Below are 72089 nucleotides of genomic sequence, written 5' to 3'. Positions count from 1 at the left end.
CATTCTTATTTGGTTGCTACGCGCGCGCGCGCGCATAGTACATACACCCGCGCACATACGTACATTTTTATAAATACGCACGCGCGTGTATATGTCGGTTATATTGGTTGATTGATATACTTATCCGTGATTAGAAGCGGATAGCTCATAGATTTTTTTTTTGGATCAGCTGATTGTCAAAGTTCATTCGCGAATAAAGCGCCGTAGAGTGCTACTTATTAGAAAAAGAAGAATCGCAGCTTCATGTACGAAGACTTGAATTACTCGTTAAATCGTCCGTTAATTCAAATTTTTACTCCTTTGAACGTCATCGCCGAGAAATCCCGTCTCCCCACGTCCTTGGACTCCTCCATCTGTAAAAGAAAAGAGAGGGATAGGAAGTGTAACGCTTGAGACCATTTCATTTCGCAGGCAATTGGGGGGGGGAAATTCTTGACGCCGGCATTTATTTTATCCGGCCGATAAGCCGGTTAATGACATACTGTACATATGTGCAAGCACCAGCGTGAAATTGGTCTGTAAAAAAAAAGATCTGCACGATTGGAAAAATGTAGATACGTAAATTTCCTGTATATTAATCCTCCGCGATGATTATGATATAATTATTAAATAAGTTTTCAATCCTCTCTCTTGTAACGATAAAAATTTCGAAAGTTTACTGTCTATAATATTTACAAAACTACGTCCTTTTTATATCAAGCAATTAATTTCTGTTCTTTTTACGCTAAAATGTGTACAACTATAATTTTCTTTATATACTTCCGTCGACGCTTTGCAATATCTTTATAGCATTTTCTAATGCTTGGCGAATCTCACGCAACGGGACAATAAACGACCCGCATTTGCAGAAACATGATGGGAAGACAGTCGTTATTTACATATTTTCCAACCCTTTCCGTCATCCACTTACAAGTGGCGGCGATCACGAAGCGTGAAAAGTGTGCGCCTTCCACAGGTCCGTGACGTGCGGTGCGCGCCGGTGACACGTGATTCGCCGGTTTCGGATGCAGGACTGGAGTTAAAGCAGGCACCATGCGGACCCGAGAACGGCGTCGAATTTCTAAATGGATCCCGTTAAGTCATTTCGTGGATCTCGCCGTGGTTTTCAGGACTAATGATTGTGGCTTGATTCTCGTGAAAATCCATCAGAATTCGCAAACAATTGATGGAAATATACGCCGCAAAATATACGTTCTTTTGCATCTCCAGATTTTTCTCTGTTCTTTGTTTCTCGATATGATTTAGGATCACAATAGAAGAAATATTAAGAATAGAAATAAATATTTAAATGAGAAATAAAGAAGTCAGGAATAGAGATTAAACATAACGCACAAAATGAATATATTTATATTTTTATTATTTCTTATTTGTATTTATTGTATTTTTTTTAAATCTGTTTTCTAATTCTTTACTTTTGAATATTTAATGTTTATTCTTGTATTTTTAGGAGACACAACATATATAGGTATACATATATGAATAAGATATAATATGTTGGAATTCAGTAATAATTTTAATATCTACACGCAAATGTGATTTATTGCAATTGTTGTTAAATATGCTTATAAGAATCACTTGTTTGAAAACAGTCATATAATTATACTCAATTAATTAATCCTTATTTTCTTTATATTGAGGACATCAAGTTATAAAATGTAAATTATCAAGTTAAAAATTAATATTGCATCGCGTGAAATCAATGTTTGTTTGCTCTAAGAAATTTAAAATCCTACAGCATTTAAATTGCATTTAAAAATAATAACTATTTAAATTTATATATTTTATTATAATTCTTAGTATTAATATATATCTACTATGCTATTCTTAATTTTTAATATACTTCAATTTTAAATTAAATATAGATTTACTTCAAAATCTAAGAATTTCTTTTTTTAAAATACATCCCATGATAATTTTATTAAAATTTAACTAAAACCAAAATTAAAGGTATATTATTATTAATAATATCATTAAATCTTTTTATTTCTAGTTGAAGTAAATATCAAATAAACTTCTAATTCATTAATTCGTGAACTATATTTATATTACTTTTCAAACTTGTGTAAATTTAAAATCACTGATCCGGTTTCGCGTAGCCAACAAGCGCCGACAATCGCCCCTAAATACACCCAGCGCTCGGCACGTCCCTGAAACAAGCTGAAGTTGCCGCCGTCGCCGCTCGTGTCCCCACCACCGCGACCATTCGCCGCACACTCAACAGATTGAGGTGTGGCCATCGAGGGCAGCCATTTTCTTGATTTTCTGTCGCAAGATATCAGGTAAATACGTAAAATATATCTTAAATTAACGTCGAGAGGAAGTGGTGAGGGGGTGTGTCGTGTGTGCGGGCGTCGCGAGCGTCGCGTGCGTTTTTAAGCGCGTTCAAGATCCTACCGTAAAAAAAAAAAAAAGCAGCCTCCTCCTCCGTGAGCCGAGTGAGGGAAAGAGAGACAGAGGGAGAGAGCGAGACGGGGATAAATAAACGGGGGGAAAAGAGAGAGAGAGAGAGAAAGAGCGGGTCGCGCTAGGAGCTCTCGAGGGAGTGCCATGCGTCGCGAATCTCGTCCGCTCGGTATCACCGCACGGCGAGGCGCGCTCTGAAGTACTCCGAATATACGGTGTATCTCGATTCGCCCGCGCGAGTTCCGATTTCTCGCGTCTCGGTACTCTCTTACTTTACGACACTCGTGTGCTTATAGTCTACGTCCACGTCGTCGTCATCGTTATCTTCGTCGCTGCCCGTCATCGCTGCCGCGGGAGCCGAGCGAGTATAAATCCGTGCGAGACGGAACTCTCTTTGAAATGCTCTCGGGCTCTACCTGACAACTACGTGGCCGTTTAGCCCAGTAAGTAAACGCCCCTTTCGCTCTCTTTCTTTCTCTCGCTCTTTCTCTTTCTCTTTACCCACTGCCGCAACGACTCTGTGCCCCGTGTGTATCCCCCCCTGTTACGCCACACACACTCTCGCGCGCCGTCGTTTCCGCAGTCCCTTTCCTTCCTTCCCCGCGTTCTCGCGAGTGCTACGAGTTTTCTTCCAGAAAAGGAGAGCCGTGTGAGTGCAGTTAAAAAGGAACACAGACACCTTGTGCTTTCTTCGCTTCGTCTCTCGACCGGCCCTCTTCCCCCCTTATCTGCTCTCTCTCTCTCTCTCTCTCTCTCTCTCTCTCTCTCTCTCTCTCTCTCTCTCTCTTTTTCTCTCTCTTCTTCTCTGCTCCGAAGGCCGAAATGTAATTGTGCGGCTGATCTACGATCGGCTGACGTCTCCCTTTCGTGACAGCGGTCTCGATCGTGCCGGATGTCGCCCGACGACGACGTACCCTCCCCTCGCCTCCTCCAACCCCGCGTAAACAAATTCTGAGGTTCTACGTGCGCGCTTTTGACGTGACGCGATTACGGCGCGAACGTGCCCAGCATCGTCCGGGGAAACGTCCCCAAGTTACGTTCCACTCTCGGTCCCGCTCTCACGCCGCGCTCCGCTTTTTCCCATCCGCGTATAATAGACATCCTCGGGGAGGATTTCCGCGACCGCGGTGAAGAGGAAAGAGAGAGAGAGAGAGAAAAGAAGAGGGAATCCGTGGCGGCTGAAAGGAACGCGCTCCTGGATTTCCGAGGTCTGTTACTCTCGCGATCGTGCACTTTCTACACCTCGCCTCCTTTCTCCGTGCCGCGGCGAGTGCTCGCGTACGGACGCCCTCGTATACGCGAGCGGGTGCAGGAGAGTGCAGATAAACGCGAACGGGCCGGACCTGCCGAACGTATCCCGGACGTTGGTGGCGTCTCCCAAGAATCTCGCGTCATCATTAGCGTCTTCTGAGCACCGCGTCATCGATAGCGTCCTGAGTATATCCGCCACGAAATCTCTCCTCGTCTCTTTCTCTCTCCTACGCGCGCGCGCGCCCGTGTGTGTGTGTGCTCTTTCGCCAGTTCCGCGACCTTGGCCGTTGCTCGCCGTCCGTCCTCATCGCGGTGGAAAGTATAGGTTAGTTTAGCCGACAGACAGGTCTCGTTCGCTTTAGACATACTTTCTGAACTCTATCTCTCTCTCTCTCTCTTTCTTTCTTTTTTCACTTCTTTCGAGATACTTTTAGATGCGAAAAAGTGTTAACAGAGATTTCGGTCTGTCCCTTTTAACTTCCACGCTTCCTCTCTTTCTCTTTCTGTGATTCTACCTGTACTCCTGATCTTTACAAAAAACCGCGAGTACGTCTTCCTTTTGTTTCAAGCACAGAGGGTGTAATGAGTGACAAGCGCGATTGAAAGGAACACATACACACACCCCTCCCGAGGTAGCAATATTGTCGTCCTCGTAGGAGAGGCGCTCGGCAACTGGATTTTAGGGGTCATCAGAGGTGACTGCTGCATGTCTTCTGACGCCGATCGCGTGCTCGTCCTCGTGGAACTCTATGTTTCGAAGAAATACACGAAAGGGTTGGTCCCAGCTTGACGTACAATATTCTATCGACACTCGTTTCATGTAGCGGCATGTACTTTTTCTCTCTCTCTCTCTCTCTCACACATACTCTTTCTCTCTCTCTCTCTCTTTCTTTCTCTCCCTTTCCGATAAGTTGTGAGCGACGTGTGTAAATTGCGAAATAAAGGACTCATTCCTGCGTGTCGAGAATATTCGTGATATCGACGTGGACGTGGTCGTCCAAAACGCTCGGCTTCGTTTTTCGAGGCTGAAAGAGGACCGATATCTGATACCACATTCTGTCAGCAGGAACAAATTCTTGTGGCGACTCTCTCTCGTACCTTACGGACAATATTTCATGTGCTTTCGTTTTGTGTAATTTGACTGAATATCATCATAGTTTGTTATTGCGATGAGATACAAAACGTGAGGGCAGCCAAACTTTTGCATCTAAGCCTTTTTTTCCTTTGTTGCCATCATTTAGTAACTTTGAGTCGCTCTTTTAGTTTGCTCTTTTTTTGTAATAGGAAATCAAATTTCAGGTTGTCATTGAGGCCTTAAAGGTTGAGATTGCCTTTGAATTCCTGTGAAACTCTGTATAGCGTATTGTCACGTTTGTACAGTGTGCACCACTGGATTTGATTTACGTTTCGTTGGATAGTTCTTCTCTGATGAATATATATAGTGTTTGATATTGCATGTCTAACTGTGAATAATCTTACCGACGTTTTCTTTTCTTTGCATGTAGCTTCTTAATGGATTATCATTTTGTTCCGATGCATAAGGTACAGTCTTTGATCAAGAAGAATTTCCTATGACTCTTGTGGACAAATCGATATAAGGCATTGCTATAAATGTTTCGTATGTCATGTTCTCCTGAATGCAGTAAAATATTGAAGCCCCTACCTTATGTAGAGAGAGCCACAACGAATGCAATATATATCTCAATTGATATATAAACGTGGAATAAGATGGCATAAGAATTGTTATACTTATTTACTGACAATCTCCTGCTGAAACCTCGTAGCATATGTATATGTATATCATGTGCCTTTCTTTTTAACATCAGAAGAGAAAGAGTTAAGAAACAGTATCTTTCAAGTTTCTATAATGAAGGAAGATCTCCGATATATTTATGCAATTGTTAACATAGAACAGAATGTGTATATATATATATATATATATAATATATAATATATGCATTTATTGATATGTGTTGTATGGTACACATGCATTCATATCGCAGCTTCCTTCACTTATATTTAACATATAAAATGTCCACTTAAACAGAGACGCTGAAAGAATGTTTAAAAACATGTTGGCAAACATCACGGGCCCATGCATCGGATTGCCAAGCAAACCGATGCTTTATCCGGTATCAGTATCAGGTACGACCCAGTCAATATCCTTTAAGATTTCAGTCCTCATAGGTCCCGCTTTTTCATAGCCCGATTGAGTAGACTACAGGACTTTAGAACGTATATCTCTTGTCTCTTGCTTCGTAAATATTATAGTAACATATTGATACCATAAGTAAAACAGTAAAGTAGCCAAAAGGCATTGTATTTTTATTCTCCCAAAAGGAACGTCTTCTGTGAGATCGGCTTGAAGTAAAGAGACTGCGATAAAAGAGGAAGAAACAAGCAAAGGACAAAAATATAGTCTACGAGGTTTGAGATATTTTATTACGCTCCGATGAGAAGAAGTGTACATAACGCGAGTTACACAGTCTCACGAAGGTTTACCCTAATTTTCTTCTTCCTAACTCTATCCTGAAGAATGCTTCTTAGCCTTATCACTTCTTTCGTATTTGTATATTACACGCTTTCGATTAAAAGTATTTGCTCTGCTCCACTCTAATTGTAATAAGTAACTAACGCTGTATGAGGGAAGCAAGTTTATTAATGTAATCAATCACTAACTATAATTCTTAATTCCTTCCAGCTATCTCTTGCGCTTTATCGATATATTCCGTAAAGTAATCCATGTATGCTACAAATCTGTCACTCCGCATGCTTTTGAAATAATCTGATAGTGTTTTCCGTATAATATCGCAATTAGTTGATCGAAATTCTTTATCGATATCTATTTGGTGTCATCTCTTAGGTTGTAAGGTATTCCGAATGGTATATGTTGACACGTAAAGTACACATTCTGAAATATTTGAATTTGCAAAGTAACGCTCATATTTTGTAATTACAAGCGTAAGATTACTTATTGCATAGATGTTAGTAAGAAAGGCTATTCTGCCCGATTACTTCATACGTAGGATGGAAAGAGTTCGAAAATATGTGTACTTCGTACAAATGAGTCACAATTAGCGAGAAACGCGATAAAAGCATAATTAGCGAACGTTATTGCATTGAATACTGTATTACAATACGATTGCGAAATTAATTGTAAAAGAGAATTCTATCTGTAAAGTAGCAAGTTATTATTGATGGAAAACCGCTCATTTTTTGGCAATTATGAAAATATAATATAAGGTGCCTCCCGGAGTTTCACCTTGAGGCACAGTATTATCTCCCCCTTTATGCAGATAAAACTATATTGATAAAACGATAATACGAATTAGTCGTTTTAGATAAAATAAATCTATATATTTTGTCGCATTATTTTGTATATGTATGTAAATATTTCATGTACAATAATATTCCGGATTTTCGTATCGATTTGATCGTAATTGTGAAAGTTATCACTAACTTGTAATATGTAAATGTATCATACTACACGTTTCGCTTTTCGTATTAATCAATATTCTTGTACATTTTTAAAATGATAAATGTTCTAAATGAGCAGTGTCAAACTATACATTATCGTGCCAATTTTTTTTACTACCATTATACGTATCACGTATACTCTTTTGTATTTTAGGATTCATGGCAGCCATTAGGAAGAAGTTGGTTATTGTAGGCGACGGTGCTTGTGGTAAAACATGTCTTCTCATAGTGTTCAGCAAAGACCAGTTTCCTGAAGTGTATGTACCTACAGTATTCGAGAACTATGTCGCCGATATCGAGGTGGATGGTAAACAGGTATGTCTTGTCTTAAAACATTTCCCTTATTACCTTCGTCAAAAAACCTGCTAAAATTTCTCTTTTAACGAACTTCTCGCTTCTTCGAACAGGTGGAACTGGCTCTTTGGGACACAGCCGGACAAGAAGATTACGACAGGTTGCGTCCGTTGTCGTATCCGGATACGGATGTTATCCTAATGTGCTTCTCCATCGATAGTCCCGATTCCTTGGAGAACATTCCCGAGAAGTGGACACCAGAGGTGAAGCACTTCTGCCCAAACGTGCCCATTATCCTTGTTGGAAACAAAAAAGACTTGCGCAATGATCCTAACACCATTAAGGAGCTCAGCAAGATGAAACAAGAGCCAGTTAAGCCTGAGGAGGGTAGGGCCATGGCAGAGAAAATCAATGCTTTCGCTTACCTTGAGTGTTCCGCTAAAAGCAAGGAAGGTGTAAGGGAAGTTTTCGAAACGGCAACTCGAGCTGCATTACAAGTATGTCTTAATTACCTATTCTAATAACAATTTCTAAAGATGGGAAAATCATTGAGAGGAATATGAAAAGAAACATTTAACAATATATATATATATTTTTTTTTGTAATGTTACAATATTGCTTGATACTTATTGTTATCGTTGTTATACATGTTAATACTAATACAAATATCTTAAAATCTTAGGTAAAGAAGAAGAAGAGGGGAAGATGTAGTGTTCTTTAAGATGTTATGACAAGTGAGCCCGTAGTTACGGGCAAAATTTATGAAATTGCGGAACTAGCTGCAAAGAAGCTAGTCGTAATAGCGCAGATCCCCAGCGGAAACCATGATATAACATCTTACCTTTAATTATTTTACATAATAAAACAAGTCTACAGCAGCAAAAAAATTTAGCAAAACAATAAAGAAGGTGCAACCGCGTCGACAAATACATATATACTTAATGTTGTAAACTGTCAATGAAACCGGAAGGACTCGAGAAATACTAAGTAAATTCAATACAAGTATACTTATAATCTTACGGAAAACCATAATGTATATTGTAATGACTATATTGATTGTGTAATTTTTAACAGTAATGAATTGTGCTTCGAGTTAAATGATTAAAACAAAAAATGATTGTCATACCAACAACAATCTATATCTTACGGTACACAATTATCTTTATCATTGTAGTAATTATTACTATTATTATTACTGTCTCATTATTAATATAATTAATATTATTATAATTATTATATGCATTCTACATCTTTGTTTTTTAATCGTAGTGTCTCTTTATTTTGATAATAAACAAAATGAAAGAAAAAATTTTGAGCGAATTGAGATAAAATATCAATAGAAAACGTTACGAAAACATGTGAAATACAGTTAAAGAGTATTAAGACTCAGAGAAACAATTCGAGAGAACTTTGAATCTTGCATCTTTTTTACTAAAAATTGTCACATTTTTGTGACTCTTGAATGATGAAAAGAAATGGACATTATAAACGCGCATAGATAAATTAGCAGATCAGTTGGACTTTTAAGATATACTATTAAATATGTATATTAGTATGTTTTATTATTATTATCTTATTATAATTATTGTACGATGACACTAACATAACGGAGATTATAACAGCGACTACATTTATATTTATGTATTTCGGGGAACGCGTTCTTTGTGTCTGACCAAACCGTGACTGGACTTGCGGTTTGCGCTTTATACACATACATACGCCATCGATATCTTTAGCGTATGATGTACTAAACTTGGAGATTATCGGTCGTGCCTATCTCGCGCACGGCGACGCCGTGTATCTCGCTTTGATTTTGTGTGCCACAATTGTAGAGCCGAGCTGCTTCGCAAAATTCACACCAATGTTCGACCTATTTGTTTCGCCATAAGCTCTTCCCGTTTCGCTTGTGCTGTCGTTTACGCCGAGAAGAAAAGAGAAATGATGCTACACTTGTCTTCTTTTATAGATCCGTCTTATCTGTAAGATTATTGTAATGAACAAAAATTGTCTGTTACAAAGGTGATGTTGAATTAACGGCTGCGTAATGCGATGCCTCCCTCGGCCGTTAATTTAATGGGCTCGACTGCGGAATTGTGTTCACTAAGTTCTCTCCTCGTTTCTCTTAGCGAATAGTAGATCTTGTTAATACACAGTACGCTTTTACGGAACTTCTCAAAGATGCCTGAAGGAAAAAGAAGCTTAGCGACACTTACTTAAGATACTTCTGCCACGAGCAAACGCGCGCACGACGGATTCGTAAAAGCGAAGAAGAGGAAGGCAGGCGGAAAAAGAAAGTGAGAAAGAGAGATAAGATAGAAAGGGAGATGTATATTAAGCAATTAATTAAGTGTGCCTGAGTTAACGAGTGCTTTGGGAAATACGTGTCGAATACACGCTCCACTCTACAGGTCGCGCGTCGCTGCGAAGCTCGAAAGTGTTCTTTTTATATTGAGTTTCTTGATATGTAGATGTGTGTACGTATATATATATATATATATATACAGATATATGTATACACATCTGTATATACATAAATACGTAAATTGTATCAATTACGCACTCAAGATATTATTATGTATATACATATATGATACAAATTCTACAACAATTTTCGCGTATCACGATAAATATACGCGCGTCAAGATTTGCGAATACCGTTTTTCCAGAGCACACAATATACACTATTTACACACACACACACACACACACACACACACATACATACATACACTTTTGTCGCATGGCATAAACAGAAAAAAAGAGCAATAAGCAAAAATTAACGAGAACAGGCTTGAACTACAAAAAAAATCGAATCTAATGCTAACACATGGAACTGATAAACGCGCATTCGAACGAACAGTTCTTTTCGGCGAGCTAATACTAAGAGAAGAAAAGAAGATATGCATGCATCTCCTACGCCCGCACAAATACGTACACACACAGGCACACGAAGTACTTTTTCCTAAAGGATTCCGTAAACCTCAAGATTACCTTATCGATAAATACGCGTCTTGTACGATTGCCGTAAGCTAATTATCTTTTTCATAAGTAGAGATATTTTGAGACTCGTGTTTAAACTGATTTGTACGAGAAGAAAAAATCCAAGAAAAAGAGAAATATCGGCAGTTCTTTTCCGATGTGTGTGTATGTGTGCGTGAAATACTAAATCCGATTTTTATGAATCAGGAAAAAGGAAAAGGGATCATTTTGACTTCCGAAATCTTTCTACCGGCTCACACCCTTTTTCTGCAAAACTACTAATTAAGCTTTTGTATGTAAGACTGTATGATTAACCTACGAACGCTATAATAACAAATTGTAACTAACAATAAACATTTCTTATGACGATATAATCGGCTCTACTGCTGGATAATACCCGTTAATGAAAGCGAGAAAATTTTACTTGCGTTAGTATCTGTCTTCTATTTTAACACGATACTCAGCTATTCATACATCATAAACGATACTTATAATTAGCTTCAGGAAAAAGAACAGAAAAATCCTAATGTTTTTTTTTTCTTATAAAACAATTTATTTTGACTCTTTCGTATATAAACAAAAATCACTGCATTATCTCTTAACGTAGTGTAGTCGAAATACGCGAAATGGAATGGAGTGTTGCTTTCTATATAACTTTTATAATTCGCCAAACATCCTGGAAAAGCATGTTACAGAAATAATTTCAAATCAGTTCTGCGCGCTTCATCACGTCATTATACAATCGTTACAAAGTATGCAATTAGTATATGTAGACAATCCTATATGCTAGACCCCCCCCCCCCCCTCCCCCCATTCGACCATCCATTTTTCACTTATTGCAAAACGTCTCGCGGAAAACCCATGATATCTGCACTCTTAAGTGTTATTTCTGTTCATACAACACATTTGTTCGCTCTTGAATGTACTAGAGTTGCTTTGCGTATTACGACAGAAAAACTCGCGGATCGCTTCGTAGATTGATGCATTCGAAAATGCAAAAACGAATTTCGTTTCGATCAATCAGTTAATATCTTATAGTTCGTCAGTTCTAGGTTTCACCGCCTTGCCCTTGCGATCGTAGCCCTTGAGCTCATCGGTGGATTGCTTAGCGATATACTTGATGAAGTCGTCGAGCTCGCGACCGCCTTCGTATTTGACCGGGTTGTCTTTAGCATCCTTAGGTGCCCAAAACAGCGTCGGGAAACCGCGTACTTCGTACGGCGTTGGCACATCGTTCGCTGTGGCATCGAATTTGACGATCTCGATATCCTCGTTCGCCAGTTTCTCACCCAACTCGTCATATATTGGTGCCAGTTTCTTACAGTGGCCGCACCAGGGCGCGTAAAACTCGATTAGTGTATCCTTGCCATTATTGGTGACGACTTCATCGAAGTTCTTGGCAACCGCGACCTTCACGTTACCCGTATTGCTCTCTGGGATCGGTTCGGATTTGAGATACGGTTCCAAAGCACCGGCCTGCAGACTCTTTAGGAACGCCTCGAACGTATCCATGGAGAAATCGTCTTTGAGAATAAACTTCTGATTCTTATCATCTCGTGCTAGAATTACTGGTTTATCACCCTTTGCATAGTCGATACCGAAGTCGTTGAGTTCGTGCTGGAAGTCATCCTTAGAAGATATGGCGAAAGAGAACGCGGGGAAGTCCTTGGCGACCTTGATGATCCTGTTGCGCCAGTAGTTCGTACCCTTGGCGTTTTTCACGTAATCTACATTATAGTAGGCAATCACCAGAGGATTCTTGAAGTCCTGCGAGTTGTCGCGAGTGCGTACGCCAACGATGCCATAGCTGCAACAAAGTCGGTGTTACAAAATGATTCGAAGATTGCTTAAGTTTCGATAAAAGGTGAAACTTACTAGTTTTTGGTAACGAAATCGTTCACATCACTAATAGAGTCGCTGCCTTTGTACACAATGCTGTTATCTTCGAACTTGTTCTGGAGTATCTTTGGTCGATAAAGAACAATAGCATTCCTGAAACAAGAAGTGCAATTAGTATGTATATATTTCATTTTTTCAACAGTTACTTCCTTCGTAAAAAAAAACAAACACAGAAAAATTATCTCTCTAATTTTTAAAACACATACTTGTGAGAGACTTTGTCCAATACTTCACTCGCCGACGTGTGAGCGAATTTGACTTTCTCTCTGAGTTTCTTGGAAACAGTATGATATGCCGCAGACAATGGTGAATCATCTTTCTCAAAATAACCTATCAGAACAACTTCATCATTTTCTAGGAACGTCTTGTGGGCCTTTTCGCTAGTCAACTCTTGAGACGCTGGTCCAACTTGGGACTGAAACAATAATCACTGGTAAGAAAATTGTATAACTAGTCCTTCATAACTAGATAAAAGATAAGATGTTTACCTTCATGTGCTTAACAATGCCAACTGCTTCTCTAGGACCGTTATAGTCGGATCTGAGCTCGTTACGCTCAAAGATCTTGAGCGTCGGGTAACCATTGACAGAGAACTTGTTGCACGTTTCCTTTCCAGCCTCTGTACAATCGACCTTGGCGAGCGTGATTGGCGGTTCACTACCTATGAGTAGCTCAGCTGCTTTTGCATACTCTGGTTTCAACCTTTTACAATGTCCACACCTGATAATAAAATAAAACATTCTATTAACTTTCTATCAAGAATTATGTAATAATTAATAACATATGGTAACAAGTTAATTATAGTAATAAATTTTAGATGAATATTCATACACAAACTAGCTACTTTCTTATATAAAATTAGTTTCTAAAAAAAGAGTTAGAACTACTTTTTGTTATATTTTTTTAATATCTGCATTTTAAACAAGTTTTAATCTTAAAGCAAATAAAGTCTTCTTTGGTTTATTATAGCTTTTTGAATCAAATAGTATAAAAATTAGAAATAGAAATATAGAGAAAAACAAAAAAATTGATAAAAAAAAAAGAAAAATGTATGACTCACAATGAAAAGAAACTGCTTTAATATCCTTATTGCGAGATACCAAAAGATAACGGTTCACGACATTCGTCAGATTTTGGAGACATTAGAATCTGGATACGTCATCAAAAGCTAACTGAATAATGCCGTATGCCGGCGTTTTGCGCCTCAGTTAGATGCAAAAAAAAAAGTACATCGCTCGATGGGAGATATGAATCTTATCGTCAAAATGACTCCGTATTACAATACAACGCAGAATAATTACACTATAAAGAGTTTCTCAAGCAGTTTCCACGTCTTGATTAACGACAAATGTACAGTTTCTCTCTAATCCTAGGTATCCGCAATTTTTTTCCCCTCTATCCTTCTTCGCGAATATTTCGTTTCATTGCGAACGTGAGAGTTGCGTGCGGCAGTTTGTAAATGCGAGAGAAAGGCGTCGACATACAACGCGGTCGGGGAAAAGGCAGACCTGACGAAGAAGTCTCACCATGGTGCGTAAAACATGACGAGCGTGTTTTCGTGACGCTCGAGCTCGCTCTCGAAGGTCTCGTCGGTGAGTTCCAGGACATCCTTCTCGTCGGCGAGGACGCCGAGCAGCAGCAACGGCAAAACAACCAAGCACTTTCGCAACATACTCACGGCAGTGGATCGTGTGATCACTGATGGTCGAAAAGAACGTCTGTTGTCTGTCAGTATCCGGCCGCCTACCGTCCGTCCGTCTGTCGTCGTAGACGTGGCTCTTCCACGAAGTGCCGTGGCTGGCGAACGCGACGCTGTCCGCGAGGTGCTGTCGCACGCTGATTGGCTGGCGCGCCGCTGGCGCGCCGATTGGCGAACCTGCCGCCTCGTGTACCAATTGAGTGGCTTGCCGCTTACGCGCCGATTGGTCGGTTTACCGTCTGCGCACAGATATACCCGATGTCCGGAAAAAAATTCACGCTGCTATGCAACAATTCCTTTATCCTGCGGATTTGACAAATCGAAAGAGTGACAGTTTTTATATATCTATTATACATTTCTGCGAATCGAGATTTGGTTTCAATTTTTGATTGCACCAAAACGTGATTTTGATTTTAAGCGAGACTTAAACTGTATCTCTGTTTCTATCTCTCTTTCGGCTTTAATATGATCGAGATAGATAGTTTTAAATCTCGCTTAAAATCAAGTAATGTTGGTGCAACCGTGCCTAACACCTGTAATTAGCTGATTAATCAAATAAGAAGCTATCTCAATTTGGAAGAAAAAAGTATATTGTATACTTAATATATTTTAAGTAAATATTAATGTGTATATATATATATATATACTTGTTATTATATCCAATTAGTATACTTATCTGATAACACAATGCGCCTCGTTGAGGCGATGTCAGATAAAATGTATTTAAATGTATTCCTTCGTGCGATAGAAAAGAGATATGGGGATAATTTCATGAAGAATAATTTATCAGTGAGAGTATTTCGCTATTTGATTTATGCTCGTTTCTGTAGATTAACTCTATTTTTGGTTTAACTTATTTTTTTATCTTTTTCTAGTTCTAAGAATTATAAAAAAATAAAAAGTAAATATATTGAACTCTCCAAGATTAAAATTAATCTTATATTTATGGAACCGGACCTTCTTGATATAAATATTCTTAATGCTGTGTAGTATTATTAAATTTTAATTATAGCTTGAATACTTTCACAACTTCTTTCAGATAATAAATTTTTGTATCACCGCGCGTAATTGTTAAAATAATATTAAATAACAATTATCAAAACTACCTAGTAATGACTTATTTGTGCTTACAAATATATTAGAATTTTTTCAAACTTAAAAAAACTTTTAAATTATTATTGACGTGTCGATGCATGCACTTATTATAACTACACATCGTGGTGGGAAAAAGACTTCTTTCTTTTTTACTCTAGGAAACTTTTAATAATCAAAAGTCCCTTCGTCCATATACAAGTCTGATATAAGACTATCGATACAACTTACATGTATATAAATAACGACATTTATAAACGCGTAATTTTTAGGAAAGGTGGAAACGCATTCGTGAAGGGAAAGAGCGAGGGTGGGCGGGCTGGGAGGGAGTGGGCGGGGGTTATCGCGTTTGTGATAAATTTTCCGAAATCGAGGAATCGGTTAAAATTTTCAGCGCCGTCGGCGAGACGATTCGCGGCGTCGATACTTTGCGAGCAGCACTGCGACGGCACTTCCTTCTCCGTCGCTTCGCACGTGGATTTGTCGCGCATTTGTTCCGGTCAAATCACGAGAAGCTGGAGATCTGTTCTTTTCAGCTGCACGCGCGAGAAATGAAATAAATATATATGTATCGTTAATATCGAAAAGACAAAAGGAGCGAAGGGGGATAGGGAAGGGAAAGGGAAACGAAGACGCAGATAAAAAGAACAGATCCGAAGTGCCAGGATCTTCAGCGCGCGAAACTGAGGGCGTTTAAAAAGATTTCAGCGTAGGTAAAAATTAGCAAGTCCTATCTTGGTCAATATTCGTTAGCCACCTTCGATACAAACGGCTATTAAATATTATTATTATTATTATTATTATTATTTAATTATCAGCTATCCGCAATCCAATATTTATCAAAGATTCTTATAAAACCGTAGATCCGATCTCGATCGTTCTTCTACTTGATTAGAAAAAGGATTGACTTATTTTTACTTATCATCTTTTTCTCATTGAGTTCCTCATTATTAGTTCGCGGTTAACAGGCTATCGCTATTGTTATCAAATCTCAAGTATTAATTCTCAGTTCACATACTTCAAGCACTCACACACCGTCGGTTCGGCTCAAATTCCCATGAAGAAACGTAAGTCTCGCGGGAGACAGAGACGCGAGGCCGGAAAAAGGAATTACCCATATAAAACTCGATAGAATAAAGCAAATAATATATTATTTCGTAAAAGAAATACAAAAATATAAATACGTTTTATTATGCAGAAGGTCGAAGTATATAAAATATCGCAAAAGTGCAGCTAAGAGAAATCGGCACACAAATATTTCTCGATCCGTGAACGAGGAAAATTGAGATTCCACATTTTATTTTCTCAGTGGAACGAAAGTTTGATCATACGATTATGCAATAAATTAACGATTGACCGACACAATTGAGAGCCGTTTCTCGCGCGTTTCCTACATTTCTTCACAATTCACCGCCCGTAGATTCAGGGGTGCTCGCATAGTATTTAATCAAGACTACGGGCCAACAAACGAGACTTTCGAGGGACGGGTGAAGCTCAAAAAAAACGATGATGAGCGAATAAGAAAAGAAAGAGAAAAGAAGAAGAGAAAGGAGAGGTGCGCAAAAACGCAAGAAAAGCAGGGGAGGTTTACGACACGCATCATCCCGATGCAAAAAACTGTACAACTATAATACATTCGTACATCAAGTCGATGCTATAAATAAAATGGGGGGAAAAAAAGCAAGGGGTCCATTTTCGCCTACGTTTCTTTATCACAGGCTACGATAATTTAAGGATCTGTCATATTCGACGGGGGAGGCCGGCCGCCGTCGGGCCGTCCTCGGACAGCGAGAAAGGACAAGCGGAAATCTTAACGGACGTATCGTAGAAAAGTGATTTTTCTCCTCCTCCTTAGGCTTCGCGAGAGAGAAGACGCTCGATGGATAACGCGTATCCAGGGGATGATGACAACGACGACGACAATGACGATGGTGATGTTGTTAACGTTGATATTATTATTGATGTTGATGTCGATGACGGATGACGCTGTGCGAAGGACGTGGAACGTATGGTAATCTCGCAATCGCTACGCGTGCCCGTCGTCGAGTACACATTTCTTCGGGTATCTAATCGCTACATTCGTTTCTTTGCTAATATTGCTTAACCGTTACATCGTGGATGCGAGAATGCGACGAAGCGAGAACACAGTTGCAAGATTCGATGCGACCGTGACCCAGCTCGTTTACAATTTATTAAAATTATCCAATGGTCTTGGAAGTGTCCGAAGGAGAGTATTGCATTTGTCTTTAAAACAGAATTAATTTTTGTTTGAATTAATAAAAGTACATAAATTAAATTGTCGAACTGACACAAAAATATAAGCACTTTAATGTGTGAACCTTGACTCTTCAGATCATTCTTTTAAATAAATTCTCAACTTAAATTTTTTTTGTAATTAATCTCATCATAAGGTATTTGGCATACAATTTAGGGTATCGAGTTGCCACTATAAATGCTTCGAAGCATTAATTTCTTTAAATTTCAAAATTGCAGGACTAAAAATGGCCAATTTTTGCGGTTACTTTTTAATTCTCCTCCTTCCTCAATTATGAGATTTAAAAAACAAAAATGAGTTAAGCCACTATCGCACTCTTCAATCGTCGCAGTATAATTGTACAATTTGTGCTAAATTTTTGAATAAACAATAGTTTAAGAAATGGTCGCTAACTTTTGAGAAGTATTATACAAAACACGCATTTGTTGCAGTATTGGCGAATTGACAAAAATTCCAGTTAGAAAATTACAATATTAAAACTACAGTATTTTTCGTAGATATTGTTACCTTGATATTAAGGAAATTCTAATAACGTGGAAAGGCGGAGACAATCTATTGACTCTAAGACAGATATACGCAATTTTTAAAGGATTAGACCAAGGCATTCTACAAAATTTCTCCAATTTAATTGCATATCGCGATCCTATTTAGTAAATCAGAAATGCAATTGAAGAAATGATTAGATCAACGTAGAAAGAAAAAAATCGATATTTTTTTTTGTAAAATAGCAGATATTTAAAAAATAATTTTGCTTCAACTCTTCAAAGTTCAAAAAATTAACTTATATTTATACAAGTATACTAAAGAGCACGAGTACACAAAAATATTTAGGCAAGCTGGAAGAACACAAAAAAAAGATTTCAAATATAATTTATTGTATTAAATAATTAAAAACTATTACTTATACTAATAAAAATATACTTTCAATAAAAAGTATTCTTTCTTATATTTTTGTAACTTGTTCCAAAGAAGTTTTTGAGTAAATGTAAAAAAAAACAGTTATGTCGTAAGATAAAAAAATGAGTTATTTGTTCAGCAATTTGCTCCATTTTTGTTCGGTAATTTGTTCCATTTTTGTTCAGTCTTCTATCTTTGTCTTATAATTGATCAGTTTTCTAAAAAAGAAAGTAGATAAAAATTATCTTCATTTTTTCTCAAGTAGTTGCTGGTCTAATTCTTTAAACAGTTTACACAACGAAATAGTTGGTGCAAATCGATTTTATTCGTGGGAAAAAATTCCTAAGTGCTCTAACTCAATTATCTATTCGATACACGTAAAATAGACAACATGTAGAATAGACAGAGATAATTCTGAGTACCGAAATCTCCCAAGCGAGCGTTCCTAACTACTCCGACATGCGCCATTTCGCTCATCATCGTCGTCGACGTGAATAGGTCGTTGACGTCTTTTTTTCGGCGCGATGTCTTTCGACGTCTTTCGAAATCCCACACGTAAAACATCGACGTCTTTCCCTACTTATATTTTAAGAAACATTATACAATTACGTACGTACGAATGTATAAAATCTGTTTTTCTTTTTACGACTAAATGGGGAATGTACGATCCGTGCCTTCTTTCTTCCTCCCGTCGCGCGCGTCCTCGCGACGCGTCGATTATAGAAATATCGTTACAATGATTTCCTTACAAATACAGAGCGGTTGAGTTTGCGAGACGCACGTTTCCCACAAGAGTCCGTATTGATAGAAAAAAATCTCTCTTTTCTTAACTCTTTCTTTTGTAAGACTCTTAAGATTTTCCTCGTGAATTTTACTCCAAGATTACAGACTCTGTTCGATTGAAACGCGTCTCTCGCGAAACTATAAAGTAACATCGACGTTCCTTACAGGAATGTTTGCGATTAATCTTCGGGTTACAAAAGTGTATGTTAATGTGTGTGTGTGTGTGTGTTATGTGTGCACATTGTATGTGTACTGTTCCTTTTTTTTTATTCATAATGGCTCCAACATTCAGAGGCGATATTTAAGTATCTCTCGGCAATACACTGCGACCGCGAATGCTCGCGGTCGGCTATTAAATGACACGCTTACTTTCGAATGTTGAGCCGCCAAAAGGCATACATCTGTCGTTATGATCGTTAACATCGAGTTTAAGTTATGGCACACCTACGAAAATGACCCGCTGGATCCGCGGATTCGTGTGAATTTAAAGCAAACAGCGACAAAATAAATTAATGTGTGCGCGACCGATTAAATATAAAAAGTTAGACGGTAGTTTTCTTTCATTTAACTGAATCATCGGTCTTGGATCCTTTATGCGCGATAGTAGCGTGCTAATAAATACTTTCTGCGTTTTTTTTTTTTTGCAAAGATACGAACGACGAAACGTGTTCCTTGCGTGAACTTCTTTAACTCGTGAAAACAAAAGTCTATGAATTTAATGTCTTGTGTTTTACAAATTTCGTATGCATCGTTAAAATTCTATGTACATATCCGCCTTAAGAAACCCTAGTATTGTTTGTAGCTCTAAATATTTCTTAAGTTATTTCGATTCCACTTTTATGTTTGTATGAGCTGCGTGTATGAAATGCTTTCCCTTCTTTATCCTTGTTTGCTTTCGCATGTTATCGCTATCTGACATTGTGCAATTACATGTAACGTTTTTCGTGTTTCTTTTCATCGTTTTTACTTTATCATCTTTTTAGACGGAATGAATATACGGATTGTATCGTCGTTTGAGTTCGCTCGGCCCTGACACACGGGATAAAAACTGTTTAAAAATTCTTGCATGATAACCAACATCGATAGAAATGCAAAAGTAAAAACACTCGATTTGTGCATTGACCGAAAAAAAACATGCTAAAAGTTCTGGCATTTTTGATATCGTTGCTATATAATATATAATATTCGACGATAAATCTCGTTTTATATACGCTTAGTATCTTTCGTAAATGTGGGCTGGACACACCCTCCTTTAAATACTAAGAACAGTCTCTTTAACGAGACTACATTAATGTCATTACTCTTTGCGCTCAGCACTTTCGTTCTTGGCAATGTGGACAAGAAGACACGAAGAAAGAGAACGGAAAAACGGAGCAAAAAAAAAAGCGAGTAAAAAAGCAACATCGATCTTACTTTCTTAATAACTACATAAAGAGCTAATCGCTATTATCAAATATCGAGTCGTACATCCCTAATACAATATTAATAAATACATCGCTCTGGATACATCCAACATGATACATGCATACTGTTATGACACATGGATTGACTCTTAATATTCTTGTATTATCTGATCCGCGCACGCGAATAACCATTATCTTAGGACCATCAATCGATCGATTCCACGAGAAAAAATCTTGCTTGTCGCACATTCCGGAAATGAACGAATGTGAATAATTAAACTTAAATAGAGACTTTGTTCGTCCACGTTGCATCTACGTGGAACTTGTAGTAGTTGTATTACGAATGCTAAAGCGAGTTTAATATTAATAACTAACAAACTATATTTTGAGACCAATCGTTTACGCCTGTATCGCAACTGTTGACAACGTATAAAAGAAATATCGGGTTATTTCACGAAGCAGGCGCGCTATTGTGAGGTCTCGGCTGGACGCGTCGCTTCTACCACCGCTGTTCACAAGAAATACTGCAGTTTCGCACGAACGCTGAGAAGTATGCACTGCACACTTAGGTAATGCGTTTCGTCACTACACCATCACAACAGCGTCCTCACCACAGAACAGGAAGGGATACTGATCGATCATCGTCTGGACTACGTCTTCCAGGTACGGCCTCATAGCTTCAAATCTGCCGAGGTCGTTGAACTCGATCGGTAGTAAGGTAGGCCACCAACAAATCGCTAAGTTCTTGCTGTCCATACTATTAAGTTTACAATTCTCTGCAACTCTGAAGACGTATAAATTTAAATTATAGTATAAATGTAAATTATAAAGATAAGGAAAGGCACGATATTAAAATATGAACGATTTATATCTTCACAATTATATATCTTTATAATATTCACTTACTTCACGAAGTGCTGGAAGATAAATTTAAGAACGTCAAAGTTTACTGGATTTAACTTGTTGAGCATCATACGCAAGGCTAACAATCTCCCGCTTCGATCTGCAATCATTCCAAATTTTGGAATTTAATCTTAATATTGAATCATACGACTCTCTCTTTCTCTCTCTATTATCTATAAAATAGAAATACTAACCTTCCATATTCATGCAAGTCGCCGACATAGGTTTGCTAATACCTCGTGCACCTGATATATATAGGCATAATGTGTACTTAAAAATACTTTGATTTTTGTTAATGTAATTTTTTGTTAATTGTAATGAAAGTTTAATGACATAATAGACATCTAAGAACTTTTGAAAACAATTAAAATCATTTTTATAAAATGATGCTTAAATTTTTATAATTTTAAAATTAAACTTACCCGATATATCTTCCAATTCGCTCATGCGTTCTTTATCAATAAGCGGTGGTAATCTCTTGGAAAAGAAGTCTTTCAGGGCTGTAGCGACAGCATTTACAGGAATATCCAAAGAATGTATGTCGACATTACCATCTACGAGTTAGAAAAAAAAATATAGTTATATTACTCATCATACAAAACACAGAGCATCAATTTGATTTAAGGAGGAAAAATAAATAAAATGTATAGAAAATATAATTAAGATAAAAAAGTTTTTAATAAATAATATACCTTCTTCGAACTTTTGGAAAAGTAATTCCACGTGTGCACGATTACCAGGCACCCTATATATCCCTTCCGAATCCAATCCCTCGTCTTCGACAAATCTAACGCACTTCTCGAGAAACAAAGGTATCCGATTCGTTTCGCTCTGCGCAAAATCCTCAATCAAGGGTTGTGACTGACTCGAGATTGGTGTTCCTCCCGGGCCTTTGGTCTGTTTTATTTTCTCCTGTTTCTTCTTTTCTCTTTCTTTCTCCTTCTCCGCATGCTTTTTGAGTTTCTCCTCTTTTTGCCTTCTTTTCTCTAACTTTTCGTCTTCTTTTGCCTTTTGTTTATCTTTCTTTCTAGTTAACTTGTCACTGTCCTTCGACTTGTTCAATATACCGAACTAAAAATCAAGCAATGCAAGTTAATTATATGCGCATTCCGCAATATCGATTTATATTATATACGTTACAAACTTACGCTGGGAGAATTAATTTCACGCGGCGAAGAAACATCTAGACTTGATTCATCATCTGGAAACGTATTTTCACCTCTGTGTTTGGCTAAAATAATAAGTTTCATGCAAGTTAACGAAAGCATAAACACTGCAACTTTAATTAAAACATATTAACTTGTGTTATATTAAAAAATTATATTAATTAAGAAGCCTCAATTTCAATGAAAATATAATATGCTTTATAACATGCATATACAGTTAAATACACTCGTTAAATTAGAGACTTCAAGTTGTATTAAATAATTCGTTCAAATTAATTAGAAACTTCTCTCGACACTAATTATATTATTATAAAATATATCAATCACGATAAAACATTTTAAATAAATTGTAACAATAAATATCCTTATTAAATTAAAATTCATCACGTTACTTACAAGAGGCGCTAAACATCTCCTGCGTCATATGTTTCATATTAAACGGGTGTTGTAAGTATTGCTGTTGCAAAGAATTTCCGGAAAATCTTTTTCGCAGACTAGCTGCTGCATATTTATATTGTTTCGATCTGGACCTCGATGTATGTTCCGGATCGCTTGATTCAGAAGAATCGGGTGTTTCGCTAGATACTGAAAAGACAGAGATGTTTCACTAAATATCACCATTCACAAGATGTTTCACTAAATATCACCATTCACAAGAAATCTATAATTATACATATATACTTGAGAAAAAAAAAGATAAAAGAGTAAAAAATTTTACCTCTCTCTGTAGGATCAATACGCCAATTTTTCTCTTCTTTCATGTTATAGTTGAGGCCGACTATACCATCCCCGCTACCCATGCTGGCTAATGATGGCACTTTTGGCGTCGCGACCGGTATCGCAGTGCGTTTCTTGCGTATTCGTTTGTGCGATGAAGGTTTTTTATTCCCTTTGCCCAAGATGTCTGTCGCTCTTTGTCTCTCCAAGGAACTCCACTCCGAGTCAGAATCACTGTATGCTGTGTGTTTGCGATAATAATTATTTATGAATAATTGTACATAAACTCAACGGTCAAGAGATTTCTAATATAAGAAGACGAGATCTTACATGGCTGTCCTTTTTCGCGTCGGTGACGCAACTTGGATTTGTTGTTGCCAATAGAATCTTGCACCAAAGCGTACATATAATCGCCATCATAGGCGGAGTACATGTTCGGAACAACGTCTTTCACTTGGGCGTACTCTGAGCCAAGATCTACCAGTTCCGGAGTGGCGAGAGGAGCGTGACCCATTGTTAATTTCGGGCCGTGTTCGTCCTTCTCGCCGATCGTCATTCTGGCTATTACGTCCGTTACATTAGAAAAGTCTTTCAGATTAATTTTCCCAGGTTGTTTCAAGGTCTGACTGTTGCCTTTTGGTCGTGGCTTAGCCTGGGAAATGTACCGTCGACCTGTCGTAAAAGCTCTGTGCGAGTAACTGTTAGTAACTCCGTCTTGGTGCATAAACGTGTCCTTTACCCAACCTATACAAAGAAAACAAATTTACAACTCGACAAATATTGAAGAATCGCATTGTGACATTGCATGATATAAATTGTTCTTGTCTGTTACTGACCAGACAGTTTATTCGTGATATCTTCATTTTTCATTAAATCTCTCTCCCTCTCTTCCCGATAGAAATCAACCTGGCTGTAAATATCACTGTCGTCACTTGGAGTGGCTCTGTGGTCAGCGAATTGTTCAGTCAAACCGGTATCACCTAGATCACCGTCGGGTGTCAACTGTTCGTACGACTCGGAGCCGCTTCTAAAAGTTACAGACATACTGCTTGACATTAGACTTTGAGTCACAAATATATTTGGATGTTAATAGATCTATACACTTGGTTTACTAAAGAGCCACTTCTAGAATAGTTACCCGTCATCCGGTGTTTGAAGGTGATAGCTCTCATGTCGCGGTGGTGGCATTGGATGTAAAGCTGAATATTCTAGAGTGCCTTCTCCACTGTCATTCAAATTTCCTGGCTCCTCCATGTTAAACGCCTGCTCGATCTCCGGTTTCTTCTCCCATACCACTTTGAAGAAGGGTGTGTAAAATGCGGCTGCACATTACAAAATGATTCGTTAGGGAATGAGTTTGCTAAATACCAAAATAAAAACTGGAGTTTCTTACTTTTTTGTTGACAACTGGATGCGGATGTCATGAAATGTGCCTCCAATTTATCCGCAATTGCATTTCCCTCTGTGATAAGCAGATGACTTAAGTCGTTACTAAAGAAGGCATTCGCACCGCCAGTATCAGTCACAGCCATTATTTGAATCGGCAAATTTGGTATATTGGTGGAAAAAGCACTACAAGACAAAACAATATACATGATAAAAAAAATACTTGCAAAATATATTTTTTTTTTAGATGCGTAAACGGCGTGATACGAGTAGATACATACTTTAAAGTCGCGAGAGAGGCTTTCCGCTTTGTAGAATAGACGAGTATAAAACCATGTACTAATTCATCTCTAAACGCATTGGCTCCGTGAAAACTCGAGATAATAACTTCAACTCGACGTTTACATTCTCCCAAAAACGTTTCCAAAACTATAGATCTATCTCCACTGAGAAAACAGCATTGATGATTGAGTAAAGGGCCGAGAACATTTTCTACTGAATAAGGATCGCCGCAGAACATACACATTATTATTCTGAAATCAAACGTTAGATAAAATATATATATCTATAAATTAACTAATTCAATGTAAATATTACAATTAATAGTTTACCTAATATCAGGCTCCAAACATTCAATAACGCTTTGATATATATTTAAAAAACCAGCTCTGTGATTTATGGATTGTATAAGTTGTTGCAAAGCGTCCTTTACTAATGAAGTTGGAAACCTTTTATGCTTCTCCTGCTCCAGATCATCTATGCAGACATCGATAAACGGACACTGTAAACTACAAAATTGATAAGATTATTATACGCTTGACAAATTTTAATTTGTGTAATTAATACAATTAATTCAGTATTAAATTATATGTATTCTGTACATTTATTTTTTTTGAAATACTAAAAGCATCTGACTATATCTATAATAAAATAATAGTCTCTAACTTTTTCTTTTTTTTTTTTTATATACATTGAAGTATACATAAGAATTAATTAATCTTTTTTATATACAAAAGAGATAAAAATTATTCCAGATATGAATAACTCATTCTGTGTAGTAAAGGACAAGAAAATTATGTCTATTAAGGATTAATATACCTGTCGGCGAGATTTTGTCCTTCTTCTCTGAGCTTCATGGCCTCCATTTCATCAATACTAGCTTCTGGTATAAACATTATTACAATGGGTAATCCTTGAAATGGTAATCTGTCCTCTTGTTCTAGATTTGATAACAAGGTTTTCTCTAAAGAAGATCGAATGTATTCGAATGAATCTTCATTCGAGTAAATACAAAAGGATCCTAGAACAAGAAAAGTACATCCATTGTTGCAGATAATATTTTTGCAACGTATAGAGGTGCAATCAGGAGGATATTCACCATGTGGCATAAAATCGGAGGTAGTGAAAGAATTATGCGGCAGTCCAACATCGCCGTCTATAATACGATATCCGAGGGTGTAGAGTTGACAATCTATTTCCACTTCATCATCATCTGTTTGTGCCCTTATTTCGCGAGCAAACTCTTCGCTTAGCCCGTTACTTCCAAGTATAACTAAATTTAACTGATTGTTGTCCGACGTTAACTGCCACTGACTACTGTGATTCCATGAGGAAGGTCTGTTAGAACGTTTTCAGAGTTGTGTTATGAAATAATTCCATACTATGTAATCATGCATGACAAAATATTGACTTCTTCACCTGTGTGCTTTCGTTCCGAGTATTCTTTCTATAAGTGCGTCCATGCAATTTGGATATGCAGGACAATGCTCCCTTATAGGACAATGTACAAATCCCAAATGTTGAAACAACATTAACTTTCTATCTTGATCTAATCTATCTAACGCTTTATATCTAAAAGTATAAAAATTGAAGTTGATTTATACAAAAATAATAGTTTTTTTTTTCATATATAAAATTAGAAAACGATAATTTATTTAAAAATATAGTATATCCAGTACATAACATACCTAAAATCATCCAATAATGCATCTGTAATTTCTTTTATATCATCTTGTGTAATAGTTCCCGAAGGAGCTATACTCTTGAAATGATAAAATAAATCAGCATGTTCCAACAATAATTCCTGTAACGTATTATAGTACTGATTGCATGTATTCTGTATGATAACATATAACACAATAATGAACTTATTGCAAACATCTTACTTGAAAATTGTGCTTTGCTTTTTCAATAATTTCTTTTTGATGCTGATCATAAATTTCTTGGCAATCATGATGAGAAAGCTCTTCAAAGCATTCCCTACCCATAAATAAAACTCTAACTTCAGATAAGTGTTTTCCAGGTGTAACATAACCAGTTTCTTCCAACAATTGTTTAAATTGTTTCTTCCACCTAATGGAAATTAATTGTAATTGACAGAAAAGAAATTTAAAAAAAAACTAGGCATGTCAAGGACATAATATCAAATGACTATATCATGCCTAACTGTGCCTAATTATTGTTATTGTTAATATTTTATTATTACAAAAGCCTGTTATATTTATGACAGAAATTAATAATTTACTGCAATATACTGAATATATTAATGTAATAAATATTTTGTTCGATCTTAATTTTCTTAAATTATCTTTGAAATTCATGCATTATAAGTAAATTGACTTATTAAATCCTAAGACAAATATTGATTTCCGACCATAAATATCTTGAAAATCTATCGTTCTACGTAATATATAAGCTTACACTGTTATATAAAAATATTAGCACAGTAAATAACAAAGAATATTTCCGACCCAAATACATATAGTATATCGTTAACAAAAAAGCAAGTGTAGAAAGCAGAAATTACCTTTTCGGAAGTCTGTACAAAGAAACGCCACCCAGAATAAAGCAAAGCATTAGTAACTTGCACGTAAATATTATTAGAATATTCTATACTATTAAATAAAATAATAAGTTAATTATTAATTAGCTATCCATCAGTTGTATGAAGAACATATATGAACTTATTTCTACAATATTTATTTGTTAAAATGGCTGGACTCAGTTCTGTGAAAATAAACTACTAAATAACTTACTCCAGTCGCCGTTGCTCTTGCTGTAAAGCATTTATATGATTTTTAAATACGGTTTCTGCTTCAGGAGTCTCCAATACATCATATGGAATTTTCGTGCCGTTGTTTTCTCCAAAATCACAATCAATCCACGGTATGTCTTCGGGACATTCATAGAAATATTGATCAAAATCAGGATGCGTCTTTATGTATTGTTGTACTACCGACCATTCTCTGCAAAACAGTACCTCAGTAACCAATTCGTAAGAGGTTTTGTAAAAAAAAAAAAAATAATAAAAACTATTATTCACATTATCAACTTACTCATTAATTAAATTCGATATATCTGGACAAATTTCATGAAGTATATCTGGTAACATATCTAAGTAGCCTTGTATTTTTTTCGCTATCTGTTCATCTTTCAACTTCTTAATATGCCTTCTGAATAATCTCTGCGTCGTTTCGATACCGAATAACTCTACAAAAGTGGAGAATTCCTTGAGTTGAGCGAGTTTCTTCGAAGCCTGCGACCACAAGGCGCGATAATCGGTTACGTGTATTCGGATCAATCTCTGTAACGATTCCGTCGATGCATCCAAAAGTTCCTTCCTGGCTCTGGCTGCCTCCGCGAATGGTACCACTTTACTACGCATTTTCGTTTTGTCAATTAACTGCGCCAGAATCATGAACGCCAAATCCACGTTGATGTTCTCGTGCGCCGAGGTTTCGATGGTCAAAATCGATCCCTTGTATTCTTTGCGCATTATCAATTTTTCAGCCTCTTTGACAAACTGTTCGTTCGCATCATCGTTTTTGGTCGTTACCAGCACTATCGACTTTTTCGTCTTCATCAAATTGTTCAAGATATTCGCCACAATCTCCACCTGCTTCTCTATTGCCCTATTCGGCACGAGACTCACGTCAAACACGCACAAAAATCCGTCAATGTTCAATTTACCATCAGGTAGAACTTTCTGTTCGTATTCTTTCTCTATGCCCAGCTGATTTTTACAGATATACATGAGCTTCTCCGCGCTTGTAATCTTCGTAGCGGCGCATCTCTTCGCATATGGTTCCATTTTACCGCCTTTGAACGGCTGAAACGACGCATCGTCTATAAATTCCGTGTGCTCTATGACTTGAAACTGAAACTCCGTCCCGTCCTCCGCCGTTTTCATCACCTCGCCCCAGTACAGGAAGTGGTCATTGTTCACCACACGTCCGCTGAAGTCAGACTGCAATAAAATGTTCGATCATCAAAACGTAAAATAAAAGAATTATCGATATATTGCAGATATATATATATATATATATTACACCTTAAATTAGTTGTAAAGAATTCCGTAAAATCCTTTATAATCAAAACACGCACAACAATTGATCGTCCATATTCTTTTGTATGCGCATCTTAATTATGTAAAAAGATTTTGCAAATCTCTCTGTACAAAGTTAATTCAAAGAAATTTATATACTTGTAATGTGTAATGTGTCGATAATTTCTTCCATTTAAAATCTCTAAAATGATGTATAGGAGATGCAAATACCTGCGACAACACGGAAATATGCTCGACGTTGTAGTCATCACTCATGGAACGCATAAAGCGATTACATAGACACGACTTGCCGACGCCGACCTGTCCCTTGTCCTTCTCCGTGCCGGAGAGCCCGACAACCGCGACGTTAATGCTCTTTGCGTTGTCACTTTTTCTCGCCATGTTTAGCACGCGACGTTATCGCTCGTAGAAAATGTCAAAATAAACTTTTTCCTTCTTTTTACGTAAATAGCGTTGCTCAAGACATAGCGAAATGCCACCGGAAAAGTTTGCTACCAATACAGATTTGTCTTTATACCTTTGGTCATATTCTACCCTTCAAATCTAGAGCTTTACGTAGAAAATTGGTTCAATCTCCCTTTGGTAACATCTCTAAACGATTTGAATCACAATTCGCTTACTCGCAAAGATGAATTTTGGACTTTATGTACAAACATCTACGCGCGACTGATTCCCTCCGGATTTCTCATCCGTACGATTATCTTTACTCTATCGTGAAGCTTTTACGGTAGAGAAATGCGATTAATAGTATTATGTCATTAAATATAAATAACACAGAGCTTGAAAACCCTTAAACACTATCTATCGTTAAGCATAGCGTTTATAGTTTAGCACAGCTGTGAGCAATGGTTCTTTGGAATGGCACTGTGTATCTGAAAAAAAGAAGAATAGAAAAAACATACATATTTAGAGAGTTCTCATCTCAATTGTCCTTTACAGTGTATAGCAACTATTTTAATACAGTTTCAGATTTACACACAATTTTTAATTATTTTTCGTATCATCTATAACAATATTTTAGACACCATCACAGATTTAAGAGAGTTCCTCTATCAATCATCTTCCATAATCTGTAGCAACTATTCTAGTATCTCTCCTGTCAACAGTTTTATTTAATGTGTAGTAATCATAGTCTGAGAGTTAAGCACAAATTTAGAAAGTTCCTGTAACAATTAACCTTCATATTTTCATAATCTGTAACAACTACTTTAGTACATCGTTTCAGGCTTATGCATACATTTAGAGAGTTCCTTTATCAATCATCTTTCATAATCTGCAGCAGCTATTTTAGTATAGTTTCGGATTTACGTACAAATTTAGAAAGTTTCTTTATCAATTATCCTCCATAATCTCTAACTACTTTGGTACACCATTTAGACCTACGCATACATTTAGAGAATTCCCTTATCAATCATCTTTCCAAATTCGCATTAACTATTTATAGTATATATCGAGTGAGATTTACAATTTGGAGTCATAACTTTAGAAAGTTTTCTTATTACAAATTTAGAGAGCTCTCTTATAAAGAGAGTATTATTTAATCTGTAATTACTTTAGTATAAAATCTCAGATTTATATACATATTTAGAAAGTTCCCTTATCAATTACATAATTTCATAATCTGTAGCAACTACTCTCTTTAGTATAAAATCTTAAATTTTACGTACAAATTTAAAGGGTTCACTTATCAATCACCTTTTCTAATTTAAAGCGATTATTTCAATACACCGTCTCAAATTTATGTATAAGTTTAAAGAGCTCTCTTATCAATTATCTTTCATAATCTGTAACAACTACTTTAGTATACCGTCTCAGATTTATGCTCCACCGTGTATCTCTTAAAATACATCTATGAATCATACATTACCGCTGAAAGAGCTATTCACAATAGCTCGGTTTCATGCTAATTGCATCAATATACATCGACAATGGGTACAATTGTGAGAAAGCCAGATGTCCATCGAATAAGTCAGTCCTTTCCTAATCGATAGCAACAAATAAGCCGCGATTGACGGAAACCCTTCACGATTTTCACTTCTAAAGAATCAAGCACGACATGCGAAATATTCTCGATGATCCGTTCCCTTTTAGATCGCAACGGATTACCACGTAATTCGCTTCTACATTCATCGCGAGGTTCGCGAGGTAGGAACTCCGTTTTTCCGTAGTTGCGGAATACGAGAACGTCCGCGTGTGTTAGCCGGTTCTCGCGTTCTACCTGTACTTTTCCCACACTCTTCGCAGGTTTGGAGTACAGAGTGGACGTACACTCGACGTTTGGCGAAAGTGAGAGAGAAAACGAGCGGGGTGCAGAGAGTGCAATTAGGACGAAATACATCTAATAGATTTGCTCGCCCTGGGTTCACGTTTTATACCAAACCCCTTGATCTTCGATTTAACTTACTCTTTTCACCTCTTTTTCTAAGAATTCGAAAAGGAGTAACTTAAACCGAGGTTCAAAGTCAATCTACATTGGTAGAAAATGGACATCGTAACACTTTCTTGTGTATTCTGAAATAGGATAAGTATATACTCTCTCCCTCGGCACTCGGAAGAGAAGAACAGAGGGAGAGAGCAAAAACTGATGGAAAGTACAATAAAGAAAAAGGACTCTCTGATGAAAGCGTGCGAAAGTGAGCCAACTGGAGCCAACGCGTTGCGCGAAGTTACGTGCGTTAAATCTGGCAGGTCCCTTTCCCTTTAAATCGCATTATATACCCGTTTCTATTAATGTATATTAACTGGTATAATCTCAGGCTCTTTCATCAGTTCATTCTAATTCTTAGAATAGAAAAAAGGATGAAGAGAGTTGATAGAGAGAGCCGAGATTAAAAATTAATACTACATTATAAAAGTGGGCATTTTATACCGCTTTTTTGCGCCCCACGTGAAAAGGAGCGCGCGATCCCAGTGGGGGGAGGGGACACACGGGGAGATGGAAGCACCACGTCGGTCGGCGCATCTCCACGCATGGATACCCCGACTTCGGGATAGCAAGGGGGAGACGGGTCGAGCGCGTAGGCAGGGTGCAGATGAGAAACGAACGAACCCCCCCGGCCGCGAGATCTCCGCAGTTCGAAACCGACGAATCTCGCCTACTCCAGCGTGTCTCCAATGACAGGTTTCAGATCGATATATGCACTTGTATACAACTGACGACGTGACGACGACGATGACGAAGTTATCGTCTCTCTCTCCCAAGGACGTCGTCCGGGAAGGGGAGAAGGGAAGCGACGAGCAGGCAGGAGACGCAAGGAGACGCTGTGCTGTCGCTCTCTCCATCGTCATCGTCGTCGCTGCGTTTCGCAGGGATGTAAAAACACGACGAGGTGCGAGGACAACACACGGTGAAGGGCTACCTGAGTAGTATAAAGGGGGAAGCGCACAAGGGCTGTCTCCTCGGAGGGGGCGCTGACTCGATCCACCGTCGACGGAACCCCGGCCGTACAGGCGCGTGGTCGCGCTCGTTGGTCGTTGCAGCTGTCGTCGTCGCCCGGGACCCTGGGGGGGGGGCACACAACCTCGCTCCTCGGCGACCGTGTGGTATATTGTCCGGCTCGGCGCGACTCGGCGCAGCGCGCGGCACGACACGGCGTTTGACGTTGCGACGGTGTGACGTTTAACTTCCACACCGTTGACGCGAGCCGCGACCGCGAAAACGTCGGAGGCTCTACCACTAGGCACGCGCGGCACCGCGACGCAACGACGCAAGCGACACGGGGCTCTGGGTGCACGTCACCCCGAGATAGCGGCGCGAGAGATCCCAGGTGTGTAAATAACTTCACGTCAAACACCGAGTCCGAGTGTCGCCCCGTAGAGGAGCCATCTTGCTGGGTGGGCACGCATCGGCGGCCGCCGATGTTTTCCGCCTGGGCAGTACGGTCGCCAGTGGTCAAGCCCGGACACATTTCTGGTAGCATTTCTCCCTTTGTCTCCCCCTGCGAAGTAGAGAGGGACGGGGGGGAGGAGGGAACTATTATCGCTCACAGTAGCTGTGAACAAATCATTTGTAATACAAATAATAATTTTGTATTTTCTTTAAGCGATAAGTAATGATATATTTTATTTGTGATATACACGTAATATAAATAATAATTCCACTACTGTAAATACGCACCTATAATTTTTATTTTAAAATTAGAATTATTTTTTCGTTTATAGCATATTATATCTTTCCAATCTAAAATATAAACCTCATCAAATAATTCCGAGTGTATAAAATTAAAAATATATTTAAAGGAACATATATATGATCGGTTTGAGTATTTTATCTATTAATAAAATTAAATTTTTTAAATTACTACTATTATTTATTATGTATAATAGGTATATATTAGAAATTATGTGTATAATAAATTATAAAGATATAAGTATGTTTATTTTTTATTTGGATTTGGACTTACTTTTTTTTCTTTGAAAGATAAAATATATAATTTAATTCATTTTAAATAGATATAAATTGAAATAACATATATTAATTTTTAAGATTACTTTGGGAAAATTCGGATTAATTTAATCGGTGAATGACTAAAATATAACGTAATGCCCGCAGTATTTTATTAATATTAACAAAATTAATTATTCATTTTTTTGCCAGCTTCGTGAAAAAACTCTTTTAGTAAAATTAAATATACTATTATTGGATTAATAATGAAAAGTTGTGCAATATATACTATTTGAGTTAAATAGTTTTTCAAATATTCCCAATAATTTTTTGCAGGTTCAAATAACATTTTTTTATAATGAAAAGATTTAAATTATAAAAGTCTACAAATTTGTATAATTATATATATATTTTTCTATATTTTTTTATATTTACCAATCGAGATCTGCAAAATATAACAGTAAATTATAGAATGTATTAATATATAAAGGAACTCAGTAAAGTCAACATTTATATTTATAATAAAATATAATGTTATAATTGAAGTAATATTTTTATTTATCTTAATTATTTTTCAATAATATAAAACATTTTTCGCTTTCGTGCAATTGTTTTATTTAATTAAAATACATGTAATTCTTTCTTCTGTAAAACCGAATTTAATTGAAGTAGCCTAAAATATTGACCGTAGCGATGCACAAGATGGGACACAGAGGCACCGTGAACGTAGCTACGAGCCTGAGCTGCGCGCGGCCGTACGGAGTGCCGCCTGGCGGCCGATTCGGCCGATGTCGCGCGTGCCGTGCATTCGAAAAATGGCCGACAGCGGGGACGTTGTGAACAGCACGTCGTCCGGGAAAGAGGTGAGAGGTACGATCTCCGATGGCCCGGTCACCGATCCAGCGTCCAGCATGAAGGTAAATCGAGCCAGGCTTCAGTCTAACCTAAAATCTCATGCCGTCCTGCACGCTCCGAACGATGTTCGCGTCAATTTGACAGCTGTATACCACAACTGTCGTATTTGCCGCCGTTCTCACGACGGAGTCGATCGGCGAACGAGGCCAGAACGCGCGTTTAATATCATCGCCGGCAATATTTTCTACGCCGAGTTTCGCCCGTCCTGCAGAAATGAAAAATTTCGACGTTCGTCTCTTTTCCTCTCTCTTATTTACATCGGTTTTTCGTACTTTACTTTCATTCTCTGTCTCTCTCAGTCTCTCTCTCTCTCTCTCTCTCCGCGCGTGTCTCTCCCCTTTTCCTTCCACCCTCGTCTATCTCTGTCAGTCTCATTACCAACTCCTCACCTGTGTTTCTTTCTTCTTGCCCAATCCTTTAAGTCTTGTGACCACATGTGGCTCTTACGTAATTGGACACATGGCATTAATTGTCATCTCGTTCATTGATGAATGGGCGTTGGTTAAGAGCTGTCTATTTGCCTACCCGGAATACTTGGCAGCTGTGATTGGAAGACGTTTCTTCTCGTTCCTCTTCACATTTTTTTATGTATTAAGTAAAGTATTGGATTGAACAATTGTAGGATGTTTTATTCATATTTTATCAAGGACAAAAACAGACAATAATTTAACAGAAGCTTAATTAATCTGCAAGGACATGATTGAGACTGTTCAGTGTATTACTAGATTTTAATGCACCAGAATAATAACACTCAACGTTTTCTTCCTCTAGGCAATTATCTTTAACAGTTGTTCCAATCACATGTAACAAATTGTTATTATCTTCTCCACACTAATTAAAGTAATAATTTTAGGGAGAAAGAGCAACTATTGAGAAATGAATGCATGCGGTTACAGATAGTGCCTATGATTTGGCATTTACAGTGCTTATATTATTTTACACATATAGAGCATTATTCACACAGTAGTCCGTAGGTTCGGTACCAATCACTCATGCATCGCTCGTAAGCCTAGATACACCATTTAGGCGTGGCACAATTAGCACCACGTGAATTGTATCGAGTGCAAACAAAATAATTATGACGAATAATTAAAGGGAATAGTATATGTAATTTATAAAACTGCTTCTAATTGTTCAAATTATCTGAGTGTGTTCCAGTTGATCCGATAATACAAAATTGTAAATGGAAAAAATTTAGAAACAAATATTTTATAAGTACTCTTTTATAAGGGTGATTCGAAAGTTTATTGTCAAAATTAAAGAACGTATAGAGATCAAAATAAAACAATTTTCTAACGATATTATTTCATTAATACATTGTCTGAGTTTCCTACATGCAAAGACTGTATTAGATAAGAGATAAGCTGAACTTTTTGTATGGTTTATCTTTTTTATTTTTTTTTTCTCGTGGAAAGAAAAGAGAGAAATATGAATTATGTAAGAAGCTTAGTTAAAAGAACAGAGATTTATAGACTCAAGATTATGTTGAATGGTTTTTTTTTAATATTGTTTAATTTGAACAATATCATTTTGTATGAAAATTGTTCTATTTCAACTTTTTTATTCAACGTTCTTTTAACATTGATGGTAATCTTTTAAATTACCCTGTACATTCGTAGTATACTTTATAATTTCCATTTCATAATGATTAATCATTATGATGATTTGTGATTCGAACTCGTTTTGCTCGATATAAAAGAATTGTGTAACATACGGAAATGAAATGCGGAGAATTGAGTGCTGTCGTAAAAACGTCTATATTACGCACAAGTATGAAAACCTTTGGGAGCTTTGTACCAAACTACGGACTGTATTGCGGACACTTTGATGCATTTGAATGATGAAATGGTGGTTGTTGTGATTTCAGAGCCTAGAGGCATCAAATAATGCCTTTCACGGCGCGAGAACAAAATTAGTAAGTAAGAATATATATGTGTATAAAAACACATAGTAAATCTGTACTCCCAATGCCGTAGAATGATCCTCGCTATTTCCTTGCAGGGCTGCCTTAACTTTTCCGCCATATAAATGTGTGTGCTGATCAAATTTGCCGTTCTCGCTTATCGATTAGATAACACAGACTAATGGGACGATTAACAAATGTCATTAGTGCTTTTTACATTTTACTTTATCGTAATTTTACACTCAAAGAGAGCAAATAGTCCCAGTTGAGACATCGTTAAAATTTCATCATGCATAATGACGTGAAGAGATAAAGTTTAATACTTTTTAACACATATTAATCGTCTGTATTGATCTGTGTACATTCAGCACAACAAACTAGCTTCATGCGCACTTTTTCAGTTTGTAATTTCTCTCAATGCATTTCGCAGCCCCTTAGAAAAAAAAAAAAGAGACTCGTTCGTGGCCCATTGAACTTGACTGTACTTTTCAATTTCTAGGACTCCAAATCTGGAGCGTTGAAGAAGTCCAGTCGCTACCGGAGCCGCTCCTTGTCAGCTAGCAGCACCGATAGTTACAGTTCTGGTACGAATGGTCTACACACGTAGCAAAATATTACAATTGTAGAATTCTGTGTGTTTTGCTTGTCGAAAGAAGAAACATTTTGTAGCTTACTTCTGTATTAATATCACATTATCATCTTCTAACATTAGTTTGTACTTTAATCGCAAGCGCCAACGTTTGAAGCGTTACATATGTATATGTACCATATCATTCGTGGGTTTTATTATCATAATTGTTTAAAATTAGCGATCGTCCTAATAACACGGACTTAGCAATTGCATTAGCCGCTTCGTTAAGATAATCTGCATCTGCACCTCAGTGTGGTACTAATAATCGACGTTTTTCGGCACCTGGCGCTACCTTAGCCTCTTATACAGGAAGCTCGTCCGACGAGGATGACGTCTCACCGCGCGAGAAAATTCAGAAGACGGAGAAGGGCTTCACGGATTTCTGCGTGCGTAACATCAATCAGCAAGCCTTCGGCCGCAGAGAGATCGAGATCGCCGAACAGGAAATGCCGGGAATCATGGCGTTACGGAAACGTGCGGGGGACGATAAGGTATACCTCTCAAAGCACCGCTTTCTCTTTGATAACAACAAAGATCGTTAACGCTCGGATACTTTTTAAGGAGAATAAAAATTCAGTTTTTAGATAAATTCTCGTTCGATTGTGAGAGAAAGAGAAAAAAAATCTGACTAATATCTTTGCATAGCCGTTGAAAAACGCCAAGATTGTGGGATGCACTCATATCAACGCGCAGACTGCCGTTCTGATTGAAACACTGGTGGAACTCGGCGCGCAAGTGCGATGGGCGGCGTGCAACATTTATTCTACACAGAACGAGGTAGCCGCGGCATTGGCGTACGCCGGGTATCCGGTGTTTGCGTGGCGTGGCGAAACCGAGGAGGATTTCTGGTGGTGCATCGATAAATGCGTAGCGGCTGAAAATTGGCAGCCTAATATGATACTGGACGACGGCGGTGATGCTACTCACTTGATGCTCAAGAAGTACAACGCCATGTTCAAAATGATTCAAGGTTTCTCCTGTTCCATGCCACCTGATGTTAACAATACAATTGGTCGTAGCTTGCACACATTAGAGAAGATTCTGACATCAGAAAGTCACAATTTAGTAGCAGTAATAATTAACAAAAATGGATATTCTCACGGCTATAAATAATTCTTTTGATCTGTGAATAAGTAAAATAGTAGAAATATATTCTTCTAGGAATTGTCGAGGAGAGCGTCACAGGTGTACATAGATTATATCAGTTGTCAAAAGCAGGAAAATTGTCTGTTCCCGCGATGAATGTGAATGATAGTGTGACTAAAACAAAATTCGATAATCTCTACAGTTGCCGCGAAAGCATTATCGATAGGTGAGTTTGTGTACATCGCTTGTTAAGGAAATCTCGAATGGGCTTATTCTGAATGTGACGCTTGTTAGTTTTCAGCACTTATCGAATTTATATTGCTTATAGTTTAAAAAGATCCACTGACATCATGTTTGGAGGCAAACAAGTTGTGATATGCGGTTACGGAGAGGTCGGAAAGGGATGCTGTCAAGCTCTCAAAGGCTTAGGCTGCATCGTGTACATCACCGAAATCGATCCCATATGCGCTTTGCAGGCCAGGTAAGGCACGCTTGCCGAGCGATTAATTTCCGCAACCAGATCGTCCGCTGAGTCAGATAGAAATCCTATACATATGTGTTGTCGCATTACAGCATGGACGGCTTCAGAGTGATGAAGCTCAATGAAGTCATTCGAAATGTAGACATTGTTATTACAGCGACGGGCAATAAAAATGTGGTCACGCGCGAGCACATGGACAAGATGAAGAACGGATGCGTCGTATGCAACATGGGCCATAGCAACACGGAGATAGACGTCGTATGTCCCAATTTATCTTCTTTACCCGCGCAGCGTATGATTACGCGACGGACAGTTATAGCGATCCGATTCGCGAGCGATTGCTTTGATATGACTTGCGCGAAGGAAGACTAAGAGGATTAAATCTCCTTAAATATTATTTTTAATAGAATAGTTTACGCACGCCCGATTTGACTTGGGAGAAAGTCAGATCGCAAGTGGACCATGTTATTTGGCCGGACGGTAAGCGCATCGTTCTGTTGGCAGAAGGTCGTTTAGTAAATCTGTCATGCTCGAGTATTCCATCCTTTGTGGTGTCGATTACTGCCGCTACACAAGCGTTAGCCCTCATCGAATTATTTAACGCGCCACCAGGACGATACAAGAGCGACGTTTATTTGCTGCCGAAGAAAATGGGTAAGTTACACCTATAGATGCTAAAATTAATACAGCAATTTTTTTGTCGTATATACGTTAAGTGAAAAACGAAGATTCGTTATCTCAAAGCAATTCATTAAAGTAATTAATTAATATGAAACAATTAAAATAATTATGGCTTTGATTTTATACATCATTCTTTCGTTTATTTAGAACAATTTTTTAAGATGCTATACTACTTAATCTTTTACTTTTTTAATTTATTTCTATATTGATTTGTCAAATGTATCGTAAGATGATAAAAGTATGATATCGCAATATTAATTTGCAGACGAATATGTGGCGTCATTGCATTTACCCACTTTCGACGCGCATCTGACGGAATTGACAGATGAACAAGCAAAATATATGGGTCTTAATAAAGCAGGTCCGTTCAAGCCTAATTACTATCGGTTAGTATCAAGCTTCGGATTCTGGCACGAATGTGACTGAATAATCGTGTGTGTTTGTTTACCTGTGTTACCCACCTACTGTGGATCTGTTTCAGCTACTAAAAAACCATTGGACGAGTAATGTGGCATTGACTAGCACGTGCAACACTCACTCAGCATTATACACTTTCACAAGTATTAAAAAAAAAAAAAAGAAAAAACAAGCCACCCTTCCTTGACTTTGTACCGAAGCTGGCTTTCTTTTTTCCACTGACATCTCTTTCGTAAAATCAATAAGAGACTTTTATTTATGGTTCAACCTTCGTAGAGAGATCCGTGCGACGTGATTCCGCTATGTTATCGCTAATCATCCGCAAGGAATGCGTTAATAATGTTATAGTGAACACACTGATCTAGCAGTTACCCAATAATCAATATTAGAAACCACTATCAGGGCTGGACAAAATGCATTTGAGAAAACAGAAGTTCATTATTTTGAACAACATATCAAAGACATTTTTCTTTTCTCTAACACATGTATCTCTGTCCAGTCCTGGAACCTTTACGTAACTGAATTTACATCCGACTAACTCTTGTAACAGTTTCCTTCTTAAGAATGCGCGAGTGTAGAACCTGCATTTGTCAAGCTAAACAAAGAGAAAAAGAGATGCTTTCTCCGAAAAGTTGTCAGATTGTACACGCCAGTAAACTCATATACGAAGAACCCGAACCTGATTGAATACCGTTGTAGATATAAATGCGAGTCATGTATAGTTTGCAAACCGAAGAGATAATTGAAAATGTATCTGTCCATTAGTTACTACCTGCAGTAAGTTTTAGCATTATAGTTTGTAAATGATGCAAACGTTTTAATATGATGTAAGACTTGTATACGTGTGTCATCTGTATAATGGACTTGCGCAAAGTTTAAAGGAAAGACCGAGAGCATTAAAAGTTAATCAAAAGTATATTGTTTGGCCAGTTCAATGCTTTCTTCCGGTCGAAAATTTTTTCACCGTTATAACATTGCGTCTTTCAACTTTTTTTTTAACGTTCTGCGTGGACGTTACACATAAATTCATACACGTATACAAGTTTGACAATTTCTTAGCGCGTGCAGATGATGCATGTTAGTCAATAATATTGTTGTGTCCTTATAGTAACGAAAATTGTATGCGCGATGCGTTGCCCGCCATGAACAATGCATCATCCGCGACTATTTATACACCAGCCGTTTTCCGCAAAATGCGGAAATCAACCGCGTTTCGCAGGCGACTAATGCAAAACTCGTGTACATAATTATTTAAGGAGGGAGGACCGACACACGAATTAGGCGATAAGCTCTATCGTGAATTACAGCCTGTTAATCTCTGGTTATTATTGTTATTCCCCCGTGCACAGCACGAGGAATGATTTACGTATCCATACGTTTAGGAACAAAATAAACGCCTATCATTTAGAGAATTGATCTTTTAAATTGTTCTTTCTTGGAACCACCCTCGTCCTTTTGATTATGTTGCTAGCTGAAACCGCTTCGCGTCGGTCCGTATTACGGGTTGAAACCGTTTCGCGTCGGTCCGCATTATCGACAATATTAAGCAAAAGGTATAAGACGTACATTGAATTTCATGTTGCGAAAGAATGTGTCTCGATTCGTTGCAGCCCGTTCCAATAAAAATACTCTGAACGCTCGATCTCGGAATGGTTCGTCATCGCCAGAAAAGCGATCAAAACAGACTCGTTACAGAAATATTCGCAAACTGATGCTTAGTTTAGAGATGATACGTGATCTGTGAACGGATAAGTGCATTCCAAGTCTCCGGGATGAGGCATGGAACAAATCGAGAAATAAAGTCGCGTGGCACAAGCGTAGGCGAAAATAAGTTTAGGACAAGATAAATCAATAACGACCATGTTCCTACTTGAAGCCACAGCTTTAGTTGAATAAATATGTAACGTATACATAGCTAGAATTTATGAAATGTTCGAACGATACAATGTCCTCTGATCTGACGTTCTTCGTTCTCTATTTTTTTATAAGCATTTAAAAAAATTGTTTAAACGCTATCATAAATGACCAATATTTGCAGTCAAGTGTTAATTATATATAAATATATACTATTGCTTACAATTACTTGAACGATAGACATTTTACATTTCAGTCCGATTTTAAAAGCTAAGTAAGTATCTCATATATTGTTAACACAGATAATTAGAGTTACATTAGTAACTTAATGTTCCCTACTTAGTAATTAATACTGTTTTTATTGTATGTACATATATTGGCTATAATGGGTATCTCTCAATATTTATTAAGCTTAGACTGCTGCGGCATTGTTTTATTCGGTTTGAAATTTAGCGATCTAATAAGAATTAATATTGTTTCTCAATATTTTTTTCTAATTATAAATCACTTTTATTTTGGGAAATATAATGTAACATTGATTTAAGAATAGTTGAAAATAATTCAACGTCTTAATAATTTAAATTTAAAATATGTACAATACTACAACCAATATACAAATTAATTGTTCTAATAAATTATTTTCTGTATTAACAACAATATGGAACATAAAACTAGTATGGAAACACAAAACTTAATTTTTAAAATTGGAGTAAAATATAAAATGTTTCAATAATTATGATTGATAGTATATATAATTAAATATAACAATATTTTAACAAAAAAATTTATATTTATATAATTATGTATATATTATCTTATCAAATCACGCCTTGTGAAGTAACTCTCTGTGTAAATTTATCCTTCTTTTCAAGACAATTAAGTAAAAGTTTAAGTAAGTAAAGAGCGATGGAGTAGTCTTTCGAAACAAAAATCGAACTGAGAAGAATATATACTTAGACGAGACGCGTCCTCAATAAACAAACGGAGACAATACTTGACAGTTTCGCGTAACTCATCTTCTTAAGTCAAGGAGAGCGACGTCAGCCGTTCTGATTCCAAGAAGCTGATCGCGCTCGACATGTGACGAACGATGATGTATCGGTCATTAAATTAATTAGATCAAAGTGATTGATACATCCTGTGTAGAGCAGTCTATTATTAAATCAATATAGCGAATGAAATAAATTTGCAAGTATGATCAAAGATTAACATAATATAATCGAATATGCAAACGTGAGCCAATCTTAGCATATCCGCATTATATATCGAACGGTGAACACGAAATCAAACGTGAATGCAATGCTATTTGCACGGTTGTATATGTAAAGAACCACGTCACGACGCTCCTCTCCATTTCGTAAGCAGATATTGAGATCGGATGTCGATATATGAAAAATGTGAAATATACCGCAATGTCTCGAGTCTTAGCGAGTTCTGTAGAGATTCTTAACATCCTGTGGGAACCATAAATAAAGAATACGTCGTGTCAACTGAAATTTCTTCGAACCTTTCCGCTTCAGAAAGGTGCTCATCGTTGCTCTTAACCCAAGAACAGTCACCTGATTTATGCCTCAACAGACTCAAAATGAAGCTTAATCGTAATAGCTTTTTTGTTAACCGAGAATCTTATATATATAAATATTTTCATTATATGTATTGTAACATAATTAATAATGTATATGTTAATAATAGTGACTCTCTTAACTGGGATGTAAAATCACTTCACGGATAACTTATGCAAAAAAATTAAGGATGACTATTCTCATGTTAATCCGTATAAAAAATATCACAATTTGGCGATGTCTTTTCGCATAAGATATAAAATTCGGGAGGGGATGCACACACCACACAGTTCGATATAAATGTTATATATTTCAGCTTAATGATTACAAACTAATGGCTTTTCTCTCCGGCGTATATCGGCAACGTCGTTGTTAGTTACAGAAAAGATTTTTCTTCTCGTGTCCACGGCGTGATCCACGTGTGAGTATTGAGAAAAGTAAAAGATTAAGCTTTGGAGGCTCTCTCCTCTCTCCGGATGACGAATGGCAAGGCTCGACGGCATGGCATTTACGCAATGGCATTACAAATAGTAACAATAGTACGGCGTATTTATGCAAAATACGGCAGAAGCGAGATTTGCACGCGCACATAAATAAAACCAGGAGAGAAAGAAAGAAAAAGAGAAAGAAAAGAGAGAGAGAGAGAGAGAGAGAGAGAGAGAGAGAGAGAAGAAAAGCGTTAAAAATATATTTTACAATGTTCTGTACAAAATCTTCCTTCACGACAATAAAAATTCAATTAACATATATAATCAACAGTGCTATTAAGTGAAATAGTGTATCGGTTGTGTATGCAAAATGTGTTTTGTAATGGTACAATGGATTGCACTTGCAATAATACGCGTGAAATAACATTTAACAATGATGCAAATTACACCAACGACTCGATAAACTAATTCGACAACAAACCATGTCACTCTAAAACAGAATACTAAAGATAAAGAGAAATCCGTTAAAAAATCGTGTATATATATCACGTCGTTGTGTACGCAGTAATTCCTGTGTCTTGTAATTGACAGTGTGACGTGTATATAGGCAGAAATGTAGTATATGTAAAAAAATCACAAATCTTGTAATATATATACACAAATTAATCAAATTTCATTTAAGTCATTGCACTACGATCATCTCGTTACAAGCGTAAAACTTCATCACCACTCATTCTGCAGATTTTTACAAACAAGAATAAATCCGTGGATCATTGAAATTTAAAAAAAAAGAAGAGAAAAGCAAAACGATTAACATTTACTGCCTCAACGAGCGTAAGCTCGTTATAACAATTTCGTCATATAATTTTGTCATGTTCATCGTACAAACTAATTATCCTAATCTATATCTTTCCCTTCTCCTCTTTTTTTTCTTCGTTACTCGGTGAAATAGTAAATGTTAAGCATCTTAAGAACTATGCACTGTTCAACTAAATTATACAATCATTCGATTACATAAAAAAAACAAAAAAAAATACTTAAACGTAACTCATATATATGATCTCGATTTTGTCAACTTATTAGTTTAAAGTTTAACGACACAAATACAATAAATGTTCTAAATTATATGTAAAACCGATGGTAGTCTTTATGCGATGCTTCATCCATTATCCATTCGCTAAAATCTCGTTCTATATGTTACATTTTGGTATTCTGCGACAGAATACGTTCTCATTTATAAACACGTAACAAAAATAGATAATAATAGATATATGTATATAAGTGTATATATATCTATTTATATATCTATACGTATTTGTGTATACATTTATATGCGTTTATGTACAATGATAGATATGTAAAACCTAACAAAGTAGATAGATAATGCGCGGCTGTTAAACTAATGTACAAAGCTTTTTGTCGCATCAAAATACTTCATTATATCTCGACGTGAGCAAGAATTAATCGACGTGTATGTATTTCGCTCAGGCATTTCCTTGATATTACTGTATAAAATGTACTGTCATTTCGTTAAAAATCTTAGGCATTCCCTTGTCTGACAACTTTAAATCATATTTGATACATTATTAAAGTACGCGAATTATGTACGTGTTTTAGGACACATAATGTGTCATACACATGTGACATGTATATATTTCGCGTGGATAGTCATATGGATCTCAAGTATAAAATTAGATCAACTCGTTTTAATTGCACTTTATACTTTGCTACTGTGTTTTATGCTTTTTTACTTTTTAATTTGCTTCTCTCTCTTTTTCACTTCATTAAAATAAATGTAATTTAGCTACTTTGAAACTTAAGTGCAACAAACTCTGCATATAAATACTAATTTAAATCATATATATATATATATATGTATACATATATATGATTCTTATTTTACATACGAAATTTAATAATTGACCGAACTAAACTAGGTGAAATTCTATTTAAAAATTTGTTTTAAATTTAAGGTTAAAAAGTTTTTACGAAAAAATTTCATTATATAACTGGATTTCTAATTGAATGATTTTTTGAAAATTGTTTTAGGTCAGTTCAATCCTTCTAAATAAATACCTATATATTTTTTGACCGAGTCAGATCCTCCGCATTAAACCCATCAATTATGATTCAAGATTAATTTTTTTTATTATTGAAATTTAGAAGATATTCACAAAGAATTACTGTAAATTTTTTAATTAAAACTATGTTGATAACCCACTCTTGGCGTTATCTATATGACATTTCTATGTGTGCTGTGTATCATAGCATTTTTAAGTGTAGTGGGTTCAAATTAATGAAGTCACATGCTCTACTTTGACTTTTGATTGGTCATTGTATTCATAACAATTCCAAACCTCTATCTGTATGTATACGTATGCTCGAATCAAAGTTACTAATTTAAAATGTAGTATCTGCATCAGTAAAAAGATATATAAATTTTTACTTATAGAGATTAAATTGATCTCGAAATATAACTCTCCAAAAAAGTACTCTATGAAAAAGCGACAGTACCAAATTTTTTCTTTTTTTTAATAAATTCTGCAGTTTTTCTACAGGAGACATCTTTTGGAAAATTTATATATATGATCGTATGTATAAATATATATTGTATATAACTATTTTATTTCAAACGCGGAAGCTATAAGTGCAGCTAAAACAAACAGATCTACGCACCGTGCGTTTGTATAACATCGTGATGACATAATCCTTAAGTTTACACAGACTTAATTATAGACTAAGTAGCACTTCTTTAATATCTGATAAAATTACGTCGGTATGTATTGTAACAACAATAAACGTACGAGTAGGTACATAAGCTCGTTTTCGATTTGAGAGCTTCGCGAAAATCCAATCGCGCAAGCCGGTAAGTATCATTTCGCAAGTACAAACAAAGTCATTTCCTTTTTTCTTATATCTCACAATCGCAATAACAATAGATTTCCCTTTTCCTCGCTTGAAATTGTTTGAACTTGCAAAATAACCGCATTCTGTAAAGATTCACAGGCCTTTCTTTTTGTATTATTACATACAATTCGAAATATTACAATTTTTCTTAAATAACTATCTTCTTACTGACATAACTTCAGTGATAGTTGAATTATTTTGTCCTTAACCCTTAAACTGCCGGGATTTGAGATATTAAACCGTCCTTTAAAAGTGGCCAAATTTGTGTCTTGTATCATGTATCAATTATATACAAAGTTCATATCATAGGCCGAGCCGATATATCGGCTTCCCGGCAGCTTAAGGTTAATTAAAGTACAATTGCATCTTAATTCTTATTTCTTATTAAAATTTGTAATTCGGAATCACACAATTAATCCTTCACAATCATGCTTCGTATCAATAGGTCGTCAATTCTTCAATAAAGTTCTTTCTTTTTAAGTTGCTTTTTTTATAACAACCGTCTTGCATCTAATGAAGATATTAATAAAACGTCATCATAAAAAATTCGAATCAAAAGAAATATCCTATCTGTGCCTATTAAAAGTTCAATCGGTTTTTTGTAATAATACAAAATTCATATTTAAAAAATACTAACGATTTACTCAATACGTTAATTCCTTTTTTATCTATTAAATTTTGTACAATTGTTAATCTCATATCCAACGAACGTTACGATAAAGTATAAAAGAAAGGCCTGTAGGAAGATGCGGTGTATCTGACTAGTTTAAAGTACGTGCATATTATGCATACATATATTCTTGCTGCTGCGATAGCGTGAGAGTGTTGTGCGAGGACAATTGTCACTTGCACATTACTCACAATTAACTCTATACTGCGCGAAGTACTTTAATTGTCTTCTGACCTATACGTAATTAAAGCGCACGATCCGAGATAATTGTGACGCATGGGCCTCTCCACATGGATTTCTCATAGTCGAGCAAGAGCTCATCATTGGAAAACGTAGCGTTGAAGTGCGAAAAAAGCGCCTTTTCTCCGATTACCTTGTTCTAAAATCGGAGATATTAAATGAGTGCGATACAACGTTTACTATCTTACATAACGATATTAATAGGCCTCATGAAACATTAATGACAGTGTCAACTTTTTATCTTCGTTCGAGACTTTAGAACTGCTTTTTCTCACAAGCTGCTTGGCGACACTCATGGTGCGCTCACCACGTTTTTTTTTTATCTCATCTTACTTTATTATCCCTGACCCTGTCCTCGTGTGCGGTTACTGTATTGTACTATAATGCTACTATAAAAGAGCCCGTTATCTTGCTACGTACAATTTTATTCGCGATCAATACGTGCGTTAATGAAGTATCTCTAATCAACTACGTGAACGAATAACAAATTGCATTGCATGGTTCAACTTTCGCTCAAATGCGCAAGTCCAGCTAAAAAGAAGTTTCGACGGATTCGCGATACATCCACGATTAGAAAAATAGAAAATCTACGCAACTTGCGTCTTCTCGTTGTCTCTAACTGTACGCAGCAATTTCGTCAAGTACGTCGCTTTCATCTCTCTTTGAGCAATCTTTGCGAACAAGTGAACGGAAATGTTTGCGACCGCGTTTTTGCGGAATTTTCGTTGATAGCGTCGAGAGAATTGTTCGGAAGAATATCTGTATGCACTTTCCACACGATATAAACGCAATAGCGCGTTCGAAAATTGTCACATTCTGAGACGACATTAATCCTTAATTAATCGTGTGCTGTGTGAATTAAAAATTGTAGGTTTATGATACATTTTATTTTTTTCTTTTTTTTCTTTTCTATTACTTGGTATTATATCAGAGTAATGTCATTTTAAATCTCTCTAATTAATTTCTAATTCAGTAGTACAATAAAAAAATGTGAATTTATCGAGTCTAAGTTGTATCAAAGCTAAATCGAGCGATTAACTAAGGATTAAATTAGGATATCTCTGTATCATTAATAAAGAAATCTAGAAAATGTAGTTTTAAAAAACTTTTGCTTATCCTTGCAAGAATGGCAAAAAAATTTTTCTCACAATTAAACGAGAATTTAGCGAAAAATTGTGCTGTGAAAAAATGCCTAACTGAAACCAGCTATAGACGATCTATAATTTTTTAGAGTAAAAATCTGGCGCGTTTCATATACAATTTCTTTGCTGTATATTTCAATATATCTGGACATGTTCATATTGTATCTTTTTCTTAGTGTGTATATCGTTATTCTTTAATTTTTTCATATTATACGTATATAACATTTTAAATATAATGCTATCATGAATTTTGACGGATCTAGGAGCGTAGGAAAGAAAAATTGTATAACAAGATGTATAATATTTTAAAACATTTCATCTATGTGTATAAATTCTACTTTTTCCGAAAAAAATTATGTATTAAAGTTATATATTAAATTTTACTTTACATTTTTTTTAAATTTTGATTAGACTCTCAATAGTCATAATTCGATTTAATAATCAAATTATGAATAATAAGAGACACCGTTTTCCAAGAAGTAATCACTTTGTACAAAAATTTCATTTACCACTCTTTCATACTGTACACATATTTGCTTCTCTCTCTCTCTCTCTCTCTCTCTCTCTCTCTCTCTCTGCAAGGAAGAATAAATGTATTTTTCTTAGAACTTTGTAATGATTGTAACAAAATGTATCGCATACGACCATAAATCATTCGAAAAGATCATTAATTTGTTACATAAACGTGCAAAATGAAAGCGCGAATTTCCTAAAGTATCGGATTTCTTGGAAAGGAGAAGCCCTATTCTCTTAGTACATTGCGCCTGATTCTGTATCATAGATCGTCTGAAGTGGGCTTAATTTAATTATTTTTCGACAGCAATAGGCTGTCTGTCAATCTGGCCATATATATATACATACATACACACACAAACACATATATACATATATATATATGCCCGTTATACATATACATAACATATTCATATATCTATATACTTATTTTAACTTATTTTAACCAATCGCGTTGAAATTATATATATAATATAAAAAAAATAACGCAGTACTGGTACATACTTTGGTGAACGAGAACGCCAATCTGACATTCTCGTTGCTCGAACGTATCGTGCCGCATATGCATATCGCGTCGCTATATAGCATAATCAAACAAGAAGATATCAGCTTGGGCGAAGGAATAAAAAATGTCTCCTTAAAAAAATTTCCTTAAAGGCTCTGCGAGTTACTTCCTGTATATTCTATTATTTTTTGTACAAATGCTATGTGCATAAAACTTTTTCTCAATAATAGCCATTTAAGGAAACGTCTTTAAATGTAAGAACTCACTGAAGAGCTCTTTTAATAAGAAGTGAATTTCTTCAAGCTTTCCTGAATTTTTTTCCATTAACCTTAAGCCAATAATCTTCCTTTTTACTTAAACCCAGTCTTGTTTTCGAAGCAAATATGAAACATTCCTTTTCAAAAAGAAAGTCTCTTAAATCTCTTCGTATTTTAGTAAGCGAACTTCATTCCCCCCTCTCAGGTTATGAAAGATCGCTGCTCAGCTCAGTCGATTCGCACGTGAGTGTCGCAATTATATTCAAGCATATAACATCTCAGTTTCTCGCATGCACCGCTGTATATACCACAATTTTACAGTGTAGCACTTACTTTGTCCGTTTACGAAGGTGGCAATGAACACCGTCGCGAAAAAGAGGAGAACAATGAGATGATGGTGCATCTCTCTCCTCACCTCACTGAACTGTACTTGGCACAACCGTCACCTCTGCGTACTGCTCGTCCGACTGACTTGTCGCTGCCTGTGGCAGTGACGGTGGCATCTTCTCGAGTCGCACATACGACGGTCCTGCTGAGGGAGGTGATAAATTCGCGATAGTGATATAACTAGAGTTCAAATCTTTTCCCTCTGTCGTTGACCAAGACGATGTAGGGTGCACAGTGTTATCTTTGTTGTCACCTTCAACGACATCCTCCGTCACGTTCGCGAGTGGCTCCGCTTTCTCTTGTTGCTCCTGCGACTGTGTCTCGTGCGCGGAGCTCGTAAGATTGTACGAAGTTCCACTCGTTGTAGAACTGTGCGGATCGTGGAACGTTTTCTGCTGTAAAGATTCTTGATCTGTTTCTGTAACCGGCATCGTCATTCCCTCAGGAATTATCGATGCAAAGATATATTTTGGACTCGCTAAAGTCAAGCCGGTATTGGCGGGGAAAGTTTGCGGGAATGACATGTATTCTTTCTTGCACAAATTCTGATTATCTTTAACTTTAAAGGTGCCACACATCAGATTGCTGTTCCTGGCTTGTATATGTTTAGGTATACTAGAAGGCGATTCAGGTATTTCATCTATTAGACCTGCCTGAACATATGGCGTCGTCATTGTTGTCTTCTCGGGGTTAATGTGAGATGTCAAGAGTTTCTTGTTCAACTCGATGATGGATCGCATCTTGTCCAGTTCGTCGATTGTTTGCTTCTGCTTCTCCTTTTCAAATTCATCTTCAAATTTAATCGATATCAAAGCATCACCACTGTCGTCGCCGCTGTCATTGTTGCTATCGCTGCCATGGTTACCGTCATTGTTGTCGTCACTGTCTTTGCTGCTATCGCCATCGTCGCTGTTGGCATTCTTCCGTGGTATTAGGCTCGGATTACTCAATAACATCTCCGAAGAGGACGGCATACTGATATAGTTTGCGCTAGACCAGCCGTGTTGCGATGGCGAATAACTCTTCGTGTTATCTGTTAAATTAGGCGTGGACCGTGCTAATGATACAGTTTCTTCAGAAGTCGGCTCACCGGAATCGCCAACTTTGACGTATGATTCCCAGCAAGGCGTGACCTCTGATAATAACGAAGCTGGTACACGTGTAGTACTTCTCTGTCGCAGATGTGTCAATTCACGGACAGGTTGACTCTTTAATTTGTCAGATGGCGTATGAACTGCATCCACCTCAGTGCCACTATCACTGCAAACCTGGGATTCTGCCGTGAGAGAAGACGTAACGGATTCTTGGCCACTAGAACAGCCGCTCGAATCGGCGGATGGTTGCCGTATATGTGGTTCGCTTATCTTGTCAAGCAATTTCTACGCAAACAAAATAGAGCTTACGTTAGCGTACTGTATTTTTGTAGTTGTGTCGTATTTGTGCTTCAATAAATAATCGTAACATATAAAAAAAAAAGCATGAGATAGAGATATCTCACCATATCTGATGGAGTACTGGCAAGTCCAGGTGGTAGTTTGACTTCGACATCTCGCATAGCTCGACATTTTATCCACATTCTGTAAGAAAAATAGCACAAAATGTGTTGAAGAATAAAGTTAGAATAGCTGTAATTAAATGAAAATTCTTTTTTTATGGAAAGTTTTATATAAATAAATTTATACATTTACATAGAGAAATGCTGAAAAACAAAAATTTCTTTACCTCTTGAACATGTACACGAAGCACACGATGCATGCTCCGAAGCTAACGACGCCAACTATCCATATAACAACTAATGCGACGTATGATAAACCTGTTATATGAAAAATATACATTCGCTAATTAGAATAAGTTGTTTGATAATATCCGCGTTAAATGTGTATATGTGATACTATCGCATCTGTAGAATCAAAGTAAAGAAAATCACACAATGATAAAAAAAATTAATACTATACTGAAGATTGTAGGGAACATGTTTCTGAAACAATAAGAAATAGATGAAGAAAGATCCGGCTTGATCTTGCGAGTTGTATAAACCGGTTATGCAATTTGTATCTAAAAAAAACTGTAGTCATCATTATTACTTTTTATTATAAAAAGATATTAAAAGTTCAACGTTGAATGTTCTCAATGTTAGATGTCGTCATTTATACTCACAAATATTAATATGCCATATATGTGTATATGTAAGTTATAACAAAAGTGCTCAATTTTATAAGCAAACGTGTTCTCATAAAATTAAATTAGCAGCAATTTGTGTGTGTCGTGTTTGCTTTTTTAATAATATAATAATAATAATAGACTAAAATACCATTATTATAACAATTTCCCTCCCCAAAGTCGGACCACGATCCTTTCAAAACTTCACCGTTAAGATTGGTGTTAATAGCTCTAACTCGGAATCTGTGCTTCTGCTCTCGATGCTCGACGTTTTTGCAGTCGGGAATGGGCAATTGCACTTCTGCAATATAAACAAATAATATCAAAATTGAATTTTCGTATTATTTCTTCTATAACCATCATATTTTTTACTCTCCTTTCATTTCTTATTTCACGTAACTATTACATTTAGCACTATATCATTCAACGTAAATAAAATTAAGTTGAATAGAAAAATAAAATAATTCAAGAAAATTGAATTTTATTTGAAAGGATTATTTTTCTTATTATAGTTTAATTTAATTTTATCTCAGAAATTTTCTCAATTTTTTTCTATTAAGGAAAGATTCTTAAATTTTTCTATTAAAGACAGTCTCACCTGTTCTCGTAACGTTCTGAATCAAGCCATTTCCATACTCTATTTCGTAATACATGTGCTCTATTGGACCGGCTGGTTCTTGTGGTGGTTCCCACTGGATGATCACTTGGCTGGAGTTTACAAAGCGTACTAAAGGAATCATGATTTTGCCAGGCACGCCAATTCTCGTGAAATTATCTATCATCGATGACTTTTCACTGCACTGAACGGTACAAGCGGAAACACTAATAAAATATTTCGTATACGGCTTTAAACCCATCAGTTTGATGTAATCCTTATCATCCACTCTAATGACTTGATCATTATAGTAAACTTCATAATATCTGAGCACACCGTTCATCGCCGTCGGCTTTTTCCATGAGATATACATTGTCGTGTTGGACAAGTCAGTGATTCTCACGTTTGCCGGTGGGGTGCTGGGCGCCGCTTCGAGAGTGGTATTATACAGGGGATCACTACGCAGACCCTCACCGCTCTTCGTCAGCACCGCGACACTCAGCATGTACGTAGTGTAGGGCTTCAGGTTATCGACAATGCCATGTATCGTATGTGCGTCCGCCTTGATGGTACTATTAAACATGGGACCGTTACAGTTGACATTCATTGGTGATACTATGGGACAGTAGTAGATATTGAATCCTTCAATTATCCCAATGCGATCTGAACAATCAGGCTTCCAACCGACTTCGATAAAGTGCGATCCAATGCGATTGATCCAAACAGACTTCATTTTGCCGAGCACCTTATTATGAATTACCGTACATGACGACCATATCATGCCGCTGCTACCTCTCTCAGTATTGACGGAGATTGCAAATTGGTATACCTTGGACGGATTCGGTACTGTTATGTTGTAGATCATAGTATTTTTAGGCACGTGCACCCAGTCCAAGTAACCCTGCAAACATATCATTTAACGCTGAGTGTAAACTTTTATGTGAAATAAAACTTTTATGTGAAATATGCTTTTATTTGTGAACAAAATTATTTTTCGAATAATGTGAAAGAAAATATGGATACATACGGTACACTGATAAGGACGATCACGTTCATTGTCGCACCAAAAGATCGTGTAATTCTTGATGTTATAATCTTCGAACGGTGGCTTCCAAGATAATTCATACAATCCATTTTCGAAAGCAATTTTCGTGAACGCTATTGGTTCATGTGGTACTAAGAACAAAATAATGTATTAAATTGTTAGGTAGATACTTGAATCTTTCTATCCTCTCTCTTAACATCTATCTTCTTATTATACTCACTTTCTTTCTGATTTGGTACGTATATTCTCGCACGGCTGTTGTTAGCTCCGACTTCATTCGTTGAAACGATCTCGAACAGGTAACTATTGAGGCTGATTCCTTTCAATTTGGCATATGTCCTAGTTGTTTCACTTGGTGTAAGCGCAACTTTCTGGCCATTTTCCTCCACGTGAATAATTTGATACTTAAAATTATCGCCATTTTCTTGATTCTGTGGTATCGCTTGCCAGTACAAATATACGTCCCTGTTTCCATTATTTTCAGCAATTTCGAAGCTACCGATGTCAGTTCGCGGTGCAGCACTAGGTACTAAAGTTAAATCAAATAAAATTTAATAGAAACAGATAGATGTTATCTGTTAATTAGTCATAGCCAAATTTGTAATACGTATTTATATCGATTATAGTTATATCAAATAAATAACAAAAACAACAGATTCTTTTCCTAATTCATTAATTTACTTACATTTTGATGACGTTCTGAATGTAACAACACTAAATTCACTCCATCGGTCCGATCTTACAGCTGTCGAGCTTTTTAAATAAATTCGAACATCATATACTGTGTTAGCGTACTCTAATCCGGTAAGATTGTAAAGCCATTGCTCTCTATTCTTAGGATGCGTAATATTTATGACCTATAGACAAGGGGAGAATAAGTTTGAATCAAGATTATTATTGTTTATCACAAAATTGATAACTCTATTCAATAAGTGCGACATCGACAAATTATCTAATAAAATAAAAAACTTGAATCAATACGATCATACCTTCCAATCTTTTTCATGATCCCATTGATGTTGATACATAATTTTATGATGAACACCAACTGGAAATGTCGCCATTGGAAAGGGGAGTTCCCAATGCAACAGTGCACTTTCCGATGTTTTGTTTATTAAGGTAAGATTGTAAGGTTTAGCCGGAATAACTGAAAAAAATAATTCTCAATGTTAAGTATACAGAGCACATAAAAACTGTACATTTCTCATTACAAGAGATTTTTATGAGGAGAAATAAATATAATATAGTAATCTATATAAGATTTACATACCATTAGGATAATGCGGGACACGATATGTAAAGTTGAGTTCCCCAAAAGGATTAGATACTTTCAATATGAAAATATAAACTGCATACGGTTGCCTATATATTGGATCGGAATATATATCCCACGTGCATGAATTCTCTTCTGTTGTTGCAAGTGGACAGTAATACATTGCTCCTGATCTTCCAGATAATTGGAACATTAAATCGTATTTTGTATGGACGAAATTTTGTTCTGGCTCCCATGTGCAATTAAAGCTTTCCCAATTATAGGAAACACAGTCAAAATGTTTAGGTTTTTGAGGTGGATCTGTCGTGAAACAAAACAAGTAAAATAAAATAAAATATTTCACATAAAAAAATGTATTGTTTTTTAAACTACATAAATAATTTTTAAATATAGTTTTTGATATTCGCTAAATAGTTGATAACAGATATTCAAAATTGTGTTTATAAACGTTTATAAACATGTTTATAAACATTGCATATCACGATCAATTCTATTAGTTTCTATCGATACAAATTTTCAATTTTTATCGCTTTTGAGGTATTGTGCAGATATTTTATATGTATCATATTAAAATTAAAATCTATTACATAAATAGAAATGTAACATAAATATCGATACTACAAATAAGTAAATTTCTACGAGGGAAGTGATTTGATTAACTCTTAATATTATATTGTATAGTATCCGCTTTCTAGTTATCTTTATTGTCGATGATAAAACGATTTCTAAGACGCATGCATGTCAAACGATTTACTCGTAACTAATGAAAAGAGAATCAATGCACTGTACTGTCTCTGCAAAATATCATCGGGTCATATTGATAAGAATAAATGTAACTTCTATTGGATATGTAGATAGCTATATTTCAAATACGTGTGATAATTATAAAAAATAAGATGTATATGTTTCTCGATACCCAAATTCTTCAGATTACAAAAAGTATCTTTTTTTTAATAGATTATAAACTCTTTAATAGAATAGCACATACATCAGATATCTTAGAACTGATAATACAACTAAAGAACTGACAAAAAATAAGACGAAAATGTAAAATAAAATTTATTTTATGAGATTTTGTGTGAAAAAATTATATTTTAATTATTTTAACTTATTTTTTCGCGAGAAGTCGTGTCTTTCTTGATTGTTCCATCAGTTTAAAGACCCGTTAATACAATGGAATATACACAGATAATATAATTAAAATAAGTATAATTACTTACATCCAACTACAACTTTATTGAGACAAACTGCTATATAGTCGTTTTCCTTTACTTGCAACTTGCAATTGTACATATCGTCGGAGGGTGGTGGTGTTTTGATAAACAGCTCTATCGTAGTTTCATTAATTACCGTGACGAATTCCGACTTCAGTTCTTGATTATTACGAAAGAATCGGAGATTTCCTGCATCTTTATTAGGATAGTCACGTTTTACGATAGTGTCATTCAATAGACACAGCATACTGAGTGGTTTACCATGTTGGATAATAATATCACCTTGTGGCCAAGTCCCTACGAATAGCATTAAGAACAAGATGAAATTTTATAGTCTTGTTATTTGAAATAGAAAGTACAAGATACTTCAATTATAAAAATTCAGATTATAAGCAAACTCTCTTTATAAGTAAATAAAATAATTAAACCAAAATTTATATATGCTAGACAAATTTGCATTATGAATACTATAAAACGTAAAATGAAGCTATCATAAGAATACACAGAGTTAGGTCACAATTTCAATGTAAACTGCACAGCTCGAGTATTAAATATAGATATATACATTTAGCTCGACAGAATTCCAAAAGGAGAGATAAGACATGTGTTTTATTTATAATCCTAACGCACCAGTGGTACGCATGCGAGAGAAATAGAAAACGGCTTTTATTTCTGCTCTATAATACGTAAACACGTACATTCTAATATATCTCAAAATGTGCATTACGAGTGTATTCCATTTGACGCTCACAGCGCTTATAAGCATCACTTTGTCTTTGATAAACTATAAAAAGAATGAAATTTCAAGAGCGCTACAAGCAGCAAATGAAACGCAGCCTATGCAGTATGAATATAATGAAAACAAAATCATGCCAATTTAAATATCAATCCAAATAGCTCACAAATAATTTACTAATCGTTAATATCAAAATTGAGAATACAATGTGTTTTACGAGTATATATTTGATTGTATTTATATACAGAGATATATTTAAACGAAACTTACATCCCGGTGTGCTTAATCCAACTGAGCAAGTGCGAGCTGAACACTGCGTCACACAAAATAGGCAAACTAAGAAAGGAAAATAAGTTCGCCATCTCCTCCATGAAGAATTTGTTATCCAGTCGGTGGTTATTAATCCTAACATTTGATTAATGAATACGAGAATGTATTTTGTTATCGAGAGTGCATCCGCTGCATGAGAATATCTCATCGCGTCCCTCTTTCGCGTGTAACTATGATGATTTCGGTGATTCATTACACTTGTATCACATTCGTGATTACAAGGGGCAGCGGGACAAGCAAATTCTTTTTGCGCCGAACACAGCTCAGTTGAACGGGCATTGTAAGATAATAAAGTGTCCTGTAAGAGATGAACCGCACTATTGGACCCGTTTTCCAACGTTGTGATGATATCCTTTTCAAACAGGACGGCATTAGAGGCATTTACATCGCAGTATGTTGCAAAACTGTGGCAAGCGACAGAAGACGACTCCGATGTGCCGGACACATCCAGCGTAGATCGACATCCAGCATGTCTCGACGTAGCGTTTGGTCTGCGAGATGGACACCGATCCATTTCTCCAGACACTCTTATCGATCGGGTATCGATTGAAGGCATTTTGCACTTCCGTCACTGAAAGATAAATAGAGATTCAATGAAAATAAATCTTAAAACCTTACAAAATATTAATATATATATAACTATTATTAACAATATATTAAAGAAGTTAATAAAAAAATTCTCTTGAAAAATCGAACAATAAATCTTCTACAAATGTAAAAAAAATTGTGTTTATTATGGTAAGATTTTTGTCATTTCAATTAATTCCAACAAAATTGGATCACTAAATATTAAAATAACAATGTTGTAATATTGAGTTCGTTCGTTACGTTGACAAAAATTAACGAGAACAGAGAGACAGTCGTTGCTAGTGAACCGTATTCGAGTTAGGACCCAACTGACTGACTATCAGTGGTCTAGGAAATACACGAGGAATGTAGGGGGAAGAAAATACATGAGCAAATTCGTAACACGTGGAGAATGGTGTCCTTCTAATAAGTCGTTATTATATTTCATCACGTATCGCGGCGATAATGTAAACACAGTCTCGTGACGATCAATATCTGCATACGAGAAATCTGGTCGAGATATATAATTACAGATTGTATATTCTGATGTTCTGAAAACCGAATAAAGATCTGGATTTTTAAAAAATATTCGGAGTTTTGAAAACATTGAGCTCCAGTGAAAGACAGCTGTAATGTATTGTGTTTATGTTAATAAAAGCAACATTTTTATTATCAGTATAAAATGTCTATATACGTATATATCTACATAAAATATATATGTATATATATACATATATATAATACATATATGAAAAAATATATATATACAGATATATATAATTTATTATTTGTTTCGTTTAGTTTCTCACTTTGTTGGAAGATCGTTGAAAATCTCAAGACTTGCTATCCTTGTAGAAAATATCAATAAAAAGAATAAAAATTATATATAGCATAATGCCTTTTATCCCGTACAGACCCAGTTTCCTCAACGTTTTCAAATGTTTCTTCTTTAAACGATAACAATATTTATACTTTTTATTTGTTGGATTTATATTTCTTTGAATTCACAAAGATGCTTCTTTGATAAAAAAAAAAAAAGAACTTTGCATAAAATCAGATTTTTATTTTCCACTCATTTTAGCTCCATGATATCATATATTTAGAAATTCAAAACATTTTCGATAAAGATTTATAATAATATATTTTTTATTTTTACCACGTTTAAAATTGTAAAATATGTGTTAATTATTTTCCATATATCTTCGTTATTAAAACTTATTTCTTGTTTATTATATGTTAATATATATTAAATATGGATATTTAATAAATAAATAATGTTTTAACGATAATTTAATAAATATGGCTTTTATAAATGTTTACGTTTTTCGACTAATTTCAAAGGTTGAAATAAAAATAGAATTTTGATTTAGGATCTTATTAGAATTAGAATTATATTAGTTATAATTGCAGCAAAATTATATTACAACTTTTTATATATTAAGGTATATATAGTATATATGATGCTAAAGATTAGAAAGCTGTAATAAATAACTATTCATATTTTCATTAAAAAAACCAAATTTACTAAAAAAAAATCTAACATTAAAAAATAATATATAAAAAAATTATAATAGAATTTTGAGTAAAAAAAAAACAAGTTTCGATAACATTCAAAATCATTAATCACAAAATAAATTATTCATAATGTGCATTGCATAACACGCACGATAGGAAACAACATTTCCACAAAATATGCAAATGACTCTACGACACGTTATTATCGACGTGAGTGTAACAAGAAAATTCATCGTTACCTCTTTTCAACACCAAATCTTTATTTTTTCTATTTCTGAATAATAATAACTTCATAAAGAAAAAGAAAATGTTTCTGCTAGCATAAAGCAATATATTTTTTCTACAGTGATAAATGTGCAATGTTCTTACAAACGAATCAACTTTCACATATAATAATTATTTTATACAATAATATACATATCTTAATTCAATTTCTAATTTTCCTAGAAAAATTAAATACGCCACGAGAACGATTCTGTGAAAAATCAATTTGCCAATTTGATACGAATGCAAAAAAGTTTGTAGTATTATTACAAGAAATAATTTTCTCTCATAATCCACATTAAACTCTTAATCGAGAAGATTCATTTGTCAAATGTGTAATCTATATTAATCTTTCATTAGAAAAGTTTCATTCGTAAGTATTATAATCCAGACTAATCTCTTAATGGAAAATGTTTGTAGAGAGTGGGACGTGAAATGAAAATTTACTCGAGATCATATTTCTCGCTTTTTTCGTGCTGCGCACCTTCAACATCCGCATTACGATCGCGGTCGTTCCGCCCACGACGATAACAGGTGCACAATCATATTGCGGCACACCGAATATGTGTCACAAACTGGAATCCGGTCCGGAACTGATAACGATAGGAAGAACTTTTTTTTGCATTTATGTAGACTGTTTTCTGTTCCTCTACCAGACCGCACTAGAACTCTCTTTCTCGCTTTCGACAAATATCAAACATACAGTGGCGTGCAAAGTTTCCGGCCAGTGACATTTTGTTTACTTTAATTTATAAAACAAAACAGTTAAATTTTAAAATTTATCGTCAGATGTTAGTACAAGATTCGTTACCCACATTTTTTTTGTACTAACACCCGATAATAATGAAATTTTATCAGGATTTCTTTTTTTTTTTATAAATTGGAATACAAAATGTCACTGGCTGGAAACTTTTGCAAGCCACCGTATAGTTATATATCTCACTTTTAAGTTTCAAAAGTGTACCCTAGTTCAGCCGCAGAAAACAGATCTACGGTTTGCGCTGGAAAAAAGAACGCGGCCGCGCGTTTCTCAGTGTGCGAGAACCTTCAGCGTGCAACGAGCCTCGCGCGGTAATTTTTCCGTGCTCGCGATGGAATTCAACGGCAATCACGTAAAAAGAAAAAGAAAGAGAGGCGGATCGATATCCCGTCGCGAAAACAACATCGGAGTCGTATCTGCAGGGTTCAGTTCAGAAGCTAGGCGAAATCAAGGAACGGTATCGTGTGTGTGTGTGACTTTATCGCGCCGATAAATCGATCGCCACGCCACTTCGCGCATCGCTCGCGTTCTGTTCTCGCGATCGGTTTTATCCGCCGTTGAGCCGCAGGGCAAATCGCAGAATAATAAAGAAAATTGACGGAGAGCCGAGTCTTCGTCTTAACCGCGTCTCGCGCCGTGATTACGATTCGTTTGCTACTCGTATTGTTCCCGCTTCAATCGATCAATCGCGTCGCAATACGAATGAGAGAAATCTGTGTGAATCGTACGCGTTGCAATTTTTGAATCCAGAAAGATGTGTGTCTGCTGAAAACTAGTGAGTTTAATCGTCATGTTTTCAAACCTCGGAAAATTACCGGCATTTTCTCATTAAGGCTTGGATTAATCGCTTTAATTGGAAAAGCAGTCGTCGGTATTTAAATTTAATAAAGTTTAAAATATTTCAACATCTTAAAACACTGACGAGAAAAATTGTTTATTTATAAGTTAAACATATTATACACTTAAAATGTATAACATTATTGAATAAAAAAAAAACAGAAATAAAAGAACACGATTAACTAAATTATAATCGAATTAAAATTAGTCAAATGAACCATTCTTTTTTTCAGTGAAAAGGTAACATTAAACGGAGAATTTGCTTAATTATTTATTTTTAGATAAAAAATTACTCGTTTTGTTGGATTGCGCCAATCATTTTTAGAACTGATTGCAATGCAAATTCGATGTTGTAGTACTTCTTATTATCGTATAACGATTCTCATAAACGATCGGTCGCATGTATATAACGTAACGCGCGCGGTAGCGGCGAATAGGGAGAGTTGATAAGACAATTATAAGGAGGCTCTGTGTGTACTCTCGTAATTAAATTTTATTATCGTCAAATTTATTGACACTTTCGTGACCGATGACGTCGTATTACGTTTCTGTTATCAAAGCCCACGAGGCAATTGACGTAATACCACATCTTTCGTGAACTTAAGCCGACGATAAGAGGCCCGGCCATCGCGTGTATATCAAGAACATACAATTTTATCGAACTTATTCGGTCGCGGTGATTCCCGCGGTCTAGAAATCCTCAAGTAACACATTGGACGCCATACGTTTGTTGATCTGCCATATCTTTCGGTGAACTTCCCTTACGATAGAATGATATAGGTGCATAAGATAAGATGAGATACCCACACATCTCATTCTATCTTATATGCATCTTTCTCATTCTATTATAGCTATACATCCCTCATAAACACGCATATTTTTATTTTAATTACTTCGTAGGCACTCCGAGTCCTTTTTGTCCAGTCCAAATTTTTTATTCTAGGCTTTCAAAACATCTAGAAAAATTCAGACTTACTTTTCAACATTCCTGTTATACATTGTCAATAATTATTTAATACAAATATAAAAATCTTTATTTAATAAAAATTGAAACTTGTACCAAGAAATATATAAGAATGAAGTTTTTATTGATAAAAGACTTAATGTACGAAAGCAAGGTACTGACGAAATATACGGTGAACAATCGGAAGTTGCTTAAACAGTATCCAATTTCTTACTTGAGGATCTCTACCGCAGTCGAGGCGCCACGTCGACCGTGCACGATATGTGTCGTGAAAGACGGATTATGAAATGAAGATAAGTTTTCCTCCGGAAACCGGTGTTCTTGGAAAACGCGCGAGATGCATCGGCCATCGTACATACATTTCGCAAATAGCGCAAATTGGATTAAGAGACACGGAGAGTGGCGTCCGCTCGGCGGAACTCGCGCGGACGCTTTCCGAGGAAAGCAAGCAGACGCGCAACCGTCCTGCCGCCGTGTATTTATATCCCCCCGAGAGCGCTCGCGGAATGACAAATTCCTCTAAAAAAAGAAAAAAAAAGCCATCTCCGAGGAGGCGAAGAGGGCGGTTCGCGGGATTCCACTTTTCGCGACTGGTCCGCGCGGCTGGCGACGAGACGCGACAACAAGGCAAATAGAGTTCTGTATTCGTAGTCGACTCTTAGAGGCTTTCTACAAGTCATTATCTAAGCTTTCAGTCTTAAACCGCAAGAAATTTAGGTAATGGCTTACTGTAAAAAGCCTCTTATAGTTAAAACTGTCTTAAGATTTTACTTAGTACGTTATCCTCCTTTGCAAGTGTATATCGTTATCGACATTGTTTGTCTGCATCAACTTTTTTCTTCATCAAATCAGATTATACGATACCATTTTTACTAGTGGTAGATCCATCTTTATAGGTATCTAGTTTTCTGCGCGTTGTGATTTAACCCTTAACTTAATATTGTGAAAAAATGACTTCTAACGTCGTAGGTTCACCTACGTTTTTTTAGAAGTTATAATAAAATAATACTCATTAAATAAAACTCTTAAAAAATATTCTTATTATAAAATAATACTTTTTAATGCTTGAACCCTCATTTATTTACTTTTAATCGAAATTAGTAATATTACAACAAATATAATAGTCTTGCATTGATTCTCATTTAAAATATAATTAATAAACTTTCTACTAAGTAAAATTTTTTATACATATATGGATCCAAAGAATCCACAACAATTAAAGATTAACATTGATAACTGTTTATCGCAATGCAATCTGGTAACATTCGAAGACGTTATATTGGCGTTTCATAATCGATATATTGATCCTGCCTTCAATAATTCTTCAACTATTCAATATTCTTTTTGGAATCTCGAGAGTCGATCATCACCGATTAAAAACTTGATTTCAAATGTATAAAGCTATATTATTATAATTAAAGCCATATCATTATAATTATAAGCGCAGCTATATATACTCTGAAGCTATAATGCTGCTCGAATGAAACCTTTGCCTTTCTTATAATGAGATGTTAATTATCGAAATTAATTAGTTGTTGAAATTGTTATAAAGTTGCCAGTAATTGGCAAAAAATGATTATTTATAGTGATATCGCTTTTCTGATCAATTCGTTAGAATCGAATGACTCGTTCAACGTGGTACTTATTCGCAAACGATTTCAAGAGATTTGAAGAATCACTCTGCTCTAAAAGTATATATATATATATATATATATATAATAAATCTGAATAATCAACTTTTTTTTTTGATACGTCGATTTACCGAGTAACGATGCTTCCTCATTTTTCGCGAATACTATAAGATGGGGAGACCCGAAAGCGCGATCTTGTTAGACAGAAAATTGGGCTATATATATATACTCTATCACAATGTTACATAACATGTGATATAATATAACTAATAAGATATAAGTATACACAATATAATTATGTCGAAGTAAATAACAAAACCAAACTCCGAAAACGGGTACGATATGCTTCGTATTGTAAACATTCATGTATTTTCGAAAATTCTGGATCTAATTATAAGTACATTATAATAACAGATATAAATATCGGTATTTCGTAGATACTATTATGTATATAAGATCTTTGTTATATACAAATTCTAATTTTCAAAAGTAACACTACATACATTAAAAATAGATGAAATGTGCCATTACTCTCATTTTTTTAAATTTAGTGTCTTTATTGTATTTTTGAAGAAAATGACAATTAAAATATAAATTCTTGTTTAAACTACATTTTTACTTATATTTAATTATATATGTTGTAAAAATAAATAAAAATAAATTTAAAATTTACAAAAAATAAAAACAATTTTTAAAAACACGTAAAAAATAAAATTATTTTTAGATAAATTTATTGTTAGGAATAAAATGTATAATTGTATGTAGCTACAAAATAGAGCCAAAGATCAAAGGAACAACATTAATAAAAATTGTACTAAATAAAAATAAATTTAATTAAAAAATTGAAGATTTCTTTGCAAAGTGCAATAAAAAAAGATGAAAAAATTTGAAAAAAATGTGCAAAATGTTTGCTTACGCAAACTTGAATGAGTGTTAGACAGGAAAGGAAAGTTGTAAACACAGTGAGAAAAAATCCTAGAGCTAATGCGTCGTAGATTGCTGCACAGATAAGGGAAGAATACGGTCAAAGCGTCAGTTTGAAGACAATACGCAAGGTTTCATGGAACTCAGCATAATGCGCGAATGGCTCAAAAGAACCTTTGAAATGGAAGCATTTTTAATATAATTTTTGATTTTTTGTTTATTTAAATAATTATTAATTTATATAATATTATATATTTTTTTATTTTAATCTAATATTTAATCACACAAGAGCACACAATTCGTTAGAACTTGTAACTTGCAGCGTAAATCTAGATAACGATAATAAGACAGTTGAATGAAAAATGAACACGAGATTGATCGGTAGATAACGTCAATGTCTTTAACGAAATAAAATTATAACTTAGTTTAACGGTAATGGATATTTACATATGTATAACAGAAAACGATGCAAACGAGTAATCTGCGATTTGCACCGGATGCACGTAACACGAAGCCGACATTTTGATCGCAGGATCGAAGGGATGTCTTCGATCGCATGAAACACGAAGCTTCGGTTGCAATAATTGAAGATATCTTTGAAAGACGAGACTGCATAGCACTCGAGTAAAATGAGCTAAAAGCAAAGCGAGATTAAACTTTGCGATTTAATTAAAGAATGTTCTATTGTTTGACGAAGTAGCTGATATTTCTAGAAATATTTTAGATCTTTCACGAATCCATTGTCGATTGGTGATTATATATAACAAACAATAACAGAAAACAATCTTCAATAACTCCAATTGACCAAACAACCATACTTTCTTTGTCTTTCGTGTTTACAAAACGTGTTTGTTATTCGCGGGAGACAAAGAAATATGAGAATCGTTGCGATTTTAAAATATTCTAATGATAGAAGTAAAAAAGAGAATAATAAAAATTAAGGAAGAGAATTATATTTAATAATGTAATTATGATTTCGTACTATTCTAACTCCTTTTGTAGGGGAATTGTAAAGCAAATAAAATTATAATGCGAGTGGAGTACCTAAATGAGCTTATAAAATACACGAGAGACAAAAGAGGCAGTGAAGAATGGTTGATGACTAAATGTAAAATGTCGAGAAAGAAACGTTTAAATTATAATATATACGAATAAAGTTATTTAAATAAATTTCCAACTACATTTTGAAGATGTAAATCATTTATGGTAACAACTGTTACACCGATATTTGTTCACAGAAACACGTATAACAATAAGACAAAAATTTGTGTGATATAAAGAATCTCGTATAAAGAATTAACTCTATTCTTCTAAACAGAATTTAATTATATGTATGAAATTATATTATTAAAATTATATTCTCACCATACGAATTCCAAATATTTACACTATCGTTAATTTTCCATGTTTGACATATGTATTTGTGGGAGCAGAAATAAGATTGAACTAATTGAAGAATTTCTACGAAATTGACTATCTGTAAACTGCGCAAAGACTGTAAACCAGAAGTACCAGGACAATAGTTTTCGTACAGTACACAATAGACTCCGACGACGTGGATCTCTGATCTCTTGGTGGGGATGGAAGATAGCAAATGAAAAGCGTCCTGCGTTAGAAGAACAAGATGGGAAAAATAGTCCACACGAAAGGAAAGGATGAAAAGGCTGTCCATCTCAAATTTTTTTCAAATTTTTGTGTACCCGCATATTATTCGATATTTTATGAGTTTTTTTTTTATCAATGCTGATGTAATACAGAAAACCTTCGAGAAATGTAAAGAACACCAAAGTAGGAACTAAGCTACTTAGCATCCACAAAATGTTATATATCTCTCTTTAAGACGCTTAATTCTCACAGATACCTTCATTAAAGTCAGTTCTGTTCCCGCCAGCGATAAGTAAATTCTAACAAATTGTAAGATTAGATTACTAGTTATGAATTGGTCAAGTTTAGAATTAGTTATTGCTTCAAGCAGAAATTAAATACATAATATAAAAAACGCATTTTACGTTAAATTGTCCTTTATCAGAATAAATACTCAATATATAAATTGGAGACATATTAAATTTTATAGACTTTAGAGAGAAAGAGAAACCACTAAATATTATATCGAAGGTATACTATTATACACGCATTTTTCAAATAATAATTATAGTAAAATATTAAGTTCTGTTTAGTTTTTGATATTTGATATATTATTATATATCATTTCATTATTATGAAATTCACAATTAATATTGTATAATAATACTCAGATTTCCGAAATTTTTTAATCGAAATCCATGGTTTTTTCCCTGAAAAGTTAAATCTCAGATTATTTTCTATGCGGAATTTTTTACAGTGTTGAATTACTGACAATTAATTATTTTACAGAATGTAATGTAATTATAAGCTTCATTTTTTGCTTACAACATTGATATCTTTAAAAGTATTTCCGAGAAACGTGCAGTCGGGGTCGTTTTCAGGTCGACAACGCTTTGAAGGTACAAAAAAAATAATATCAAAAAGAATGCAATACAATAGATTACATTTCTGGTCACAAAAGAAAAAAAGGAAAAGGACATCAACAATTTAAACTATTATAATAAAGATAAATCAGAATGTTCACTTTGAAAAAAATTTGCAGAAAAATCCCGAATTTTCCAGGTATTTTGTTAAAATTCCAGATAAGAGAACAGAGAAGTTTTTAATCCAACTTTGATAAAATTCAAATACTAGCAATGCAAATAAACTATACATTACAGATTAAAAAAAAACAGTGATTCCATGAGACTTACATATTTACCATTTTTTTACAATTGTGAAGCCATGAAATCTATAGTATATAATGTTTATGATATAAGAAAGACTCAATAATATCAATAAGTCAGTGATTCTATCTATTCTATATGTCATACTTTATCGCTGTAATGTTTTGTATTATAAAAAAAAATGATCAAAGAAGAACAGTGCTTTCAGGAACAGACGAAATTTAAATTAAAAAATGAAATTATAAAAGTTTTCCTTAGTCCTGATAAAAATCTCATCATAAAAATCCTTGATTTACGAAGGTAAAAAAGAAATTCCCAGACCTTCAGGCGTTTTTTAGATTTCTCCAGGTAGTTAACACACACATACACATCGTGCGCAAATATGGTATTATAAATATAATTATTTATACTTTTATATTATTTATACTTTAGTTACGTAATGTTTTTAACGAAGCATATAAACGTACTCTGGCTTTTGTACATTCTTTTATTTTTAATTTTTAACGTAACAAGTACACATTTATGTATTTAAATTTTTCTTATTTTAAAGAAAAGACACACAATTCAACTGTTAGAGACAGAAACTCGTGTAACTTCAGACGATAATGAAAAATAAATGAAACTTAAGGTATATATTTCACATACATGTCATGTATCTTTTTCTACATACAACATCATATTTCATGAATATAATATTTTCTTTACAGTATGTATTATCACATAAGTGTACTGACGTATATTCGTTAAAATAAGAGGAATATTAATGTCTTTTTTTTTTTCTAAAGAGAGAGCCTTGCTCCTTTTACAGTTGTACTCTATTATGGGTTTCGCTGCTAAAACGGAACAAAGTGCACTTTGATTTTAGAATGGAGGATAGAAAGGAGGAAAATACCGCAAAAGCAAGCGAGGCTGCGAGTAACATATGAATTCCGAAAACCGGTGCTGTGTTTCTCAATTTATATTAGGAATAAATATGCGGACGCGTTAAACCGCAAAACGAGACGAAAGGTCTATCTGCCTTTTGCCCGCCTATCCGCCTGTCGATCGTATATACGTTAAGACTTGGTCGGTTTAGGTACGTGAACCTGAGACAAACAGCAGTATGCCATCCCGCTTCTGCCTTCGGGCTCGGTGGGGGCTTTTTACGAGCGACAAACACGCGGCTCGAAAAGCACCTCGGATTTCGATTTACAAGCGAGTGAACGAGCGGAGCAAGCGAAGGAGAAACGAGAAATAGAGAGAGAGAGAGAGAGAGAGAGAGAGAGAGCGCGCACCCCGCTCGACGGAGTCACGCACACGAACGCAGCCGCGTAAGAAGACACGTACAACACGTGAACCTCCGGGCAAGGAAAGGAAGGGATTCGGTAGCCGTGTAGCCTACGACTGTTGCGCCGGATATCATCCATTGGGAAGAGATCCCCGCGGGTCGGAAAAACTCCGTCTCGTCTAACAATAACCGTCGCTACCTGCGTGGAAAAATGACCGCGCTACCGGATTCCGGTGTCTCTCAGCATGTATCCCTTCACCTGCACTCGAAAAACCGCACAGCTCGTTCGTCATGTAAAAGAATAAGAAAAAGTATGTAAAAGAGGGTGCGGACACCTCTCTCCACTTCTACTCAGGTAAATTAACCATAATCTCGGGGTTTAATATATATTTACTCTCTATTATATTCTCAAATTCTCAGAACTAGAAGAAGATCAAGAGATAAAGTTGAACCCCCCAAGATTAAAGTTAATCTACATTAATGGGAATAGGCTCTCCCGGGTGTGATGTTTACAATTTGCGACGAAGCAAAACAACGGGTTTGATTTTTTTATCGCTGCACTGACAATGAGTAGCGACAGGAACTTTTTTCCCTTAAAATGTTAGTGGAAAAACGCGAGGAATGAAAAATTTCTTCTCTCCATTACTTTCAATGCTAAAGATGTTTACCTTTTACGTTTCTACCTTAGAGAAAAAGTTACGCTTCATTTTCATTGCTATTCTGGACTGCGTTTTTTTCTCGTTTTTGTCAAGTCGATCAAACATTTTGAACAGCACGGAAGATATTAGACCTATCCTTTTTGACTGGCCTTCTTCACGGTTCATATTTTTCCTTCCTTTATGTTCATGTTGGAGAGCAAAAAAGAGAAAAGATGAACTGTGCGAAAAGTTCAGCTGAAAAGAACAAATCTATTATTGCAACGAAACAATCTGTATTGTATGTGTACGTGATATATTCTCTCCCTTTAGACTTTTATTCCATTTGGTTGAGAATTTTTGGCATGGTATTTTTTCTCCTTTTTTCACGTTGGAGAGGAAAAGAGGAAAGATGAATTATACAAGAAGTTCAATTAAAAGACCAGACTTGTCGCAATGTTTGCTAAAACATCACAAAGTTGTTGCAATATTGTTGGAACAATATATGTGGGATATACTTTCGCATTTTACTTTAGAGGCTTATTCCTTTTGACTTCATTCCTTGCATGGTTCATCTTTTCTCCTTTTTGTTATGTCGGGGAGAAAAAGAGAAAAGATGAATCATGCAAGAAGTTCATTTCAAAGAATGGCCTTATTGTAACGTTTGTAATGTTGCTGAAACGTTGCAATGTTGCTGCAACATCGTTGGAAATATACCTACAAGTATTTTTCACTTCAGGCCTATTCCTTTCGGTTGAACTTCTCATCGCACGGTTCATCTCTCCTTCCTTCTCTCCGCGTTGGAGAGAAAAAGAGAAAAGCTGAACCCCGTGCAAGAAGTCAGCTAAAAAGAAGAAACCTTTCGAGCTGAAAGAGTGTAGGGTACGCGCGCGCTAGTTGAGCTATAAAAAAAAGAATACAGATATACGCGGACGCGTCAATGAACAGACGAAAGAGACCGACCGCGTATATACATTCGTTTCACGACGGAAAGCGGAGACGCGGCGGCGGCGGTTGCGGTATACGCGTCAAAAACGCGATAAGTTGGCAACGGACACGAGAGCACAAGCGACGACGGGAGTAAACAGGACGGGGAGGTAAACGTCGTCGGCGACGAACCTCCCGCCGTTCTCGTCTCCTACGCCGCGCGACTCCGCAATCCTCGCAATCGCGACGGACTCGCGAGGAGCGCAAAAGACGGAATTTACTCACCCTGGATACAGCTTCGTCCGCGAGTTTCCTGTCGAGGTCTCTCATTGCAACGGAGCCAACGTAGAAAACCGTACGCGGTTCGCGCACACGCGAACTCGTCTCAGGTATCGGGAATATCCTAGGCGACCAGGCGTGCGAGAGAGGAAAGGAGACGGTGCGGCGGAGCGAGCGAGCGAGAGAAGGAAGACAGGAGAAAGAGAGAGAGAGAGAGAGAGAGAGGGGGGGGGAGGACGCCGTGTACACGCAACGGGGCGAGCCCGGAGCGACGGTCGCCGACGGTCGGTTGCCGTTCCCCACTTCACGGTAATCCCGCACGCACACCACTCCGTACAGCGGCCGACCCGGGTCGAGGAACGCGCGCACCAACACGCGCGTTATGTTTTATTACAACTTCACTCCGCTTGGCTGAGAGCGGACGGCGCGAGCCACTCCGTGCCGCCGATCTCGTCCGTGTCGCACATGATATATCCCGCCTGCTCCGGCGCGACGGAGAAACCTCTCTGTTTACATTCGCGCGTAGTGTAGGATCCGTCCGTAGGAGATCCTCTCCCAACGTGATACACGTATTCCGAATAAAAACACGCGTGTACGTGTGCGTGCGCACGCACGCGCGTATACGGAGCACGCAAGCGTTGTGTAGTATACGTCGCGACGTATGCGCGCGATCAATCGCGCCAGTGCCGTCAACCTGACGGCGTCCACGACGGCGCGACCGCACAATGCGAAGATGGCGTCGTATACGAGACGGAGGATCGCGCGCTCCCTCCTCCTCTTTCTCTCCCGACCACCCTCCGCGCGCGCGCGCGCGCGTCCGGATCACTTTGCCGCGCCGCCGACGACCGATCCTCGGTCTCGAGAGTCTCCGGGATGATTCTTCACGCGCGGAACCCTCACGGCCGCACCCGAGACTCCACCGTTCGCGCGCGTTCCCGACCTCCACGCGCCGCGATTAAACCAGGTCGTCGTTCTTAGCCGCGAGTTCTCGCGATCCGCGTTACACCGTACACTGTGTGGTTGCACCGCCGCTAGCGTGCCGATTGGATCAACGACTGACGTCACGTTGAGACGTCAAGCCCAAGCATGATACGTTCTCGGAATCGCCGACCTGCGCGGACCCACGGCTAGATGGCGCCGCCGCCGCCGGCCTTTCGAAACACGGTATCGACCGGGGAAACGCGGCGATCCTGTTTTCTATCGCAAAATAGTTTTGAAATCTCGCGCGGCGGGAGAGACGATCCAACATCTAATTGTTTATATTTATCATTTCTAAAATTATTTCACTGTAAGATGAGATACGAATGAGTATGGTGATTGAATGTAATCGCTATATATTATTAGGAGTTCCTCGGAAGCCCGTTCCTCTATCAATGGAAATAATAATAATAATAATCTTAGTGTATATAATAATTTAATAATCATATTTGTAGGAGGTCCATTAATGTAAAATTAACTTTAACAAACAAAAAGTTCAATTAATT

General features: G+C 36.2%; 5 protein-coding genes across 11 annotated transcripts; 2 read left to right on the top strand and 3 right to left on the bottom strand.

Moving 5' to 3' along the window:
• The first annotated feature begins 2207 nt into the window (after window positions 1–2207).
• Rho1 (ras-like GTP-binding protein Rho1) lies at window positions 2208–8312 on the top strand. 5 transcript variants are annotated; one of them, XM_018551818.1, is made up of 4 exons: window positions 2208–2279; window positions 7286–7446; window positions 7539–7922; window positions 8108–8312. In XM_018551818.1, the coding sequence occupies exons 2-4, from the start codon at window positions 7291–7293 to the stop codon at window positions 8144–8146; spliced, it is 579 nt and encodes a 192-aa protein (XP_018407320.1). In that variant the 5' UTR covers window positions 2208–2279; window positions 7286–7290; the 3' UTR covers window positions 8147–8312. The 5 variants fall into 5 exon arrangements, with proteins under 5 accessions (XP_018407320.1, XP_018407321.1, XP_018407323.1 ...); XM_018551819.1 differs by lacking the exon at window positions 2208–2279 and adding an exon at window positions 2525–2846; XM_018551821.1 differs by lacking the exon at window positions 2208–2279 and adding an exon at window positions 3880–3979.
• A 2654-nt stretch (window positions 8313–10966) lies between these two features.
• ERp60 (disulfide-isomerase A3) lies at window positions 10967–14048 on the bottom strand. The gene is made up of 5 exons (XM_018551816.1): window positions 13830–14048; window positions 12792–13023; window positions 12510–12718; window positions 12280–12396; window positions 10967–12211 (listed from the first exon to the last, which is right to left on the bottom strand). Exons 1-5 carry the CDS (start codon window positions 13973–13975, stop codon window positions 11437–11439), a joined length of 1479 nt encoding a protein of 492 aa, XP_018407318.1. The 5' UTR covers window positions 13976–14048; the 3' UTR covers window positions 10967–11436.
• A 6575-nt stretch (window positions 14049–20623) lies between these two features.
• On the bottom strand, window positions 20624–29350 carry RhoGAPp190 (Rho GTPase-activating protein 190). The gene is made up of 22 exons (XM_018551735.1): window positions 29180–29350; window positions 27960–28870; window positions 27660–27869; window positions 26790–26976; window positions 26592–26707; window positions 26323–26475; window positions 26003–26241; window positions 25723–25924; window positions 25236–25412; window positions 24906–25157; window positions 24632–24810; window positions 24377–24560; window positions 24075–24265; window positions 23569–23982; window positions 23240–23479; window positions 22918–23106; window positions 22504–22586; window positions 22048–22426; window positions 21778–21909; window positions 21550–21600; window positions 21359–21455; window positions 20624–21236 (listed from the first exon to the last, which is right to left on the bottom strand). Exons 1-22 carry the CDS (start codon window positions 29348–29350, stop codon window positions 21038–21040), a joined length of 4956 nt encoding a protein of 1651 aa, XP_018407237.1. The 3' UTR covers window positions 20624–21037.
• A 4734-nt stretch (window positions 29351–34084) lies between these two features.
• LOC108783233 (adenosylhomocysteinase 2) lies at window positions 34085–40869 on the top strand. 3 transcript variants are annotated; one of them, XM_018551750.1, is made up of 11 exons: window positions 34085–34270; window positions 36136–36183; window positions 36671–36755; window positions 37100–37293; window positions 37448–37772; window positions 37964–38114; window positions 38217–38369; window positions 38462–38627; window positions 38777–39023; window positions 39316–39436; window positions 39532–40869. In XM_018551750.1, the coding sequence occupies exons 1-11, from the start codon at window positions 34142–34144 to the stop codon at window positions 39536–39538; spliced, it is 1626 nt and encodes a 541-aa protein (XP_018407252.1). In that variant the 5' UTR covers window positions 34085–34141; the 3' UTR covers window positions 39539–40869. The 3 variants fall into 3 exon arrangements, with proteins under 3 accessions (XP_018407252.1, XP_018407253.1, XP_018407251.1); XM_018551751.1 differs by having other exon boundaries at window positions 34089–34270; window positions 40576–40869; XM_018551749.1 differs by lacking the exon at window positions 39532–40869 and having other exon boundaries at window positions 34092–34270; window positions 37112–37293; window positions 39316–39476.
• An 8668-nt stretch (window positions 40870–49537) lies between these two features.
• Window positions 49538–57799, bottom strand: dome (cytokine receptor domeless). Its single transcript, XM_018551780.1, has 13 exons — window positions 57226–57799; window positions 56226–56516; window positions 55003–55305; window positions 54722–54879; window positions 54418–54589; window positions 53953–54261; window positions 53715–53863; window positions 52691–53588; window positions 52244–52393; window positions 51655–51745; window positions 51431–51509; window positions 50879–51311; window positions 49538–50722 (listed from the first exon to the last, which is right to left on the bottom strand). The coding sequence occupies exons 1-13, from the start codon at window positions 57797–57799 to the stop codon at window positions 49962–49964; spliced, it is 4368 nt and encodes a 1455-aa protein (XP_018407282.1). The 3' UTR covers window positions 49538–49961.
• Window positions 57800–72089: the final 14290 nt, after the last annotated feature.

The sequence above is a fragment of the Cyphomyrmex costatus genome, unplaced genomic scaffold (assembly GCF_001594065.2).
Source record: "Cyphomyrmex costatus isolate MS0001 unplaced genomic scaffold, Ccosl1.0 scaffold146, whole genome shotgun sequence".
In the NCBI taxonomy this organism is placed as follows: domain Eukaryota; kingdom Metazoa; phylum Arthropoda; class Insecta; order Hymenoptera; family Formicidae; genus Cyphomyrmex; species Cyphomyrmex costatus.
Note: the sequence above shows the minus strand (reverse complement) of the source record. Positions and strands in the feature narration are given on the sequence as shown.

Excerpts from the sequence above, each read along its gene's own strand:
- Rho1 (XM_018551817.1), top strand. The coding sequence starts at position 4,404 with ATGTTTCGAAGAAATACACGAAAGG. Across the intron at positions 7,447-7,538 it reads TCGAGGTGGATGGTAAACAG|GTGGAACTGGCTCTTTGGGA; the intron begins GTATGTCTTGTC and ends TTCTTCGAACAG. Across the intron at positions 7,923-8,107 it reads CAACTCGAGCTGCATTACAA|GTAAAGAAGAAGAAGAGGGG; the intron begins GTATGTCTTAAT and ends TTAAAATCTTAG.
- ERp60 (XM_018551816.1), bottom strand. The coding sequence starts at position 13,975 with ATGTTGCGAAAGTGCTTGGTTGTTTTGCCGTTGCTGCTGCTCGGCGTC. Across the intron at positions 13,024-13,829 it reads GTCATGTTTTACGCACCATG|GTGTGGACATTGTAAAAGGT; the intron begins GTGAGACTTCTT and ends TTTTATTATCAG. Across the intron at positions 12,719-12,791 it reads GCATTGTTAAGCACATGAAG|TCCCAAGTTGGACCAGCGTC; the intron begins GTAAACATCTTA and ends TTATTGTTTCAG.
- RhoGAPp190 (XM_018551735.1), bottom strand. The coding sequence starts at position 29,350 with ATGGCGAGAAAAAGTGACAACGCAAAGAGCATTAACGTCGCGGTTGTC. Across the intron at positions 26,476-26,591 it reads GCATTATTGGATGATTTTAG|ATATAAAGCGTTAGATAGAT; the intron begins GTATGTTATGTA and ends TTATACTTTTAG. Across the intron at positions 22,427-22,503 it reads GTGAAATTAATTCTCCCAGC|TTCGGTATATTGAACAAGTC; the intron begins GTAAGTTTGTAA and ends CTTGATTTTTAG.
- LOC108783233 (XM_018551751.1), top strand. The coding sequence starts at position 34,142 with ATGTCGCGCGTGCCGTGCATTCGAAAAATGGCCGACAGCGGGGACGTT. Across the intron at positions 37,773-37,963 it reads CATGTTCAAAATGATTCAAG|GAATTGTCGAGGAGAGCGTC; the intron begins GTTTCTCCTGTT and ends ATATTCTTCTAG. Across the intron at positions 39,437-40,575 it reads TTCAAGCCTAATTACTATCG|TAACGAAAATTGTATGCGCG; the intron begins GTTAGTATCAAG and ends GTGTCCTTATAG.
- dome (XM_018551780.1), bottom strand. The coding sequence starts at position 57,799 with ATGGATCGGTGTCCATCTCGCAGACCAAACGCTACGTCGAGACATGCT. Across the intron at positions 55,306-56,225 it reads CAATAAAGTTGTAGTTGGAT|ATCCACCTCAAAAACCTAAA; the intron begins GTAAGTAATTAT and ends GTTTCACGACAG. Across the intron at positions 51,312-51,430 it reads CCAGTACTCCATCAGATATG|AAATTGCTTGACAAGATAAG; the intron begins GTGAGATATCTC and ends TTGTTTGCGTAG.